The sequence below is a fragment of the Ailuropoda melanoleuca genome, chromosome 1, assembly GCF_002007445.2.
Source record: "Ailuropoda melanoleuca isolate Jingjing chromosome 1, ASM200744v2, whole genome shotgun sequence".
In the NCBI taxonomy this organism is placed as follows: Eukaryota; Metazoa; Chordata; class Mammalia; order Carnivora; family Ursidae; genus Ailuropoda; species Ailuropoda melanoleuca.
The window spans coordinates 41384754-41456842 of NC_048218.1; the positions used below are offsets into that span (position 1 = coordinate 41384754).

A 72089-nucleotide genomic window follows, 5' to 3' on the forward strand; every position below is an offset into this window, starting at 1 on the left:
TACCAAGCTAATTTAATCAGTATTTTTAATTTAACAAAGACTAGAAAATATTGGTAATAAGATAAATCTGGGCTTTAAATATCATCTTCACAGTAATTTTCTTAGTTTAACATTTTTCAAATAGCAAACTTCTTTCAGTTTTATTGTTATTCTATATAAATTTGAGAATACTAATATCAGGCTAATAATAATAATTTCTTAAAATATGGATGTACCATGTTTAATAGCATAATGCCTGGGTAATAGTAAATGTACAAATGATAGTTCTTTTCCTTGTTCCGCTTATACTTCAAATAATCAGTGTGAAAAGTTATAGTAAATACCTATTTAAAAGTATATTATGCTGGGATTTATTCTAGTATATAAGATTGATTCAATATTGAAAAGTAAAAAAATCACATGATCATATCAATAGTTACAGAAAAAGCAATTGACAAACCAACACCTATTCATGATAAAACATCTCAGCAAAGAAGGGAGATAGGAGAACTTCTTAAATTTGAAACACAAGACTAAGACACGCATAGAAAATAACATGAGAAACCTGGATGACTTTGGGTGATAACTACTCAGATTCAACCCCAAAAGTATGATCCATAAAAGAAATCATTGATGAACCAGACTTCATTAAAATTAAAAATGTCCACTTTGCAAAAGATAATATCAAGAGAACTAGAAGATAAGCCACAGACTTGGGGAAAAATATTTGTTAAAGACATATCCAGTAAAGAACTGTTATCTAAAACACACAAAAAACTCTTAAAACTCAGAAATAAGAAAACAGCCCAATTAAAAAAATGGGCTGAAAACCTTAACACTTTACCAATAAAGATACACAGCTGGCAAATATGCACATAAAGAGTTGCTCCACGTTATATGTTATCAAGAAAATGCAAATTGAAACAGAAATGAGATACCGCTATATGACTGTTAAAAAGGCCAAACTCTGGAACATTGACAACACCAGATGCTGAAAAGATGTGGACAACAGGAACTCTCATTCATTGCTGGTGGGAATGCAAAACAGTACAGTCACTTTGGAAGACAGGTTGGCAGTTTCTTACAAAGCTAAACATTTTCTTATATATGATCAGTGATTGCACTCCTTGGCATTTACTCAAAGAAGTTGAAACTTATGTTCACACAAAAACCTGCACATGAGTGTGCAGCTTCATTTATAATTGCCCAAACTTGGAAATATAATCAAGATTCCTTCAGTAGGTGATGGATATAGAAACTGTGGTATATCCGGACAATGGGATATTATTTACTGGTGAAAACATACGAGCTATGAAGCCATGAAAAACAAACAAACATGAAAGAAACTTAAATGCATATTACTAAATGAAAGAAAATCTGAAAAGGCTACATACTATATGATTCCAACTATTTGTCATTCTAAGAAAGGCAAAGCTATGAAGACAATAAATGATCAATGGTTGCCAGGGGTTGGTGGGACTGGGCTGGAGGGAGTAGGATGAATTGGAAGAGCACAGGGGATTTTTAGGGCCATGAAAATACTCTGATACCCTAATGATGGATACATGTCATTATACATTTGTCCAAAACCATTGAATGTACAACGCTAAGAATGAACCCTAATATAAATTATGGACTTTTTGTGATAATGATGTGTCAGTGAAGGTTGATCCATTCTAACAAAGGTACCATCCTGGAAGATGAGTTGATAATGGGGGCAGGGGACTGTGCTTGTGTGTAGGAAGGGAATATATTTTAAAAAAATCTCTATACCTTCCTCTTAATTTTGCTGTGACCCCAAAACCGCCAAAAAAATAAAAAGTATATTATGTTCTATGGTGCTGTTATTATCCACTGGTGTTTTGATGTCAGGTGAATATGTTAAACATATCCTGTTCCCTTTGAACTGTGTTCTTTCACATGAAAAATATGTTTGGTCCTCTCCATTTATTTAATTTATTGGTTACATCTTATGTTTTCATTTCCCACTATAATTTAACTACATCATATTCTTATTTGTAAAAAACAAACACAAACCCCACTTCATTTGATTCTAAGGAATATTGGTATAAAGACATTTTATAAAATATCAAAAGAAAAATGTCATAAAATAAATCATTAAGATGACCCATTATATGTGGGTAAATCACATTGATGTAGTTATTTCACAGAAAAAATATTATATATAATATATATATGTAAAATTTGATCATTTTAAATAAAGCAGGCAGAGATTATTAGGTATTATATAAAATATGCAGTATTTGTAAAGAGTAGATGCCATCTTTTTTTAATTGAAGTATAGTTGACATACAATATTATATTAGTTTCAGGAGTATGTACAGCAGAGTGAATCAACAGTTATGTACATAATGAAATGGTCACCATGAAAGTATAGTTACCATCTGTCATGATATAAGGTTATTATACTATTGACTGTATTTCCTACACTATATACACCTATGACATATCTACTGTATAACTTGAAATTTATCTCTTAATCCTCTTCACCTAGTTCATGTAGCTCTCCAATAGGAAACCCCCAATTTTTCTCTATATCTACTGTCTGTTTTGTTTGCTTGTTTTTTGTTTTGTTTTGTTTTGTTTTAGATTCCACATATACATGAAATTATATGATATTTCTCTTTCTCTGTCTCATTTATTTCACTTAACATAATACCCTCTGGCTCCATCCATGTCACAAATGGCAAGATCTCATTCTTTTTTTGTGGCTATTATTCCATTTGTGTATGTATGTCACATCTTTTTTATCCATTCATCTATGGGTGGACACAGGTTGTTTCCATATCTCAACTATTGTAAATAATGCTGCAATAAACATAGGGGTATAAATATCTTTTCAGATTAGTGGGTTTTGTTTTGTTTTGTTCTTTTCAGATAGTATTTTTGTTTTCTTTGGGTAAATACCCAGCAAAGGAATTACTGGATTACATGGTATTCCTAATTTTATTTTTTTGAAGAATCTTCATATTATTTCTCATAGTGACTGCGCCAAATTACTATCCCAACAAAAGTGCATAAAAGTTCCCTTTTCTTCACATGCTGACCAACACATGTTTTTTCTTGACTTTTTAATATATTTTGAGGGGACACCTCATTATGGTTTTGATTTGCATTTCTCTGAGGATTAGTGACGTTGAGCATCTTTTCATGTACCTGCTAGCCATCTGTAGATCTTCTTGGAGGAAAAATGTCTATTCAGGCCCTCTGCCCAGTTTTTAATTGAATTATTTCAGGTTTTGTGGTGTTGAGTCGTATGAGTTCTTTATATAGTCTGTATTTTAACCCGTTGTTGGATATATCATTTGCAAATATCTTCTCCCATTCAATAGGTTGCTTTTTCATTTTGTTAATGATTTCTTTCACTGTGCAGAAACATTTTAGTTTGATACAGTTGCATTTGTTTATTTTTCTGTAGCCTGAGTAGACATATCTAGAAAAATATCGCAAAGACCAATTCCCAAAACATTACTGCTTAAGTTTTATTCTTGGAGTTTTATGGTGTCATGTGTTATATTAGGTTTTTAATCCATTTTTAGTTTATATATATAAAGTAGAAGAAATGGTCCTGTATCATTCTTTTGAAGGTAGCTATCCAGTTTCCTCAACATTATTTATTGAAGAAATTGATTTTTCCCCAGTCTTTTTTTTTTTTTTGCCTCCTTTGTTAATTAACCATGTAAGTATGGTTATTTCTGGGCTCTCTATTTCTGTTCCATTGATCTATGTGTCTGTTTTTGTGCTGGTACCATACTGTTTTGATTACTTCAGATTTGTAGAATAGTTTGAAATCTGGGACTGTGATACCGCCTTCTTGTTGTTTCTTAAGATAGCTTTGGGTATTTGAAGTCTTTTATGGGTCTTTTGTGGTACATAAAAGTTTTAGAAGTATATTTTTCTAGTTCTGTGAAAAATGCCACCAATATTTTGATAGGCATTGTGTTAAATCTGTAAATTGTTTTAGGTAGTATGGGTATTTTAATAAGGTTAATTCTTCCAGTCCATGTTCATGGTGTATCTTTCCATTTATTTGTGAGGTCTTCAGGTTTTTTTCATCAATGTCTTAGAGTTTTAAGAGTATGTTTTCATCTTCTTAGTTAAAATTTTTCCTAGGTATTTTATTCTTTTTGGTACAGTTGTAAATGAGATTGTTTTTCTTAATTTCATTTTGTGCTAGTTTGTTATTAGCAGAAAAATGCAACAAATTTGTGTTTTAATTTTGCATTCCTCAACTTTACTGAATTCTTTTATTAATTCTAATAGGTTTTTTTTGTGGAGTCTTTAGGGTTTTTTATATATGTAACATGTCATCTGCAAATAGTGAGATACTTCTTCCTTACCAATTTGGATGCTTTTTTTTTTTCCCTTTTCCTTGTCTGGTTGCTGTGGCTAGGACACCCAACACTGTGTTGAATAAAAGTGGTCATAGTGGATATCCTTGTCTTCTTATTGACCTTAAAGGGAAAGCTTTCAGCTTTTCACCAATGCGTATGATGTTAGCTGTAGGTTAACAAGGATAGAGATATTACAATCCCAGATTTCCATAAATATACGGTCTTTATTATGTTGAGGTATATTTCTCTAAACCCACTTTGTTGAGTCTTTATCATGAACATAGGTTGAGTTTTGTCAAATGTTTTTTTTTTTCATCTATTGAAATGATCATTTGATTTTATTTTTTCATTTTGTTAATGCAATACATCACATTGAACTATCTTTGCATCCTTGAAATAAATCCCACTAGATCATGGTGAAGATACGTCTAATGTATTGTTAACATTTGCCAATATCTTGCTAATAGTTTGCTAATATGTTGTTGGATTTTCACATCTATGTTCATTAGGAAGGATACTGGTCTAATTTTTTTTTCTTTTTTTTTTGTAGTGTCTTTGTCTTGCTTTGATATCAGGGTAATACTGGCCTCATAGAATGATCTTGGAAGCATCCGTGTCTATTTTTTGGGAATAGTATGAGAAGGATAGGTATTATCTCTTTAAATGTTTGGTAGAATTCATCTATGAAGTCATCTGGTAATGGACATTTGCTTTTTGGAAGTTATTTAATTATTGATTCAATGTTATTACTAGTGACTGGTCTGTCCAAATTTTCTATTTCTTTCCAATTCAGTTTTGGAATATTGTGTTTCTAGGAATCTGTCCACTTTTCTAGGTTGTCCCGTTTGTTGGCATATAATTTTTCATAGTAGTCTCTTACAATTCTTTGTGTTTTTGTACTGTCAGTTGTTACTCTTAATTTGATTTTATTTGAGTCTTTTGTTTTTCCTTTGTGAGTCTGCCTAAAGTTTTAAATATTTTTGTTAATCTTTTCAAAGAACCAGCTCTTGATCTCAATCTTTTCTGTTTTTTTCCATCTATTTCATTTTCACTCTGATCTTTATTTTCCTACTTCTACTAACTTTGGGATTTTCTTGTTTTTTTTTTTTTCCTCTAGTTCTTTTAGGTGTAAGTTTACTGGATTTACTTGATGTTCTTTCTGTTTATTGAGGTAGACCTGTATCACTATATACTTTCCTCTTAGAACTATTTATACTGCGTCCCATAGGTTTTAGAGCATTATGTTCCCATTTTTATTTATTGCAATGTACTTTTTTTAAAAAAATTTCCTCTTTGATTTCTTCATTGAGCCATTGCTTGTTACTAGCATTTTGCTTAGACTCCACATGATTGTATTTTTCCAAGTTTTCTTTTGGTAATTTCTAGTTTCATACCATTGTGGTTGAAAAAGATGCTTGATATGATTTTAGTCTTCTTAAATTTATTGAGACTTGTTTTGTGGGTTAACATATGGTCTGTCCTGAAGAATGTTTCCTATATACTTGAAAAGAATCTGTATCCTGTTGTTTTTGAGTGGAGTGTTCTATATATAACTAATAGGTCCATCTGTGTCCTTCAGAGCACAGTTTCCATATTGATTTGCTTTAGGTTCATCTATCCATTGATGTAAGTGGGTTGTTAAAGTCCCCTACTATTATTATATGACTATTTCTCCCTTTGTCTATTAATATTTGCTTTATATGTTTAGATGCTCTATTTTGGGAGTATAATTATTTATGCTTATAATTTATATTTATTTATAATTGTTATATCTTCTTATTGGATTGATCCCTTTATCATTATCTAATGCCCTTGTCATTCATATATATATATATATACATATATATATATATATACATATATATATGGAAGTCTATATTAATTTGATGGTTGCTTAAGTTTGAACACATTCTAAGAGCACTACATTTTTAATCCTCCCTCCATATTTTGTGTATATAAGTCACATGTTTTGTCTTTTTATTTTTGTATCCTTTGTTATAGACATAATTGATTTTACTGCTCTTTTAAGCTTCATGCTAGTTTTATAAGTGATTGATCTACTCCCTTTACTATATATTTGGTTTTATCAGTGAAATATTTTCCTTTCATAATTTTCTTCTAGTTATGGCCTTTTTTTTTTTCTACCTAAAGAAGTCCCTTTAACATTTTTTATGGCTGGTTTAGCAGTGATGAATATCTTTAACCTTTGTCTGGGAAACTCCTTATCTCTTGTTCAATTCTGAATGATAATCATGCCAGGAAGAGTATTTTTGGTTTAGTTTTGTTGTTATTGTTGTTTTGTTTATTTTTTTTCAGCACTTAGAATGTATCGTGGCATCCCTTACTGGCCTGTGAAGTTTCTGCTGAAAAATCAGCTGATGATAGCCTTATGGAGTTTCCCTCATGTATATATAACACATCACTTTTTCTCTTACTGCTGTTAAAATTCTTTTTTTTTAAAGATTTTATTTATTTATTTGACAGAGAGGGAGACAGCCAGCAAGACAGGGAACACAGCAGGGGGAGTGGGAGAGGAAGAAGCAGGCTCATAGCGGAGGAGCCTGATGTGGGGCTCGATCCCAAAACGCTGTGATCACGCCCTGAGCCGAAGGCAGACGCTTAATGAGTGAGCCACCCAGGCGCCCCTAAAATTATTTTTTTATCTTAAACTTTGACATTTTAACTATTGTGTATCTTGGTGTGGACTTCCTTGCATATATTTCATTTTGAGTTCACTGTGCTACTATTAAATGTCTGTTTCCTTCCCCAGGTTAAGGAAGTTTTCAGCTATTCTTTCTTCAAACAAGTTTTCTGCCTCTTTCTCTTTTTTTCTTCACTTAAATGTGAATGTTAGTATGCTGATGTTGTCCTAGAAGTCCCTTAATCTATCTTCATTTTTTAAATTGTTTTACACTTGCTATTCAGTTTTGTTGTTTTTCATTACCATGTCTTCCAGATTACTAATCTATTTTTCTGCATCCTCTAACCTAGTGTTGAATCCCTCTAGTGTATTTTCATTTTAGTTGTTGTATTCTTCAACTCTGCTTAGTTCTTTTTTATATTTTTGTTCTCTTTGTCGAAGTTCACACTGAGTTTATCCACTCTTCTTTCAAGTTCAGTGAGCATTTTTATGACACTTACTTTGAACTCTTTATCAGGTAATTTGATTATCTCTATTTAGTTCTTTTCCTGATATTTTTTCTGTTCTTTTGTTTGAAACATATTTCTCTGTCTCCTTATTTTGTCTGTGTTTGTTTCTATGTATTAGATAGCTCAGATATTTTCTGCTCATCTTGAAGATAGTGCCCTTATATATAAGGCATCCTATGGGGTCCAGTAGTACAATCCTCCTTGGTTACCAGAATCAGGTGCTCCGGGAATGTCTTCTGTGTAGGCTTGCATGCCTTCCTGTTGTGACTGGGCTGTGACTGCTATGTGTGTATTCTGGTATGTGGGACTGGGCCCAACCTAGTTGGATGCAATGACTGGTTGTGACTACTGTATCCACACTGGTTGGCAGGGATGGCCTCTGGCACAGCTGGCTAAGAGGCCAAGATGTAACTGCAGCAGGCATGCTGGTGGGTGTGGTTGACCCCCAGCCTGACTGGGAATGATGATGAGTTGTGACTACTTGGGACAAACTGGTGGGCAGGGCTGGCCCCCAGCATGGCTGGCTAGAGGCCCACCTGTGGCTGCTGTAGGCATGCTGGCAAGTAGGATTATCTCCTGGTACAGGTGGCCGAAAGGCCTGGCTGTAACTATTGGCAGGTGTGCAGATTGGCAGAACTATACCCCCCTTCCTGATACAGAATGTTCTTTGTAGTGGCACTGGTTCTCACCAGGGCTGTCCACTGGTGTGGTGGGGTGGTAGTCACTGTGGGGAGGATGCTGGTCCTAACTGTTGCTGCCCACTGGGTGTGGCAGGAGGGTATGCACTTTACAAAGGTGTGTTTGCTTATGTGGGCTGGGTTTGCACAGCAACACTAGGGTGGGAGAGCAGCACATGGGAAGGGGCAGAATGTGCTTCCACCATCATCAGGCCAATTAGGCTGAAAAGAAGGCAAGAAAATGGTGCCCAATAGCATTTCCATGTTTAGAGAAGTTTCCTACAGTTCCCTGCCCATCCAGCACATCTTAAAATTAGTCAACAAATGGCCTTCACTTATAAACTAGGCTATTTTAAATTGCTGCATTTGTGCTGGGTCTCAGATCAAGGGTTATAGTGTGCTGGCCCATTAAGAGCAGAGTCTGAATTTCCTATAAACCTTTGGTTTCATGGAGTTAAGCCTCACTGATTTTCAAAGCCAGACATTATGGGGCTTGTTTTCCTGGTTCAGATCCCCAGGGTGGGGTGTGCCTAATGTAGGGCTTGATTTTCTTGTTCCTCTGGGAGAATCTCCATGCTTGTGATATCTCTCCTGCTTGTGGGTCACTGCACAGGGGGTTTGGTTCCCAATCATGTCTCTGCCCTTCTCACTGTGGTTTTCTCTTTATATCTTCAGCTGTGGAAGTGCTGTTCTGCTAGTCTTCAGGTCATTTTCGGAGTGAGTTACATTCTATGTGGTTGTAGCGTCAGTATGTCTGTGGGAGGAAGTGAGCTCAAGATCCTCGGACTCTGACACTTTCCTTGACTTCTAATGCTATCTTAGTTTCAGTATATTAGTGTCCTTTGATTTTTATCCATAATAACTAATCAGCAAATATCCACTGTTTAAAAACAGTAATTCTTAAAAATAGTAACTATTCGCTGTTTAAAAACAGACACAGTAGGATTAGCAAAATAGTATAAACAGAGACAATTCTATTAGTTCCACAATAAAAACAAACAGGTGCAGTGCCAAAAACAGGTACTCATGGATTATATTTGGAATAATAAAAGAAATAGAATGTATCTGGTTCTCATCTGTACACATAAATCCAATGACTAGATCAGAGTGGTATTTTTTAATTCAATAAAAACTTCATCAACTAAGATATGCTTTACAAAGGAATCCAAAGATGAATGAGACATAACTCATTTCTCATGTGAAGGAATATATACTTTCTTGCAGGAGAATGGCACATACTTAAATATGCAGATAATTAGTAAGAGAAAGGAAGTGTTTTTTAAATTGAAACACGTATTGTTTGAAAAACCATTTTACTTTGACATTGTAAGTTCTGCCTCCATTATCCCTGTAAGAAACTATGTGAAATACTTAAAAATATTCTTAAATGTTCTGTGGCTACCTACAAATAGTAAGTTGTATATTTCCCTTTAAGGGTGGAAAAATGTGTGTTTCCAAATGAATTATTACTACAAAACCTTAAAATTTTAAGTAAAAAATGTACATTCTGCTGAAACTAATATTACACTTTAAGCTAACTGGAGTTTAAATAAAAACTTGGAAAAAATACATTCTGAAATTCTATATTTTATTAGCCTAATTTGGTTCAAAATTGAAATACATACATGTTTGTGTGTGCACATGTGCATACATGTGCAAACAAAACCCTGTTTGAGTGTATATTACCAGAAAGTTAATTGTGGTTATTTCTCACATGTGTTACTACTAGTTTATATTCCCTGATTCTCTTTTATATTCTCAGATTTTTGGTAGGGATTTTCCATACATGTATATTTTATATAATACATATATAACATATGCCATATATTATATATGCATTATATATTATACATGTAACATTATATGAAATATATAAAAATGTATCATATACATATTATTTACATATAACATGTTACATATATAAAAACATATATATAATAAATATTTATTATTTTATAATTAGACATATTAAGTAGTGGAAATAAAAGGTCTTTTCCAGAACATAGAAGGATGAGTATTTTAAGACATGTTAAGTTTAAATTCTCTGTTTAGTGGGATAGTAGTCAGTCACTGAAACTGTATAACACTTTTAACATCAAGGTGACCACCAATGATATAGGTCAAGTCCAAAGCAGAAAGTGAAGAGGGATTAAATATACATAGAATATAAATACAGAAAACAAACTATCAAATTTTCTGAGAAATCATGTGCAAAATAACAAGAGAAAAATCTCAATGAAACCTGATAAATATTTATTATTTTAAAAATCTTTTATAGAGTCCTATATTATACTTTGTGCATCATTGTATTTTAAAACATGACAGCAAAGCTGTTCTGTTGTTTTTTTTTTTATGTTGAGAATCTTTGACACATTTATATGCTATGGAGATCTAGGAAAAGTTTGAAATTTTAGTCAATCAACCAGATGGTTTATCTGCATGATGCCAAATTGCCACCTGCTTAATAACAGTTGCATGATTAACTGTACTTTTAAGATTTTATCCACGTGTTTGGCATAATGTAGAAACAATCATTATTTTATATATTTTAAAGCATTTAATGATACCACATATTTGACAGCATACAAGATCTTTATATTTCATGAAAATAACTCTTTTAAGGACGCAGCACAAAAGCACAAAATGTACTGTATGGTGTAAATGTTCATATCATTGTGAGTCTTGCACTTTTTATTATTTCTAGAAAATATTTTGTAGACTCAATCTTTCATCTATCTGCTACTCTGTTTCTTTGATTACAAAAGGCCGGAAGAGAGCCTTTTCAATTTTCTAAGTACCAAAGCTGCTTTGCAATGCTACCTCAGAAATTTGATTGGTAAAATAACTTAGAGAGACGGTATTTTGTGTCTTTCTATAACTCATATAATAGACTTAATTTACACTAATATTAGAAAATTTAATGAATATTTTCTTTGTGTATCAACACATTTTAATAGCACTATAGCTGTCATACAACCAGCTATTTAACATTCTCTGTGTTAATATAGATCATAAGCACAACTTGAATGCTTTATGCAAATAATAAATGAATAAATTACATTCTGATAATAAACTCATGAAATTTTGAGAGCAAGTTGTATATAGGCCATTTAAATAGACGATATGTAAAAATGGAATTCAGTTAGTGACAGTTAGTTTAAAAGGATTTCAATATTTTTATTATGAATGTATATTTTAAAAAATATAGGTTTTCTACATTTCTCTTTTACTGAACATCATAATATTCAAGATGCTGTGCACGGTAATTACTGAAGTTGTTTTTGTGCTTGGGATCTATTCATGTATTTGTGAGTGCTGCATAAATGCTGCTACCTGTTAACTTTTTCTTCCAAATTAAATATTTCAATTATCCAGAATGTGTTATCATTAAAACAATGCACAGCCAAGGTTTTCCCCTTCCCCCCCATTATTCTCATGAGTAAATTTGGCTTTAGAAAAGTTACAGAAATGGGACTTCCAAAAGCCTTCAATACAAAATTTAAAATATTGCAAAGAATCTCAAATATCAAGATGATTGGACTCAGATAAAATAAATGAAGTAAAACTGCTTTAAAATTATCTCATAGATAAAGATTTTTATATATCTGATCACAATTCTTGAAAATTACAAATCTAAAATATTGGGTTTATTTACTCAATGTTTTGGAACATTCTGACGCTATATTCTGAAACCCAAACCTTTCCCTGACTCTTCTAATCTTGTTTACTTATCCACCCCTTAATTTCCTCTTTAAAACAATTTTCTTCCCACATTATGTGTAATTTCCCCCCCATACTGTCTAACTAGTAGCTCAATAATAACTTTTACTGGATTGTGAAAACTGTGGACACTAATTAAATCTCTCAGTCAAAGTCTAACAATACTCTCTCCCTCTGTTCTCAGCCTCCCTACCACATGAAATTTTATATGAAGGATGTTTGATAACTATGACCTATGATGTTTTAGATTTAAAAAAACACAAATATTTCTGTTTATCAAAATAGACAATGTTTTTAGATATTTAGTGAGAGACACTATAGGTGCATGCTGACTAGTAATATTATTTGGCAACATTTTTTCTTCAAAAGAATTTTTTAAAACATATCTCAAATAGTCTGTTCGGGTGCTTAGAAGTATTTCTACCAAAAGGAAAAATGAAGACACTGATACTACTCTAGAAAGACCATAAAAAGAGAAAAGAATATTGTGTGAATATTTCTGTGCGTGTGTGTGTGTGTGTGCACGCATGTGCACCTGTGCATATACATGTTTATTATATATTCTGGGCAAATCGTCTTCCTCCCTTTTTTTTTTAATTCGATTTTATGAGAGATTTAGTGTCTGAATTACTATCACAGTTTATAATTTTAATTTTTGCATGTGGGATCCTTTGCCAATTTATAGAATCTTTATAGTTTTTTATTTTTTCAGATAAGCACATTCTTTCTACACATTAGTCCTATATTTTTGTATAATTTTTGATTCAATGCCATTTTTGAAACTAGTTGTTAAACTTTCCTGAGTACTTTTATGTCCCTGGAGTTGGATTTAGAATGACACAAAATTTCTTCTAAACTTCAAGTAGAATATTATTTTTATCTTCTAGGAGAAAGAAAAAACAATTGATAGAATTTTAATTTGTTGTGATATTTAGAAATAGATTAGATACTCAGTATATTTTGGCTTAATATATAAGAAAAACAAGATGAGCTACATACAAGTATTACTATCATCCTAAGCAAAAAGTAAGTCTATATTAACATTCAAGATTTATAGACTAAAAATGGTTTGTCTTAAATGGTAGAATTAAATCTGTACTTTGTGACATAATCTGATTAAATGTGTATTCTGATTTCTAATAGTTTTACATTTTTTCAGTGAGATAAAAATCTCATCCTTGAGATCAAAGACTTGGGAATAAGCAGATCACTGAGAATATAACCTGAATCCGATAGAAAGGACTTGGAAGAAGTGAACAGGAACATTCATTTCGCTTATTCAGATATTTGAGACTCCACACGAACCTGTTAGGTTTCCTAGTAAAAATAGAACAGTCTTCAGTGCAGGCCCAACTGCAGCTATGTCTTTGGCCTAGTAGACATATTAATCAATACCTTAATGGTTTGAGTTACCTTTTTTTTTTCTTCCCCTGAGGAGTAATGCAAAAGGTTTGCTGAAGAAGAATCCCCAGGTTCTGAGAATCTTTAAACTTTGTATCTAACTTGAAAGCTGAGAGTGTTGAACGCTGACTGCATTTTTTAAAAATTATTGTCCACATACCCAGCATTCCTTGTCTCTTATAATTAAAAGCGCTTATGTCATTGAGCTACTCAGGGAGAATAGAACTATGCAGGTCTCTCTGAAGATAAATTAACTCTTAAAAGACAACCTAAAAAGTAACAGACATTTTACATATTTCATGGGAAATTTTGTTTTCTTCTGCATATTTGTATCTCATGCTAACTTAATTGTATAACTTAGTTGTGTATTTATCTTGCAAAGTAGCCATTTACTAGGATTTTTATCACTTTTCGATTTGCATTACTTTCCTGGTACCACTTATTCTAAGTTTGCCATAATTTATAAGTACTTTGCCTGTAAGGCCACTCCAGGATATGTCATTTATTCCCTGAGTGTTATATTAGCACATATTGTCAAAACTCCAAAGAAAATAAACTGCTGATTATCAATAGAAACATAATACAATAGAAAGCATAATACAGAGACTGCTAAGGGTGAAGTCCTACACTGTCTATATATATGAGAATAATGAGAGAAGAGTTACCAAATCCAGTTTTCATGGCAGGTAATATAAGTAATTTTTTCCAAAATCTGTGTGCAAATTTATATGAGATTTTTGAATTACAATGAAGGAAAATGTGGTTTATTATAGAAAGAAAATTGTTTAATTAATGTCTATATAATGCACATACTTATACATATGGATAAGAATACATAAGTCTATCCAAATGAATGTATGTGTATTATATACATGAATACAGATATATATGTTGATATTTATCACATGACCCTGACATTTTAAAACTAGAATCTTAATTATTAAATACATTTTCTCGTTCCTCACTTTTAAAAAAGAACCCTCATATACAAAAAAATCAAGAAAGTACTGAGTGAAATTAAAGGTAATTTTCTAAACTCTTAAGGAACAATAATTACTGAAAGTGTTCAACTAATTTAGATAAAATTAATAAAATAATTATTTTTTTCTCTTTGCTTCCCTGACACCTACTTCCTACATCCCCTTTCTCTACATTTCCTACATTTTCTCCTCATCCTCCCCTATTCTCCCTCCCACATTCTCCTTCATTGCTACCTTTTCCTTTGCTACTTTATCCCTCATTGACTACTATTATTATTGTCATTATCGGCATCTTCATAATTATTCACCTCCAAGACACCACACACTTCAATACCACATTAGGCCATTCAGGGATCATTTCACAATATTAATATTTCTTATTTTTTGTGGTTATGGATTTCGATGCCCTAACAGAAAATCCCATGGGCATCTGGTATATATTTCTAAATATAATCCCAGTAGTGGAGAAGGTAAATTTGTAGTTAGTATTATTTTTTAAAGATTTTATTTATTTATTTGACAGAGAGAGAGAGAGAGACCACAAGTAGGGGGAGTAGCAGGCAGGGGGAGAGGGAGAAGCAGACGCCCAGCTGAGCAAGGAGCTGATGTGGGGCTTGATCCCAGGACTGTGGGATCATAATCCTGGGCTGAAGGCAGATGCTCAACCAACTGAGCCACTCAGGTGCCCCTGTAGTTAGCATCACTTTAAAGAGATAGCTCTACTGCTTTTATTTCCTCTTCCTAAGCAGAGGTATTTTAACATTCCCCATTTTTCCCTTATTCAGTTGTGTATCATCTCAGTAGAAAATAATTATTTAGACAACTTGTGAAACGTTTGATCATGAAAAATACGAATGCAAGAGACAAAAAATTCAAAAGAGATACATTTTATATAATGCAAATATTTCATGCTTTTTGATCCCCCAAATCCCTACAATATTCTATATCGATCGTCTGCCCCATAATCATTAGTTGAAGTAAACGCACTCAAAATCACTATGTTAGTACAAAATGAAATCCACCAGGTAAAACTCAGCTTTGTTGCTTTATAGCTATTCCCTTATTTTATGAAGATCAGTGCCTGCACATTGGCTAGAAACACTTGGATTCTACAACCTAAGAATCATATAAAATGCATTTGTTTATTAAACTAATAAACACTATGAATACTTTTGTACTTAACAGATTTCTACCAGAGGATTTTCATCTTTTTTTTGCTTTTAAACCACTTTCTACTATTATTCAACAAGAAGTTAACAAATATTTAATAAATGTCTGCCATATACAATGCAGTATATTCCCTGTCCTTTAATAAAGCCAGTATTTTGTGTATCTCACATATGTATTTTTCTATTGAAACATATTAGAAAGAGAAAACAATATTTAAAACAAATAAACACAGAAACATTTACTTTACCTCCCTAAGATAACAGCAGCTTAGTAATAAAGCCCTTCACTGTCACTTTAGATCTTACAGAGTTGGTTTCAGATATTCTCTGGGGGTGATGTATTTGCTTCTCCTTCCTCATCTCCCCATAAATTGTGTAGAGGTAACTCTATGCAATAGAAGAAAATGTAGGTTGATATAAAGAAAAAGAAAGACTTACAAGAGATCATGAGAGTCTTGACAGTCCAGGCACTTCTGCCAACACAATTCCTTTTTATTTTAAACTTCATCCGAGTCTAATTGGATTTTCTTCTTTCAACTGGGAAACTCATAAATAGTACCAAAGAAGGTCTACTTTTACTTAGGTTGGGTTAAATCAGTGAAGTTCCAAGGATAAACATTTATGTGTAAGTAATTAAGAGGTTCTAGTAAAAATTAGAAGGAGAGTAAGGAAATTATTCAACTGGGGCAAGGTTCAGCAAAGACAACGTCCTTTGTAGGAAAATTTTAGTTTTTGTGCAGAGATCTCTTGGAATAGTGTTAAGTAGCAATTCAGAGTGGCTCTGACAAGGCAGAGAGGAGCTGACACACTTGTCAGTCACTGGGTTACAAAAGGCTGAGGGAATGCTGGCGTACCCATCTTTTAAAATAGGTAGAATATGATTGGGCAGCCTTAAGGGCAGGACCTTTGCTAAGATGTAATTGCTATTAAGACTGGAAGCACATCAGTAGCCAATGTACATAAAAGTGATAAGGAAACAGAAAATATATGCATGGACAAGAGTGAGCTTCAATTCTTAGAAAAGAAGAGAATCTCAGCTTCTGAATTATGTGAACTTTGTTTCAGCAGAAAAAAAATGTCAGTATAAAAACATAAACTAAAATAAATTTCACCCTTAAGTGCACCTTTGATGAATTTTGGCAATTATATGTAGTCATTATCTCATCAATCATGATGCAAAGCATTACCAACCAACTAAAATATATCCTTGGGCTCCTTTGCAGTCCATGCCTCCTCTGGCTGTCCTTCCTCACTGCTGGGAACCACCGATCACTTTTTTGTCCCTATAATTTCGTGTAATTTCATATAATATTTCTGTAGTTTTGTATAAATGATATGATAATGTTTACTTGTTAGTGTTTGATTTTTTTAACGTAGCATGATTTTTTAAAATCTTCCATGTTTTTCAGTGTTTAAATATGTTTGCTTATCCTTCTGTGAAATTAGGATCACAGTGTGTTTAATTACAAGTTGACAGAGGCTGTATCACCGAGCATTTCAATCAGAAATCTCTGACAGTTCTTTTTGCTCTACATCTCTGCTGACACTAGGTATTGTCAAGCATTTTGATTCTAGTAAATCTAGTAATTTGGTAGTGTTATCTTATTACGGTCTAATGTTGAGCACATTTTCATGTGGCTATCGGCCATTCATCAGTCTTCTTTTTTGAATGGTCTATTTGAAATTGTTTGCCCATCTTTTTTTTTTTTTTTGATGTTTTTATTTTTTGTTTTTGTTTATTTTTTGTTTTAAAAACTATCTTCAAAGTATTTTCTCAGGGTGCCTGTGTGGCTCAGTCAGTTGAGCATCTGACTCTTGATTTTGGCTCAGGTCATGATCTCAGGGACTGGGATTGAACTTTGTGCCTGGGTCCAGGCTCAGTGGGGAGTCTGCTTGTTGATTGGCTCTCTCCCTTTCCCTCTGCCCCTTCCCCTGCTCCCACTCTCTCTCTCTAAAATAAATAAATCTTTTTTAAAAAAATGAATTATTTTCTCTTCCAGGTTTCCTAGTTACAAATTTTGTCAGTTTTGTTTTTTTCTACAAAAGATGTTTATACTCTTTTCACTTCTGAAGCATATTGATTACTGCAGAAGGAAATTTATTTTGACAGTGCTCCCTAAAACCTTTGGCCCTTAAAACATTATCTTCTGGCTTGCATTGTTTCTTTAAGAGGTTAATGATATTCCTTATTTTTGTTCCTGGTTATATAATGTCTCATTTTTATTTGGACCGTGTTTAATATATCCTATTATAATTTCTTAGTGATTTGACAATGATCTTCCTGTGTATTTTTGTTTTGTGTTTATCCTGATTGGAGTTTGTTGAACTGCTCAAATCACGAGAGTTATGGATTTCACAAAATTTGAAAAAAATTGTTCGTTTCTTTAAAAGTCTTTTTTTTTTTGCCCTAATATTTCTTCCTATTCTTGTGGGAATGTTAATACATATATGATAGAATTCTTGATATTGGCTAAATTCACTGATGCCTTTTTTGATATTTTTAAGTCTTTTTTCCCCCTATTTTATTTGTATAGTTTTTGTTTTAAGTGGTTTCAAGTTCTATTTGTATTTATTCTGAAATAGCTCATCTAAAGGTCATTTTTTCAAGAGAACTCATTGTTTAGCCCTATATGAATATTTTTCCAGCCCAGTAATTTATATTTGGTTCTTGTTCTTGTATATTGTACTGTATTGAAGTCCTTTATTTTCTCCTTTAATTCCCCTTGCCTTTGAATCCTTAAACATAGTTGTAAAAAGTATTTTTAAGTCTGTGCAGCAAAATCCATCATGCTTATCATTTCTGAGTTTGTGTCTTTTGATTGGTTTTTCTCCTCTTTTTAAAATCAGTAATTTACTATTTNAAAATAAATAAATCTTTTTTAAAAAAATGAATTATTTTCTCTTCCAGGTTTCCTAGTTACAAATTTTGTCAGTTTTGTTTTTTTCTACAAAAGATGTTTATACTCTTTTCACTTCTGAAGCATATTGATTACTGCAGAAGGAAATTTATTTTGACAGTGCTCCCTAAAACCTTTGGCCCTTAAAACATTATCTTCTGGCTTGCATTGTTTCTTTAAGAGGTTAATGATATTCCTTATTTTTGTTCCTGGTTATATAATGTCTCATTTTTATTTGGACCGTGTTTAATATATCCTATTATAATTTCTTAGTGATTTGACAATGATCTTCCTGTGTATTTTTGTTTTGTGTTTATCCTGATTGGAGTTTGTTGAACTGCTCAAATCACGAGAGTTATGGATTTCACAAAATTTGAAAAAAATTGTTCGTTTCTTTAAAAGTCTTTTTTTTTTTGCCCTAATATTTCTTCCTATTCTTGTGGGAATGTTAATACATATATGATAGAATTCTTGATATTGGCTAAATTCACTGATGCCTTTTTTGATATTTTTAAGTCTTTTTTCCCCCTATTTTATTTGTATAGTTTTTGTTTTAAGTGGTTTCAAGTTCTATTTGTATTTATTCTGAAATAGCTCATCTAAAGGTCATTTTTTCAAGAGAACTCATTGTTTAGCCCTATATGAATATTTTTCCAGCCCAGTAATTTATATTTGGTTCTTGTTCTTGTATATTGTACTGTATTGAAGTCCTTTATTTTCTCCTTTAATTCCCCTTGCCTTTGAATCCTTAAACATAGTTGTAAAAAGTATTTTTAAGTCTGTGCAGCAAAATCCATCATGCTTATCATTTCTGAGTTTGTGTCTTTTGATTGGTTTTTCTCCTCTTTTTAAAATCAGTAATTTACTATTTTGTACTGAACATTACATGTGTTAGACTCTTCATATTTGAATTTTGTTCTCTTAAAAGAAGGTAAAGTTTTATTCTGGAAAGTGGTTGATTAATTTGCAGATGAGCTTGATTGTTTTGAGTTTCTTTTTAGATTTTTTGTGAGGTAATTCTGGGGTTACTTTTTCTAGGGCTATAAGTCTTATTTTTAATGCATTGCCTTTCTGGGAATTTACTGAATTCCTGGAGTGTAAAATGAGATCTCTCCACTCTAGCTCATGGGAATTTGAAAATCTAGCGGCTGTTTTCAAACCCAAACAATTGTTCAGCTCACATCTCTTCAATAGCTCTTCTTTGGTAGATCTGTTTTGTTTTGTTTTTTTCTTTCATTTTTCCCTTTTTCTTTTTTTCCTTTGGTTGTGGAGTGGTTAGCCTTGCAGAATGTCCTCCTATAACTTCTCAGCTTAATATTTAGCTAAACAGTCAAGACAACTCCTGTGCATATTCCTGGAGTCCTTTCATTGTATAATTTCTTCAGTTTTTGTCCCATAAAGTCAATAGCCCCAATAATGCAACATTGATCTCTTTGGTTTCAATGCAGTGTGATTTTCTGCTCTGTTTGGACTTGCTGCACTCCAGAAAGGTCTCCAGGCATAAAACTGAGGTTATAGAGCCATCTGACAGTTTTTCCTTCTTTCGGTGATAGCAGTGTTGCTTTGCTTATCATGCATTATTTGAAAATAGTTATAGTTATTAGGAGAGGCTAGTTACTAACAGTTTTGCCATTTTAATCACATATGAATATCCCTATTTTTTTCTTTTTCTATGAGTTTTTAACTTTAGTTGATGTATAGCTGACACACAATGTTATCTGTGTGTCAGGTATTTAACATAGTGATTTGACAAATCTGTATATGTTATGCTCACAAGTGTAGCTACTATCTGTCACCATACAATGCTATTACAATATCATTGGCTATATTCCCTATGCTATGCCATTTATCCATATGATTTATTCATTTCCTAACTGAAAGCCTGTATCTCCCACTCCCCATCATCCATTTTGCCCATCCCTCTCACCCTCCCCTCTGGCAACCATTAGGTTTTCTTTGTATTTATGGGTCTGTTTCTGCTTTTTGTTTGTTTTATTATTTTAAGATTCCACATATAAGTGAAATCATATAGTATTTATCTTTGTCTCACTTAGCATAATATCTTCTAGGTCCATGTATGTTGTTGCAAATGACATGACCTCATTCATTTTTATGGCTGGTAATATTCCATTGTATATATTTATATTTATAAATATATATATATATACACACACACATAAACACATACCCATCTTCTTTATCCATAATTGGATGTCCCTAAATTTTTAAAGTGAGTTTTTCAACCAATTGTTTTGATTAACTGGATAAGTTTTCATAGTTTTTGAGCAATATTTTTTTGATATATAGACATCCTTGGAAAATTCCCTTCCAAATTAATGACAATTTTCAACAGGGAAAAAAGAGTAGTATATTTTTATCAACAGCAAAAAAAAAAAAAAGAATGGTATATTTTTATGGATTATCCTAATAATATAATTAGGGCTAATGGTATAGAGTCATTACTGAAAAAAATAAATAAAACTTTCAGAATAATGTCTATGTTATTCTCATTACTGTAGTGTTCTAAAGATCAGAACATTAGGTGTATTTGTGAACATTAGTACTGTGTTCTTGATTTGGTTAGTTATGTCTCAAGGTGAAATAATCACGAAGAGCTCAACTTTACAAAAAAGTTACTGAGTATACTATAGATAGATGAGAAATAGTGAGTAGTGACCTAAATCTGAAAGCTGTCTACTCAATTACATTTACTTGCAACATCTTTCATAAACTAGTTAAAAAATCAACCAACCAATGAACAGAAAAAACAACCCAAGGAGAGAGTGTGATGGTTAATTTTATTTGTCAAATTGGCCAATGAACCCAGATATTTGAATACCACTCCGATGTTTTTGTGATGGTATTTTATAGTGGAGATGGACATTTAGTTCCCTTTACTTTGAGTAAAGCAAATTACTCTTCATAGTGTGGGTGGGCCTCAAACAGTCATTTGAAATTCTTAACAAGAAAAGACTAAAGTCACCTGAGAAAGAGGGAGTTCAGCCTACACATTGTCTTCAGATTCAGACTGCAACATCAACTCTTCTCTGGGTCTCTGGGCTGCTGGCATACACTGTAGATGCTGCACTTGTCAGCTTCCACAATTGGTAAGCCAATTTCCTTAAAGTCTCCTCTTCTCCCCTCACCCTCTCTTCTCTCTTTCTATATATATGTGTATACACACACATGCACATATGCGCACACACACACACACACACACACCCTGTTTTGTTTGGAGAACCCTGACTAGTACAAAGGCTACCTTCATTTTCCTTAGCTATGTGCATATGTTCATGTTTCATCTCCTTTGCTAGTAATTTTTATATGTTGTTATATTAGTCTCCAATCATTTTATACATATAGTTTCTATCACAAATTAAAATATAAAATTCCCTACAACTGAGATAGTGTATTTATATTATATATAATATATTTAATATATTATATATAGTATATATTATATATATTATATATAAGATATCTGTGTTTACTCCATTTTTCAACTACGCAAGTTGAATTCCAGTATATGTAAAAAAAATCCTTTGGCTTTATATTTTATAATTTGCTACTGACTCTTGTGAATAAATATGAAATATCTGATACATTAATGAACCTCCAAAAGTATGTGTCTGAGTATGTGTGTTGGGAAAGAAAAATGAAGTAATACCAATAGAAGTTGCTTCTAATGACTCTCAAAAGAACCAAAAACTAAATGAAATGTTTGTCCTATATCTGTTCATGAGTGTGCTTAAAAGATGTATTACAGCTCTGTTTATCATTAGTATGTCATAATATTTTAGATTGTTTTCAGTTAAGTTTAAAGAGAGAAAAATGCCATATCTGTTTTAAGTATACCGCTTTTTTGTACCGAAAGTCAATATTGGTAGGTTTACTTTTACTGCCAGTTTATTTTTAACTAGAATATTTCAGTAACAACCACAGTAGGATATTCTGATTGTCTTCAAATTAGGGAAAGAAACTGTACTTCATAATTTACTTTTGCCTCTCTTCTTCAGAGAATATCCTTTATTTTTCTTAGAACTACAGTTTCCTATAAATGATATAAATAATATAAATGATGATCTTCATCCTTCTTTAAATTGCTAAGAGGCAAAGACTAACTGAAAGTTTGTATTCACCTGTTTTCGTGAGAATTATTTAAGAGACAGAAGTTTTTCCTTTTTATTGACAAATTCGCAAATTGAAGCAAATCAAATCAATTTATAAAACATAGGCATAAAATAAAGGAGGCAAATCAAATCAATTTATAAAACATAGGCATAAAATATAGGAGGCATAAAATATAGGAGGATCAAATACACACATTAATTCACTGAACACACATGTAAGTAATATATACACTCCACATATTCTTAACGATGTCTGCTAACATTATTCCTCTGTCCATAGGCACATGTAATGCCAGTGCAGGCATCCGGAGACTTAGCTGTCCTCCTCTTTTTCTTCTTCTTTTTTGTCTCTAGGCTCTTCAACTTTTATGTTTTTCTTTGACTCCACTAAGCTTCTCTTGAGCTTTCTAGGTTTGACAAAGTTGTCCTCTGGCATGTTTTTGCCAGCTGTCATGGCTCACAGTACAATTTAAGCCTCTGTTGCACACTATAGTAAATCCAGGTAATGAAAGCCACAAACTTCTCACAAGCATTATAAAGCTGACATCTGTCAAGATAAATATTGTGCAGTCAGCAAGGAGGGGACGGCTTGATGGCTTAAACAGTTAACCTTTATATTTCATTTGAGAAGGCTTTAGATGCTCCTTCAAAGTATGGTGGTCTGCATAAGTTGTTAGGTAAAATCTGCAGATCACTTTCATGTTCTTAATAAATAATAGGTTAAGTTTTTAAAAAGATATTTGTGTTTTGGAGAAAAAGGATGAAGTATTTCCTAAACCCACTATTTAAAAACATGGTATGATTTTTCTGGGTAAGTTTTTTTTTTTAATTTATTTACCATTTTATTATAATATTAATACCTATTGCTTAAATAAAATATATTCATATGTTAAAGTATACACATGAGGAATATCACAAACCCTTCAACATTGTTTAGAAATACTTTATGTTGCTTGAATATTCTTCTATTTTTACATTGAACACTATATGCAAATTTTCATCTTCTTATATTTCAGTAAAATTTATGTCATAAACATTTTCATGTTAATCATATTAACATAACTAGCTAACTAAATTCTAGCATGAAGTTACCATATAGTTTTCTGGCTATTACTAACAGAGTTCATGGAGTGCTTTAATTACAACTAACAGCAACTGTATGAATAAGCTCTAACATTGACCATTTCTTATGGATCAGACTATTTCGCTTATGCTGTATATAATCCCATTTACTTCTGTCATCTACTAGTCATATTATTATATATTATAGAAATATAAATTAAACAATATAACATATATAAATATAATAACCATTATATTATTATGTTTTCTCTGTTATAGACAATAAAGCCAAAGATTAGAGGAGTAAAATAAAATGGTTGAGACAACACAGCCAATGAGGGCAAGAGCTAGCACTGAATACATTCTTGTAGGCGTCTTTAGAATTAGTTCTTGTAATACCCTGTCATATATAGCACTATGTAACTGGAAAATGACCGATTTTTTAGTTTCAGCACACAGGGTAGGAGAAGAGTCTTTCACTCTATCCTATTCCTTTAGTATATCCAGAGAACACTGTAGAAACAGAACACCGATCACTATGAAAAGAAAGTATAGCTGATTATTTAAGAATAAAGAGACAAACTTTGGCCATTCCCTTTGAGCACAGAAAAAATACTAAAAGAATATGCTTTTTGCCAAGGCATAAGCAAAAACTCAGAAATGAGAATGCTGTAAGAATTATACTTTCTCTTATCAGGCAGTGAAATACTGAAGATCAAGAGTAGACCAGAAGAAATGTTATTGACATAGACATGCTTTTTATCACTTTTTTTAAGGAAGGATATACTGAAAACTGGCTTGGAACCCATAAAACCTTTTAGAATTTTTCCATATAAGTATGTATATAGTGATTGAGACCCATATTCTACATGTGTGAATCTTTTGGTATACGTGTGTGTGTGTGTGTGTGTGTGTGTGTGTGTGTATTTAAATGGTAACTAACAAGACCTAATTATTCTGTTAATTTTTGTAAGGAGATTGGGAATAAAAGAAAGAACCTGTCATTGGAGTCTAAATTGTGGTACCTCATCTACAAAAAAATCTATCACTTTATTGTGAGAAAGAATAAGGAAGAACTTGATGAAGTCAGATTGAGTAACTCTAGGGGGGTGGAGGTGGGGAGGAAAAGCTAATATAGTATGCTCTTGCTCTTTACTATAAAAGGTGAATAAGATTAACATACATATTTGTTTAATTTCTCAAGAGAAACAGAATGAAATATGAACTATTTAATTTTATATAAAACTTAGGAAAAGGGGAATACAGAGAAGCAGATACATTTATAGGATTTTGACTTTGAACCATATTGCTTTTACATTTCCAAAAATGAAATTCTCCCACAAAAATAGGAGAATACGTTAAAAAGTAGGAAAAATAGGGGTGCCTGGGTGGAATAGTCTGTTGAGCGACCAACTTTCTTTTCAGCTTGTGTCCTGATCTCAGGGTTGTGAGAGCCAGCCCTGTGTCAGGCTCCCTGCTCAGTGGGGAGTCTGTCTGGAATTCTCTCTCCCTATCCCTCTGCCTCCTCCCCACCCCACCACCAGTGCTCACACGCAATCTCTCTCAAATAAATAAATCTTAGAAAAAAAGTAGGAAAAATAAATGCAAAATTAAACACAAACATTAGAAAGTAAATTCCAACTGTACGTTAAATTGGTAACACAGCCGTAAAGCATAAATAAAATTTCAACTAACTTTAACACAATTTTCTATATGGATTTAAATATATATATATTTATATATGTAAACAAAATGAACTATAAATATCCTTTTGGTACATTTTCAGTAAAAATGAACAATAGGTTTATTGTTAGTAATAATGTTGACAATGTAATTTTAAGCTACATTAAAGTACATTCTTTTAAACTACATTAAATGTATTATAAGTGATTTAAAATTATTCCATAATGTACTTTATAAAAAAGTATGTAAATATACTGAAGTTATTTGGAACTAGTTTCTATAGCATAAAAGTACTAAATAAAATAGTTGTTATACCATAAAAGTACTAAATAAAATAAATAAAAACCTTGTTATTAAATTTGAGTTAGAAATAAGAAAGTAAGTTGTAATTTAAAGTGTATCTATTCCATTTTTTTGCTACTGAAATAATCTAGAAACAGTGACTTCCCAGGAGTAATGTGTACATGTAGCACCCAGATATTGATTCTAAAAACCATTCTCCAATATAATGAAGATGTGAGACTTGAAGAAATAGCTATTTCCAAGTCTGAGAACAGGGAAAATAGAGAAAATGAAAAATGCACACAAGGAACTGATCGAATATGAATATAATCATATCAAAAGGACATAGGAATGGGGTTGGCAGTTTTTGTGAGAAATTATATATATATGTTTATATATTATATATATATATAAATGTTTATATATAATATATATCTAAATGTTTGGGTTTTTTCAATGCTATACATCTTAAAAACTTGATTAGTTCTTTCAGCATGAATAATATGATATCCACTTTAATTTTGGCATATATACTTAGTTGATCTTTCCATTCTGTTTATTTTTAAACTTTTTGTTTCATTTTGTTTTAAAATCCTATTGTGCAAAAAATATACAGACTTAAAGAGGAGACCGTAAGATTCCAGTAGGAAGGTAGTGTGTTTTAATCAGTGGGCTTAAACTATTCATATGAGTACTGATTTTTGTTTTATGTTGTTTTATTTGTCATTATTTTATTTGCTTGTTTTATATGTGCCATTTCCTATATTTTGGTGATTTTAGTTTCCGTTGCTTCATTTTGTTAAAATATTTAAACCTACATATTCTACTCTAAAATTTTCTTATTAATTTTATGTACATACTTGACAGGTAACATTAATATGACCAGTTTTACTCTCTGCAAGGACATTAGTACCTATTTAGTTTTATCTCCTTTTTTTTCATCCTCTTTTTCTATAAACGCATCCACATACACACACATACGTATACATACATATACACACATCATAACACAAAACCTTGCTATTTTTTTCATCTAGTTTGTAGTTTAATTTTTAACTAAAACACTTTTTAAAAATAATTACTTGTATATATCGCAAGACATATTTGTGGTAATAAATTCTTGAATAGTATTCAAATGCAGTAAGCTAATTAAATAATTTATAGAAATGTAACATAACAAGAATGGAATATTTTTTTTTAAAGATTTAATTATTTATTTTAGAGGGGCAGAGGGAGAGAGAGAATCTCAAGGGGACTTCCTGTTGAGAGTGTAGCCTGACATGGGCTGGATCCACGATCCCGAGATCATGGCCTGAGCCAAAATCAAGAGTCCCATGACACTTAACTGACTGAACCACCCAAGCACCCCCAAAATGGAATATTTTGTTGTCATTAATAGTGATGTGATTTATCCACATCAGCATATATTTAAAATACTTAAAATATATTATAAAGTGAAAAAATTAATTTATATGAAGATATGTATTTTAGGATACCATTTTACTCAACCTCTATTAATAGTTATGTCTAGATTTGTGCCTCAATAGATAAATAGGTAGGTATATAGATACATAAACATACTTATCTTTTTTGAAAATAGACACCATTATTTTAGGAACACACTTGCCTTTATTGAGGTACAATGTATTACATATACATTTGTAATGTTGAAATTTTGCCATGTTTATGTAATATGTAAAGAAAACATATTCAAAATGTCTGCCATAAGTGACAATTTTAAAAGAAGTTCTTACAAGTCAATGGTTATATGATACATAGGCAAGAGTTATTTAAAAAATTAATTCATTGATAAAGAAAAATATATGTCCCTAAAATAAAAAGAGTTGAATCTTCACACTCAGTGAAATGTGATTTGCCTATAATTTTCTCATCTCTAATTATTGCAAAACATTTTAAAATAATCTGATGGAGAACATGAGAAAAATGTTACTGAGATGAAAATTAGTGCTTAATGGCAATACACATATCAACCTTCAGTTGATATGAGACAGTGTAATTAATCATTGGTATAGAGTTTTAGCAAATTTATGTGAGTTCCAAGTAAGAATATGTTTAACAATTCTCTGCCCTTTATCATAAGAAATGTATTTCTTCTGTTTTTATTTTCCTTCCATTCAATATTAAGAATTATGTTGATTTGAAGGGTGCCTGGGTGGCTCAGTTAAGTGTCTGCCTTCAGCTCCGATAGTGATCCCAAGGTCCTGGGATCGAGTCCCGCATCAGGCTCCCTGCTCAGCAGGGAGGCTGCTTCTCCCACTCTCGCTTCCCCTGCTTGTGTTCTCTTTCTCTCTCTCTCTCTCTTGCACACTGTCAAATAAATAAAAAAATAAATAAAATCCTTTAAAAAAAAACTATGTTGATTTGAGTTTCTAAGGATAACATCTTTGAATCAGGATTTCTGATCCAGAGAGTATGGCCCCAATGGGATGGAGCCTGAAGGGGTCATCGAGAGTAACTGGAATGAGATTGACAGCTTTGATGACCTGAACCTCTGAGTTCCTTCTCTGTGGTATCTATGCCTGTGGTTCTGAGAAGCCTTCTGCCATCCAGCAGTGAGCCATTCTTCCTTATTTCAAGGATTATGATGTGATCACTCAAGCCCAATCTGGGCCTGGATAAACAGCCACGTTTGCCATGCTGATTCTGCAACAGATTGAATTGGATCTAAAGGCTACACAGGCCTTTGTCCTGGCACCCAATAGAGAGTTGGCTCAGCAGATACAATAGGTAGTCATGGCCTTGGAGGATTGCATGGATGCCTCTTGCCTTGAGGGGACCAATGTACATGCTGAAGTCAGAAGCTGTAGATGGAAGCTCTCCATATCATCGTGGGTACCCCACGTCATGTGTTTGATATGCTTAACTGGAGATACCTGTTTCCCAACTATATCAAGATGTTTGTAGTGGATGAAGCCGATGAAATATTAAGCCACGGATTCAAGGACCAGATCTATGACATATTCCAAAAGCTGAACAGCAACCAGGTGGTTTTGCTGTCAGCTACATTGCCTTCTGATACACTTGAGGTGGTTTTGCTGTCAGCTACATTGCCTTCTGATACACTTGAGGTGACCAAAAAGTTCATGAGGGACCCCATTCAGATTCTGGTCAAAAAAAGAGGAGCTGACCCTGGGGAGGGTATCTGCCAGGTCTATATCAACGTGGAATGAGAAGAGTGGAAGCTGGACATACTGTGTGACTTGTATGAAACCCTAACCATCACTTAGGCAGTCATATTCATCAACACCTGAGGGAAGGTTGATTGGCTCACTGAGAAGATGTACACCTGAGACTTCACCATGTCCACCATGCACAGAGATAATGGACCAAATGGAACAAGATGTTATCATGAGGGAATTCTGCTCTGGCTCTAGCAGAGTTTTGATGACCACAGACTGGCTGGCCAGAGTCATTGGTGTACTGCAGGTTTCTTTAATCATCAACTATGACCTTCCCACCAACAGGAAAACTATATCCACAGAATCGGTCACGGTGGACAGATATGGCTATAAGGGTGTGGCTATTAACATGGTGACAGAAGAAGAAAAGAGGACTCTTCAAGATGTTGAAACCTTCTACAACACCTTCATTGAGGAGATGCCTCTCAGTGTTGCTGACCTCATTTGAGGGGCTGTCCTGGTACCTAGCCTTACCCAGGGTTCAGTCTGTGGAGGGCTGAAGAGGAGCAGGAGAGGAGAGGGAAGAGAGCCAAGGGATGGAAATCTTGTCCTTTTTTTTTTTCTTTTTGTTTGAATGAATGTCACTTTTTGAGACAAAAGAATTATGTTTATTTTATTACATAGACTATACTTATCAATATAAATAGCAAACTTTTAAAATTTATTTTATAAATTAAAAGAAAACAGCATGTTTGTCATCAAAAAACAGTAGTGGTTGAAGTTTGTCTATTGCATACATTATAAATAGTCTCTGAATAACCTCATGGATTTTGTTCCCTTTTTAAAATTTTCATGGGTATGTGTTTGCAAAATCTATTTTATTTTTTTTAAAGATTTATTTATTTATTTGAGAGAGAGAGCGAGCGAGAGAGAGAGAGCGCTAGTGAGCATGAGCAGGAGGGGGAGAGGGAGAAGGAGACGGACTCTCAAACAGACTTTGTGCTGAGCATGGAGCCCCACGTAGGCTTCATCTCACAACACTGAGATCATGACCTGAGCCAAAACCAAGATTCTGATGCTTAACCAACTGTACCACCCAGGTGCCCCTACAAAATCTTTTTTAAAAAGAAAGCCAAATCAGTTTCATTTGCCCAGAATGAGGGAGGGAGATTATCATTTAGTCACTTTCTATTTTTTACTGAAGTATGACATATAGTATCCTATTAGTTTATATCAATAGTACATCATAGTAAGTCAGTATTTTTATCCACGATGAAATGATCTTCATAAGTCTAGTTAACATCTGTCACCATACAGTTATCACACTATCATTGACTATATTCCCTATGCTATATATTATATTCCCATGATTTATTTATTTTAAAACTGGAAGTTTGTACCTTTTAATCCTCTTTACCTATTTTGCCCATCCCCCAACTTCTAGTAACCAACAGTTTCCTGTATCTGTGAGTCTGTTTCTGTCTTATTTATTTTTAAACTCCACGTACAACTGAAATCATACAGTATTTGCCTTTCTCTATATGATTTATTTCACTTAGCATAAATACCCCCAGGTCTATCCATGTTGTCTCAAATGGCAGAATCTCTTCTTTTTTTTATAGCTAACTAATATTCTATTCTAAACACACACACACACACACACACACACACACACACACACACCAAATCTTCCTTATCCATTGGTCTATTGATGTACATTTAGTTTCTTCCATGTCTTGGCTATTGTGAATAATGCTGCCACGAACACAAGGGTGCACACATCCTTTTGGATTGGTGTTTTTATTTCCTTTGTATAAATGGTCAGAAGTGGAATTGCTAGATTGTGTGGTAGTTTTATTTTTAATTTTTTGAGGAACTTCCATGCTGTTTTCCATAGTAGCTGAATCAATTTACATTGCTACAAATAGCATAGGAGGTTTTTCTTTTCCCCACATTCTTGCTAGAACTTGTTACTTTTTGTCTTTTTGATAATAGTCAATCTGAGAGGGGAGAGGTGGTATCTCACTGTGATTTTGATTTGCATTTCTTTGATTATTAGTGCTGTTGAGCATTTTTTCATGTGCCTGTTGGCCATCTGTATGGTTTCTTTGAAAAAGTATCTATTCAAGTCCTCTCCCCACTTTTTAATCAGGTTGCTTTTTTGGTATTAAATTGTGCAAGTTCTTTATACATTTTGGATGTTAACCCTTTATTGGATGTATAATTTGCAAATATCTTCTCCCATTCAGTAGTTTGCCCTTTCACTTTGTTGATTGTTTCCTTCTCTGTGCAAAAGCTTTTTTAGTTTGATGTAATACCATTTTTTTAATTTTAACTTTTGTTGCCCTTGCCTGAGTAAATCCAAAAAGTAGTGCTCACACAGATATTAACAAGTTTACTGCCTATGTTTTCTTCTAGGAGATTTAGGGTTTCAGATCTCACATTCAAGTCTTTAATCCATTTTGAATTTATTTTTTAAAGTTATAAAACAGTGGTCCAGTTTGATTCTTTTACACATAGCTATCCAGTTTTCCCAGTACCATTTATAGAAGAGACTGTCTTTACCCTACTAAATATTCTTGCATCCTTTGTCATAGATTAATTGGTCATGTATGTGTGGGTTTATTTCCAGGCTCTTGTTCTATTCCATTGGTCTATGTGTCTGTTTTTGTGCTAGTCCCATACTACTTTGATTACTATAACTTTGAAGTATAGCTTGAAATCAAAGAGCACTATATATATAGCTTTGTTTTTTTCTCAAAATTGCTTTAGCTGTTTGGGATCTTTTCTGGTTCTATACACATTTTTGGATTCTTTTTCTTTGTTCTGTGAAAAATACCGTTGGTATTTTGATGAGAAGTGTATTGAATCTGCAGATTGCTTTCAGTAGTAGACATATTTTAATAATATTATTTATTCCGATGCATGAGCACAGTGTATCTTTCCATTTATCTGTGTAATCAGTATCTCTCATCAAGATCATCTAGTTTTCAGCATACAGGCATACCTGATATTATTGCACTTTTCTTTATTGCACTTCAGAGATACTGTATTTAGTACAATTGAAGGTTTGTGGCAACCCTGCATTGAGCAGGTGTATTGGTGCCATTTTTCCAGTAGTATTTTCTTACTTTGTGTCTCTGTGTCATATTTCAGTAATTCTCACAATTTATCAAAAATCTTTAATATTATCACATTTGTTCTGGTGCTCTGTGATCAGTGATTGCCACTCCTTGAAAGGTCAAATGATGGTTAGCATTTTTAAGAAATAAAGAATTTTTAATTAAGGTATATACATTGTTTTTTAGACATAATGCTATCGCACACTTCATAGATTACAGTGCAGTGTAAACATAACTTTCTCATGCAGTGGGAAACCAAACAATTTATTTGATACACTTCATTGCAATATTCACTTTATTACAGTGGTCTAGAATCAAACCATCAGTATACCTGGGGTATATCTATACAGGTGTTCCACCGCCTTGGTTAAATTTATTCCAAAGTATTTAATTCTTTTTGAAGCAATTGTAAATGGGATTGTTTTCATAAATTTTCTTGCTGATAGCTCATTATTAGTATATAGAAATGCAACCAATTTCTGCATGTTAATTTTGTATGCTTCAACTTTAATGAATTCAATTATTAGTCCTAATAGTTTTTTGATAAATCTTTAGGGTTTTATATATATAATACCATGTTATCTCCAAATAGTGACAGTTTTATTTCTTCCTTTCTAAATTGGATGTCTTTTACATTTTTCTTGTCTGTTTGCTATGGCTAGGACTTCCTTTCCTATGTTGAATACGAGTGGCAAGACTGGGCATCCTTGTCTTCTTCATGATCTTAGAGGAAAAGCTTTCAGCTTTTTACCATTAAATATGATGGTCTCTGTGGGTTTTTCATTCATGGCCTTTATTATATTGAGGTATATTCCTTCTCTACCCATTTTGTTGATGGTTTTTATCATAAATGCATGTTGAATCTTGTCAAATGTTTTTTCTGCACCTAATGAGATGATCATATGGTTTTTATCATCCAATCTGGTGTTGAGAGGTCTCCAGATTATGCTGTCCCAGGGTCACATTGGCAGGATGGCTCTAGGTAGTCTGAACTAGGAGCCCAGGACTTGCTGGGGCAGCCCTAAAAGCCTGGCTAGAGTACCTGGACCCTGCTCCTGTCTACACTATTAAAGTGGAAGGGAAACATAAAAAATGATGCTTGTCAGAGCCTCTGACCCTGGAGAGAGTTCCAGCTGTTCCCTACCTGTTTGGCAGACATGCTAGGATTAGTAAAATGATTTCCTTTATTTATGGTCCAATTCCCTTTAAACCACTTTTTTCCCCCTCTGTGCCTGAGTGTGGGCAAGTATGTGCCCAGACCCCCCCAGTGATATCCTTCCCTACTGCAGGTCATAACATTGGGGCTGGGGGCGCCATCTCTACCATGTCTTCATCTCTCCTATCCTTTTCAATGTATACCCTCTGTTGTTGGTTATGTAAAAGCTGTTCAGTCAGCCTCAGGTCTTCTTTAGGAGAAATTCCTCTATATGTGGGTATAGATTTGTGTGTCTATGGAGGGAGTGAGTTCAAGGTTTTCTTATGCCACCATCTTGGACAGCCTCCTACTCACAGACACTTTCTATTGAATTTTCAGTGGGCATTAAACAACTAAAACTTATTCTAAACCTAATCACAATTTAGGGAGCTTCATTTATGCTTTAATAGTAGTCATGCTAGATGTAAGTATGTTTCTGAGCTCTCCTATAAATTTAGATTAAGAAATAATACATCTCTGTAAATACATATGTTCTCCACTTATAAGACATTTACACATGTTGTGAATCATTATGCTGCCAGTCATTATATGCTGTGGAAAAATAAAACATTTTATTATCATCAACAGATATGGAAGCTAATTAACATATTTTAAATGCATATTTTTCAACAACTTAAATTCATTTATTTAGTTATTTAACATATTGTTCTATTAAGGAGTCAGGCAAATTTCAGTTATAAACATTAAACAAATATTAAAGATTAATGATTATAATAATTATTCTAAAATAAACTTAACCAGCACACTGTTATCACATTAATTTGCTACAGTCATTTAGCTAAACATAAAAATGACAAAAATGACCCTTAGATTTCTTTGTTTATTCAAAATTCTCTAGATGTTTGCTGGAGAGACCATTATGTTATGGTCCAGGGTTTTAGTCCAGGTCCTATCACCCACAAATTTGATATATGTGTACATATTATTATTATATAATTTTTAATCTCCATTTCCTTTAAAAAATGAAAATATTAATATATACTTATATTTTTAACTGTGAGAAGACCAGCTGAGAATTAAGAAGACACTATATATGTTATGAAATACCATGTGAATGTCAATTATTATTTGATAATGTAACAGTGTATTTTTTTCCTTTCGTTCTAGCTCTGATATTCTTCTATTGTCATAAATTTTATCTACCTAAACAGTCAATTTATCTTTGTATGAATGCTCAGATATTTGTCTGTTTCTTTTAAACATTGTAAAGAAAGCCTGATGTTGGTTATTAGAAGGAAACAAATAATTTTCCCCCTGTTGTTCTGAAGAAAAGATTCATGACAGCCATAGTCTCTGTTTCGAAGGGGAGAAAACACTTTGTTGATATTATAAAAATCTAATAGAAACAGAAGAAAAGGGAAATCTACACATAGATGAGGGCAATAGTAAACAGTAAAGGAGAATAAGACAGTCATATCAGGTCAGGTACTTACAACATCCAACCTCATTACCTGGGCAATTACCAGGGAGACAGCCAGGCTGGATTGAGAGGTCTGGTGGAATGTCCTCCCCTCAGGAAGACTTCCAACTGACCATCCCCATAAGGGCCGTATTGATAGGGCAAATGGTGGGGTCTGAAGTTAAACATTTGTCTGCCTTCATGCAGTTTGGAGGGAGCTGCATTTCTATGTTATCATGTCTTTATGTCTTCAAGGAGCCTGGGCTAGGTGTGCTTGCCTCCCCTTCCAGATTCCATTGTGGAGGGTAGGGGGAAGCAGGCCAGGCCAGCCTGGAGCAGGAGGGGATGCAAGGGCATTTACACTTGGTGTCAAGACCAAAAAGGCCAAGTCTGACTTGGAGGCCAGCTAATGTCAACTAACCAGGCTCCCAAGATCACTTACGCAGCACAAGTCTCACAAACAACATTCCTTAACCTGCCCGCGTATGTGCAGGTCGGTGTGGTCAGTTATGCAGGACAAATCACAGAAACCTCCATCCATACACCTATGTGCATGTAAACCAAAACCAAAAAGTCTACAACGAAGATTTGTTGAATTCGTTTATTTCTTCTTGGTGGTGGTGGTGGTAGTGGTATGTGTGTGTGTTTTACCCCTAGGAGTAGACACAGTGTTTAATAAACGGTAACTGCTTCATAAATACTGTATTGATTGGAAACAAGTAGACCTGCCTGAGCCTTGATTATAGCCCAAATTTCTGTGCATGGCTGTATAAATTACCATTTATAAGCATAAATTACTGTTAACATTTATTGAGCACTTACTACATGTCATAAGTTTTTCTAACCGTTTGATACTGGTAGTCAGTAGTGGAGTCAAAATTTAAATCTGAGCACTTTGGTTCAGAATTAATTCTTAACTACTACACAATGCTGTCCTCTAACATTAATTGAATGAATATAGATTTTGTGAGACTATGCTATTCTGTTAAGAAATAGTTTCTAATGGATGAGTTTTGATCTACATTTTAAAGAAAATAAGAACAAGAAAGGCGAATCTGGTTTGTGAGTCGTCTCTGGGGTTTGTGAGGATAATTTTTACAAAGGCACAGGAAAAGCATATACATTTATTTGAAGACAAGATGAGTATTCATGAAGGGGACAGATCATGCAGAATCTAGAAAAAATAAGCTCAAACTTGATTTTTAAAAATTGTAGTTATCTTAAAGAAAAATTTCTATAAACTTTCTATTAGGAGAAATGTTTGTCGTTTGAGGACTGTTGAAATTGGATTTTATGTAAAGTTCTTCTGACCTGTGTAATATCAGACACATTTCTTAATACCATAGACCCTCAGTTATCTCATTTATTAAATAAGACTAATAATAAATCCTTGATTTATGATTATCTGAGGATTAAGAAAAGGAATGTAAAATGTAATTAAATGGTAAACACTAAATGTAAATAATGATACTCTTGATTAAAAAAAAAAATCTTATGCTGGTGTCCCAGGTTGGTAGCAGAGTAAGACATCCTGAATGAATGAATGAATGAATGAATGAATGAACAAATGATTTTACCGGTTCATTCATTCATTTATCCATTCATTCCAAAATAATACACTTTCAAGAAGACTAATTTATTGCTTGTGATGTAACAATTCCAAGGTGAGCTGCCTAGGCCAATGAGAAAGCTCTGTGTGTATTAGACGCCTTATTCAGGGATCTAAGTTCCTTCTATGATGTGGCTCCAGCATTCCATAGACTCTTCTTACTATCTGTGAGACAGCTTCCAGGAAGGAGAAAGTGCATGAAAAATACACACCCGTTCTGTTAAGAGCCCTGCACTAAAAGCAGTTCATAGAATTTCTAATCACCTTCAACTGAATAGAATTAATCACATACCTCATTCTGTGCTTAAGCGTGCAGCCATGATTCTATTATGATAAAAAAAAAAGATGGTATAGTGATTTTTGTTAAAATCTGGCAGTATGGGAAAAAGCTGAGTGATAAATTAAAATCACTTTAAACAAATTCTGACCCTGTATAGAGAAAAATTGATTCATTTCCTACCTTTCCTACTTCACAAGTCTTTATAACTGAAGTTATTGTTTTAGTGGAAGTATTTAAAATTGTAGCTTAGCAAATGCAAGAGACAAATTAACCTCCTTTTTAGCAAAGGTTGGTTGAATGAGGGAAATAACATTGAGGAAAATAATTTAAATAGTCTAACACTAAAATTCTATTGTAACTATCATTACTGATCTCATTTAAATCGACCAAGCAGCAAAGGTATTTCACAATGCAAAGAGCCAATGAAATCTGTCTTTTCTACTTGGTTCATTTTCCTTCATAGTTGTCATAACATAGCATCTCGAACCCAAAAGCAGAACTCAGAAAGAATGACCATTCTATAAAATGTATTTAAACAGGCATACCAAAGCCTTTGGGTTACCTCTTATTTTAGCAGTTAGTTAGTGTGCAGTTCCAGACCTGCTCAGATGCACCTTGTGCTGCATATCTGCTGACTCAATCTTGTGCCATCTCTTGTTATGATTTTCCACACAGCATAACCTTGCAGCACAGGAAAGTCAATGGGAGCAAGGACAACACTTCATATACAAGCAACAGAAGCTGCTGGACAAATGCTCTAGGTTCAGTCCTTAAGATGGAAGATTCTGTGTTTAAGGCACCCCACAACAACAACTCTAATACATCCTTATGTTGGCTTCTCCTCCTAACTTGTCTCACTCTCCCTCATCCATGTGTGCTTCTTAGAATCACTTCCTAGATAAACGATCTGCACCCAATTCTTTTCCTAAGGCTCTGCTTTTGGAAAAACCTAAGTCACAATATTCATCATTTATTTATTGAGAGTCAATTGTATTTTTAAAAACTTCTCCTTTTGGAAAAGGTATTTATATTTAATAAAATGAAAGATACATTATATCTATCCATATTATATATATATATATTCACACACACACATTTATCATTATCTTCTCTACTGCGGCAATAATGAATTATTAGGCACTTGATTTAAAAAGGTTATGGGAATTTCCATTTTTATCCCATACCATCAGGTGACTATGGGAGTTTTTCTAATGAATTATTTTGTTTTTGACATTTTTTTTTTTGAGTGAGAGAGAGAAGTAAAAAAAAAAAAAAGATAAAAAGATCTGGTCAATTTTAATCATCTTACATTTCTAGAGTCATTTTTATCTGTATACCAGAATCCACAGCAATAACAAATGTAATAAGAGAAAAACATCATGCTAAAGATAGAAATTAAGGTGAGAGATTAAAGAACAAGATCAATATATCAAATGTTGAAAGTTGATATTCCTGGTAGACACTAAACCCCTATAAAGATGAACAGTGTGTGGTGACAAATCTAATTAACACATATAGAAACACATTCCATTCATTTCAATGCTGTTGTCATATCCAAGGTAAGGATGTTGTCAAAAGGGAATTATTTTCAAGTTCGTATTTCTCTATTAGATTTTTGCAAAACACAACATGAATTTTCACAAAAAAATAGATCAGCTTCCCTTTCGATTCACTATTCCTGGAGTGTCTTAGCAAGAGTGGTGTCTATTTTCATAGCAAGACCAATTTCTGCTTTATGAATCACTTGTATACATTGTAAACCCTGCTAAACTGTGAAAGAAGAATTACTTGTAGACAGAAAATATTGAGTTGTAAATTATTTTGCTCTCCTTTTACCTAAATTCAGTGTTCCAAATACTTATGATTCACATCTTATTGCATTATTCCTGTCTCTATTTTGACAAATCATGTAAACTATAACTTTGTTACAATAACACTGAATTAGCAGCTCTGTACACATATAAACGTATGTGCACACACACATAAACTTCAAATATTTATAAATCAGTAAATCACTGGCTTTGCTTTATCTTAGAAGATTAGGTAGAATAGTACAAGGCCATGAAAAACATCTATACTCTTGAAAAAAATCTAAAATATTTTAAGAAACAGGCAAATTAAGTGGGACATCTACCAAATTCTTAAATACTTATACTTTTGCACCAGTATTGCACTTGTTTAGATAATTTAAAATTATCTGATAGTGATATACTTTCCACAAAATCCTGTAATCCATCAACGATCCTGAAACTGCATATTGCATTAACAATTACTATTCAATATTTAAATGTCCATTTCAGTATTATGCTTTCAAGCAAGCACATGAGTGAGAGGAATAACAGCTTTGCATTCATTGTGAATGTAAATGAGTTTGCTAAATAGACTTTCTGAGGCAGGTGTTCCTGAACAAGGAATATCTTTCAGAGACTTTCAGCTGCTCTCAGCATTGGGGATATATTACAATGTAAGCAGTAGCTCTTTTCTATTTCATTCCCTCTAAATACACAAACAACTACCTTATTCTTGAGCTTCCATTGTATCAATAGATGAAACAGGAAAAGACAATTGCCTTCAAGTCATTTCACTTCGGTGTCTGCTCTCTGCATCCTAACTAGCACTTGTTACTATCAGTTTGATTTTTACTTTTTAAATATTTTTTTTTTCATTCTAGCCAATCTAATAGGTGTGGCATTGTGGTTTTAATTTCCATCTTTCGAGTGACTCATTTTGAGCATCCTGTCATGTGTACTTGCCAACTGCATAAATTTTTGATGAAGTGTTTATTCAAAATTTTGACTCATTTTTCTGCTGGGTTGTGTGGGGTTTTTTTTTATAGCTTAGTTCTGAAATTTCTTTATATATTCTAAATATAAGTAGTTTTTAAAAAAAATAATTACAAATATATTCTCCTGATGTGCAGCTTGATTTTTATTCTCTTACTGATGTTATCAAAGAGCAAAAGGTTTAACTTTATATGAAGTTCAATTTTTATATTTTTCATATAGATTGTGCTTTTTTTGTATCTAAAACCTGTTGCCTAACCTTATAATAGCCTAAGCTTCTAATTTCATTCCCCTAAGCTTTCAATAAAAGTTTTGTAATTTTATATTTCGTGTTACATATGTGCTCTTGTTTTGCATATGATTATGTAAAAAATATGTCATTGTTTCAGCACCATTTCATTATAAGACTACTCTTTCTCTTTTCAAGTTGAAGTACATTTGAGGTTCATCAAAATAAATTGCCACACAGATTTAAAGAAAAAAAAAGAAACCAACAAAGGCCTAATCTCTTTAGCCAAAAGACCATGAAAGGAGGATCCTAATAAGAGCAAACATTTTTTAAAAATTACCAGTTTACTCTAGCCAAGCACCATAGAAAAACAGTGGTTCATATACATCAAAAAAGCAAAAATGGGAAGCCTAGACATTCATCCTCCTGGGGCTGCAATGAGGGCCGAGAAGAAAAAGGCGACTTATCACCACCTGCAGATAACAAGATCTTTCCTTCTCCCATGCTGCAGTGTCATTGGAGACCACATAAGTAGCCTAGATATCTACCCCAAAGGTGCAGTAGAGAAGTTTCCCTGCCTTTCTAATGCTGGGTGATGTCAAAGGAGGCCTCATGCATCGTTAGAACATCCAAAATTACCTGATAACAAATGGCAAAAAGCCACTCTAAATACAGTGTCAGTAGAGACCATGTAAGGAATTGAGACTTCTACCCCAGCCAAGCAATTATGAAGGGCCTCCACCTAGGTATCATCTAAGGACACCTGACAAGAATGAAGCAGACCCCTTCCCTTGCCAGAGTAAAGTCAGAGAAAGATAGGTAAATGAAGATTTAAAGAATCTCATAGCAGAACACAAAAATGTCCAACTTTCCATAGGAAATCACTCATCATACTAGAGCCAAGAAAATCTCAAACTAAATGAGAAAATTAAAAAAGACGATCATTAATGCCACCACAAAGATGGCAGAGATGCCAAAATTGTTCAACAAATATTTAAAATAAGTCGTGTTGAAAATGCTTCAGTGTACAATTGTGAACATGCTTGAGACAAAATGAAAAAAATAGAATCTTAGCAAAGAAAATAATGTCTCAATATAGAAATAGAAATAAAAGACAATTGAATGGAAACATTAAAACTGAAATATACAATATCCAAAATAAAAAGCTTTGTGGACAGACACAATAGCAGATAGAAGGAACAACAACAATAAAAAATCAGTGAAAGAAAAAGACAACAAGATCACACAATATGAACAAGGGAGACAGATGGAGAGATCACGGAAGATTTATTATTTATGTTTCTTAGAGTTCCAGAAGTAGAGGAGAAAGAGGTTGAGACCACAAAAGTACTTGGATATAATGGCTAAGAACTTCAAAATTTTGTCAAGAGTTATAACACTACAGATTCAAGAAGTTGAAAGAACTACAAACAGATTAAACACAAAGTATTATCTATGACAAAATGCATCATAATAAACTACTTAAGTAAGGACAAAAAAAATTCATGACAACAGCCAGAGAAAAATGACACACTATCTATAGCTGAAATACTATTTGATTGACAGATTTCTGACTAGAAGCTATGCAGGCCAGAGGCAGCAGCACAATACTTTTCAGATACTAAAAGAACTGCCAATCCAGAATCTTATGTCCAGTGAAAATATCCTTTGGGAAATGAAAGGAAATCAATAAATTATCAGATGAAGGAAAACAGAATTTATGATCAGCAGATTTGCCTTAAAAGCAGTCCTTTGGGGTAAAAAATGGCTTAAAAAATTTAGGTAGAAAGAAACAATAAGAGAAATAATGTTGGAACATAAGATAAAAGAACAAAAACACAGTAAGCAAAAATTAGGGAAAATGTATTGTTTTCTTTTTCCTTTTGAACTTTATATATTACAGTTGATGTTTAAAGCAAAAATATAATACTAATGTGGTTCTAAATATTTGTAGAGAAAGTATTTGACTATTATAAACAGGAAAAGGCAAAGAAATATAAAGGGAGGAAAGGTTTATGTGTTGTGTGTCTGAGTGTGTGAATTATAGTTCACAAACAGTGTTATATTAGTTTCATGTATATGACATAGTGATTGGACAAGTCTGTTATGTTATATTCACCATAAGCGTAGCTACCATCTCTCATCATGCAATGTTGTATTGACACCACTTGACTATACTCTCTGTGCTCTACCTTTTATCCTCATGGCTCATTCATTCCATAACTACAAGCTTGTATCTCTGTCCATCACCCATTTTGCACCCTCCCCACTTCCTCCTCTCTGGCAACTATCCTTTTTTTCTCTGTATTTATGGGTCTGATTCTGCTTTTCATTGTTTTGTTTTTAAGTTTCACATATAGGTGAAATCATATGGTATTTATCTTCCTCTATCTTATTTCACTTAAAATAATACCCTCTAGTTCCATTCATGTTGTTGCAAACGGCAAGATCTTATCCTTTTCTACAGATGAATAATATTCCATTATGGATATATACTACATCTTTATCCATTCAACTGGACACTTGGGCTGCTTCCATATCTTGGCTATTGTAAATAGTGCTGCAATAAAATAGAGGTGCACAAATATTTTTGAATTAATGTTTTTTATTTTTTGGGAGGGTAAATACCCAGTAGTGGAATTACTGGATATATGTTATTTCTATTTTTATTTTTTTAAAGAAACCTCCATAATGTTTTCCACAGGGGCTGCATCAATTTACATTCCTAGCAACAGTATGCACAAGGGTTTCTTTTCCTCTACATCCTCTCCAACACTTGTTCTTTCTTTCTTTAAAAAAAATTTTTTTTATTCTAGCCATTCTGACAGGTGTGAATATCTCACTGTAGTTTTGATTTGCATGTCCCTGATGCTTAGAGATGTTGGGCATCTTTTCATGTGTCTGTTGGCCATCTGCGTGTCTTTTGTGGAAAATGTCTATTCAGGTCCTCTGGCCACTTTTTAACTGGATTATTATTCTTTTTTTACACTAGTTGTATAATTTCTTTATATATTTTGGATATGTACCCCTTATCAGATATATCATTTGCAAATAGTAGGTTGCTTTTTTGTTTTGTTGATTTTTTTTTCTGTGCAAAAGGTTTTTATTTTGGTGTAGTTCCAATTTTTGTTTCCCTTACCAAAGGAAACATATCTATCTAGAAAAATGTTGCTGAAGCCAATGTCATAGAAATTACTGCCTATGTTTTCTTCCGTGGGTTTTATGATTTCAGGTCTCATGTTTAGGTTCTTTAATTCATTTTGATTTTATTTTTGTGTATACTGTTAACAGACAGTCCAGTTTTATTCTTTGGCTTGTAGTTGTCCAGTTTTGCCAGCTACATTTATCAAAGAGACTTTTTCCCATTGTATATTCTTGCCTTCTTTGTCATAGATTAATTGACCTTATATGTGTGAGTTTATTTCTTGGCTCTCTATTCTGTTCTATTGATCTATGTGTCATTTTTTGTGAAGGTACCACATTGTTTTAATTACCGTAGCTTTGTAGTATATCTTAAAATCTGGGATTGTGATAGTTCCAGCTTTGTTCTTTCTTATTGGCTATTTGGGGTCTTTTGTGATTCCATAAAAATTTTAGAATTTTTTGTTTTATCTCAAGAAAAATGATGTTAGTATTTTGATAGGAATTGCATTGAATCTGTAGATTGTTTTGGGTAGTATAGACATTTTAACAGTATTAATTATTCCAATCCACGGGCATAGGCTATTATTTCCATTTGTATCATCTGTAATTTCTTTCGTCAATGTCTCATAGTTTTCAGAGTACAGGTCTTTCACCTACTTAGTTAAGTTTTTTCCTATGCATTTTATTCTTTTTGATACCATTGTAAATGCAGTTGTTTTCTTAGTTTCTTTCTGCTACTTTGTTATCAGTTTATAGAAATGCAACCAATTTTTGTGTATTAACTTTGTATCCTATGGGGAGGTAAGGCTTATATTCCACTTGAACCCCATTATCTAAATATCATGAACTTCAGTAGATACAAGTTGTGAGATATGTAATTTTAGACTATTACATAAGGGATGTAAACTAATTTGCAATTTAAACTAATTTGCAAATACCAAATAAAAAAATAAGATAAAAAGAAACATATGTTATCCTGCACACTTTGTGGTGGTTAATTTTTTATGTCAACTTGTCTGGGCCATGATACCTATATATTTGGAGAAATATTACTGTAGATACTTCTGTGAAAATATTTTTTTAAATTTGTTAACATTTAAATCAGTGGACTTTGAGTAAAAGAGATTACCTCCTATTATGTGGGTGCACCTTATCCAATCAGTTTCAAGCCTCAATAGAACAAAGATTGACCCCCTCCTACCCTGAAGGAATTCTGCTAGCAGACTGTTTTTGTACTGAAATTATAATTCTTTCCTGATTCTCCAGCCTGTTGGCCTACCTTAACAGATTCTATAATTTGCCAAGGCTCCATAATCACTGAGACAATTTATTGAAACAAATCTCTATCTATACATACACACACACACACACACATATACATGTGTACACACATTTATATCTACATCTATCTACACACACATTCGTAGATCCTGTTGTTTCTGTTTCTCTGGAAAATCTAATACACTCTTCAAATTCTATGCTTAGTTAACTGTTGACAGGGAAGTGCTGAAGTATTCAACTTCAAATTTGAATTGGTATACTACTTTCAGTTATATCGGGTTTTTTTTTCAGTTATGTCAGTTTTGCTTTGCATATGTTTCAGCTATGTTGTTTGGTGCATATACATTTAGAAATGCTGTCTTCTTGGTAGACTGACGCTTTTATCCTCATAAAGTGATATGTGAATGCTTCTTAATCATGCTGCTACCAACTTAATAATTTATCTCAGAGTAATGAAGTGAATATCACAATAAGGAGGGTCAAATTAACTTGTGGGGGGCATCTGCCTTTAGCTCAGGTCATGATTTCAGAGTGCTGGGATAGAGCCCCATGAGAGATTCCCTGCTCAATGGAGAGCCTGCTTCTCTCTCTCCCCACTGCTCCTCCCCCAGCTTGTGCTCAAGCTCTTTCTCTCTCTCTCTAATAACAAATAAATAAAATCTAGGGGCACCTGGGTGGCTCAGTCAGTTAAGTGTTGTCTTCAGCTCAGTTCATGATCCCAGGGTCCTGGGATCAAACCCTGCATCCCCTGCTCAGCGAAGTCGGCTTTTCCCTCTGCCCCTCCTCCAGCTCATGTGTGCGTGCGCTCCCTCTCTCTCTCAAATAAATAAAATCTTTTAAAAAATAAAAATAAAAAAATAAAATCTAAAAAAATTATCTTTTTGGTTTCCTAGTCCATATGAAAGTTATATTTGCATCATACTGTTATCTATTAAGTGTGTAATAGCTTTATGTCTGAAAAAAAATGTACATGCCTTAATTTAAAAATGCTTTATTACTAAAAAATGCTAACCATTATCTGATCTTTAAGAGTCATAATCTTTCTGCTGTTAGAGTGTCTTGCCTCAGTGTTGTTGGTTGCTGACTGATCAGGGTGGTAATGGGTGAAGATTGGAGTGGCTGTAGCAATTTCTTTAAATAAGACAGCAATGAAGTTTGCTGTATCAATTTACTCTTCTTTTTATTAATGATTTCTCTGTGGTATGTGATGATAGCATTTTATCCACAGTAGACCCTCTTCCAAAACTGGAGTCGGTCCTCTCCACCCCTGCTGCTATTTTATCAACTAAGTTCATGTAATATTCTACATACTTGTTGTTATTTCAAAACTCTACACAGCATCTTCACCAGTAGAATATTCCATCTCAAGAAGCCACTACCTTGCTCACTCATAAAGATCAACTCCTCATCACATCAAGTTTTGTGATGAGCTTGCAGCAATTCAGTCGCATCTTCAGGTTCCACTTCTAATTCTCTTGCTATTTCCACCACATCTGCAGCTACTTCTTCCATGGAAGTCTTGAACCCCTCAAGGTCATCCAAGAGGATTAGAATCAACTTCTTCCAAACACTTCTTGATGACATTTTTATTTCTTCCCATAAATTACCAATGGTGTTTATGACATCTAGAATGGTAAGTCCTTCCCATAAGTTTTTAAATTTTCTTTGCCCACGTCCATCAGAGAAATGACTATCTATGGCAGCTATAATCCTATAAAATGTATTTCTTAAATAAAAAAAAAACTTGAAAGTCAAAGTTACTGCTTGATCCATGGGCTACCAAATGAATATTGTGTTAGTAAGCATAAGAGCAACATTCATTTCATCGTACATCTCCAGAGTTCTTGAGTAACCAGGTACATTGTCAATAAATCGCGATACTTGGAAGGAATTTTTTCTGAGGAGCAGGTCTCAACAGTGAACTTAAACCATGTTATAAACAGATGCTCTGTCATCCAGACTTTGTTGTTCCATTTACAGAGCATAAGCTGAGTAGGTTTAGCATAATTCTTCAGGGCCCTGGGATTTTTGAAATGGTCAATGAGCATTGGCTTCAACTTAAAGTCATGAGCTGCAGTTGCCCCTCACAAGAGAGTTAGTCTGTTCTTTGAAACTTTGATGCCAGGCATTGACTTCTCTGTAACTATGAAAAGATATCTAAAGGTACCTAAGGGGTATCTTCTTCCTATAGAAGGCTGTTTTGTATACATTAAAAATCCATCATTTAGTGTAGCCACCTTCATTATCTCAGCTAGATCTTCCAGATAACTTCCTGCAGATTCTACATCAGCACTTGTACTTCTGTGTTATGGATACAGCTTCTTTCCTTAAACTTTATGAACTAAGCTCTGCTAGCTTCAAACTTTTCTTCTGAAGCTTCCTCACCTCTTTCAGCCTTCCTGAAATTGAAGAGAATTAGGATGTTGTTCTGGGCTAGGCTTTGGTTTAAGGAAATGCTGTACCTGGTTTGATCTTCTATTGAAACCAGTAATACTTTCTCTGTCTCAGCAATAAGGCTGTTTCATTTTCTTATCATCCATGTGTTCACTGAAAAGAAATTTTAATTTCCTTCAAGGACTTTTCCTTGCATTCACTACTTGGCTAAGTGTTTAGCATAAGAAGCCTATCTCAGCTTTCAATATACCTTTCTCACTAAGCTTAATCATTTCTAGCTTTTGATTTAAAGTGAGAGACATGTAATTCTTTTGCTTAAACACTTGGAGGTCATTGTAGGGTTATTAATTGGCCTAATTTCAATATTGTTCTGTCTTAGGGAATAGGAAGGTCTGAGGGGGAGAAAGAGATGAGAGGGATGTGATATCTTCTCATTTTTATCATAGCACAGAGAGCATCCATTCCTAGTTTTCATGATAAGAAGATAGAGGGCTTGTTTTTGTTTTGTTTTCTTGGAGATGCTTCTGTCTGTATCAGCTATGCAGTTATGCAGTTCTGGGATTCAGGCTGTCTGGCCTGAAATATGGGGTGAAAAAAACAAAGAAAAATGAAACAAAACAAAAAGCTAAAACAGGGAATTTACCACCATATTGGTTGTCCTTTGAATTTTTATTGTTTTTCAAAGTTTACCTGCAATTATTTACTTTCCAGAGTCTGTAGATAGTTGCTTATGTATTTTTGTCAGGATTTTGCTGTTTTTGCTGTAGTTATTGGAAAAGATTGGGTGGACTGTGCTTACTGTATCTTAGGTGGATCTGTATATCTGTCCTATAACTTTTTTTTTACAATAATTTTTTATTATGTTATGTCACCATACAGTATATCCTTAGTTTTTGATGTAATGTTCCATGATTCATTATTTGCATATAACACCCAGTGCACCATGCAATATGTGCCCTCCTTAATACCTGTAACTTTTAACAAATTATATTATTTCAATATAACCACATAGTGGTAGCTATAGCGATAATTTCCTCATGTCACATTTGCATGGAACTACCCATAGTTAAAATGAAAGCTATATTTAAAATGAAGAGGAAAGAAAAAATAACAGTAGGAACTATTTCCTTTCCATAATTATATTTCTTAAAAGCTATTCTTTTAGTACTATTAATATTTTAGTCAATAATAATATTAGCATGCTGAATTCATATTTCATTTATTAACTTGTGTGGTAGTTAACATGAAAAATTGAACATTATTAATCTCCTTTCTTTTTTGTGTCTATTGATGCTTGGCAGCCGGCTTTTACTTTTATTTCCTATTCTTTACTAAGCACTGTATTGAGAATAATTAATTTTCTTGAGTCAGGCAATCATATTTTTCTCTGAGACTTTCAAACCTTGTTTACTTTGTTAAAATAGTAGAGTAAAAATGCAGTTTTAGTCTATGAATAAGCAATCAGTCACAAAATGTCTTTCTAATTAAATTCAGTATTTCTACTGACTCTCAAGTTTTTTGCACATCAAGTTACATCAGAAGAATAGAACACTTAATGAACCCATATATAAATATGTGTCCATTTGGCTGCTTGTTTGGTCACTAATGTAACCTACTTCTCAACACATTTTTAGTATTGTCAAACTATTAAATCTCACTTAAAGTTATTGATACTGAAAGTAAATGGATTTTGAGATAAATTCTTGATGTAAATATTTTACATACTCTTGAGACTTAGGGATAAATTAGTTAATATATCAAATTTGCATATGAACCTTATTAATCAAAAAGGAAAGAAATATCTTATTACCAATTTTATTATTCATAATCTGCAAAGTATTTACTTGTTCAATTTTAGAATCCACATAAAATAATTTCAAGATTGTTAACCGACAACTCTGTTAGAAGCATATAGTTGTATATTAATTACATAATAGGATTGGTGATCAACTCTCTTTTTGTGTTTAGCCTTATAGTATGAGATCAAAATAGCCTTTTCCAAAATTACTGAGGTTAGTTATCTGCTGCACTTCCATCATATTGTTATGTGATTCATTTGTAATGATGTTAAATTGTCATAGAATGCTTTATGACTATTTTTTTCCTCACACATATTCTGGTTGATTTTTTAAATTGGCATACATTAAAATCATCCTTTATAGTGTAGATATGGGTTTTAAAAAAATCTGGAGCCGTATATCCACTACCACAATCATTACAAGATCCATCTCATTACCCTGAAATGTTCAATTTGTCTCTTTGACCTACACCCCTTTGACCGACACCACGCTCTAGCAAATACTGAGATATATTTCACCTCTGTAGTATTATGTTTTTCATATGATATATAAGTGAAATCATACAATCCATAAGCTTTTGGATCTGGCTACTTTGACTTAGTAAAATGCAGTTTAGATGCACTAAATGTTGTTTTGTGAAACAGTAGCATCTTTCATTGCTGAGAAGTATTCCACTGTATATACCAAGGTTTATCATTTTGCAAGTTGATGAATAACTGGGTCATTTCCAATTTTGTAATCATCAGTAAGTGTTGCTCTAAACATTCATATAAAGGTTTTCATGTGAATATGTTTTTATTTATCTTGGGTAACTTTGTGTTGGGGGGATTACTTTTTGAAGTATCTGTCCAAATTTTTCACACAATTTTATAAAATGTTTTTTTAAAAAGATGTTTTAGATTTACTGAAAAATCAGAGGTGGTAAAGGAGATTTTATACATTCTGTACCTAGTTGCCACTATTACCAATACCTTAATATGTTACTTCTGTTATAATTAATGTTGCAATATTGATATATGATTAATACCTAGATTTCAGATCCTATTCAAATTCCCTTAGTTTTCATCTATTGCACTTTTTCTATTCTAGGATCCCATCCAGAATGCTGTGTTATATTTAGTCATCATATCTCCTTAAGCTTTTCTTGTTTGCAAAAGTTTCTCAGGCTTTATTTCTGATGACCTTGATAGTTACGAGAAATACATCTCGGTATCTCATAGAATGTCCCCAAATTGGGAATTGTATGATGTTTTTCTCATATCAAAATTGAGGTTGTGGATTTTTGTGAGGAAGATCACAGAGGTGAAAGTGTCATTTTATTGCATCATATCAAGGGTATGTACTATTAATATGGCTTATCATTGTTGAGGTTGTCTTTGGTCTCCTGACTGAGGTTGTCTTGGTTAGATATTTCCACTGTAAAATATTCTTACCCTCTCTTTTATGCTGTACAAATCATCCCAACTTTGGCCATTAATAGCTTCTTCAGTTGGTTCCTGTGTCACTTTGATATATCTCTGTCACTGCATTTGTGTATTTTTTTTAGCACTTTCTTACATCTGGAACTGCAAATTTTCCAGACTCATCTTGCATATTTATGCCCCATTGCTAATACAAACAGTTTTTCCCAGGAGTCCTGGTTCTTTTTACTGGAGGTTCTTTCTACTTTTCCCATGAGAAACCAGAAGCTGATCATTAGGTGTTCTTATTGCTACCGTAGTGTCATTTCATTTAGATGCTTTCGGTTGAGAGAGAAAGGAACTATATATATGTATACTAACCTGTGTATATGCATCTACCCATTTTCTATGTGCAGCCATCTGTATCTAAAGTCAAATGAGTTCATTTTTATGCTTCTAATTCTAATCCATTACCACATGGATCATTCAAGGCTTCCCCCCACCCTTGTTTGTCTGTAAACTACCACTCCAACAATAAGAAAACTAGCTCCCACTATTCTCCCTTAGGTTTACTTAATTGTTCAATTCCAGTATATATATGTATATGTATATATACATATATATGTATAGCAGTTTCAGAATTTTTAACCTGTATCCCATGGGAAACAAATTTATCAATCAGACTATAGTACTTAGGTGCAATTCCCTTTGTCTTCAGTCTTTCCCTGTTGATTTCCGAATTTTCTTAGGTTAAAATGTTTTCTTCCAGCCCCTTCAGAGGTTGCTTCATACATTTGTAATGTAGGTAGCTTCCCTCAACACAGTGCATATTTTCTCCTGAGATCTTCTGGCTTCCTGAGTGACCTTTTTTTGTTATTGTTGTATTTGCATACATTATGGTTCATTCTTTGTGTTGCAAAACTGTATGAGGCATAGTGTGATGTATCCATCATTACAATACTATATGGTATAGTTTCATGACCTGAAAAAACAAAACAAAACAAAAAAACCCTGTGTTTTGCATAGTTTTCCCTCCTCCCAATCCACCGACACACTGATGTTCTCATTATCTTTATGGTTTTCCTTTTCTGGATTGTATATAATTGAAATTATATGATACCTAGCCTCATTACACTGCTTTCTTTTACCTAGTAATATACATTTAAGATTTCAACCATATCATTTTATGGCTTAATATGTCATTTCTTTCTATTATTGAATAACAATCCATTGTACATATATCATTTTTCTTTTCATTCATTCAAGGGTATCTTAGTTACTTCCAGTTTGGGCAATTATGAATCAAGCTGCTCTAAATACTAATGAGCATATTTTGGGGTATATGTTTTTAAATCAGTTGGGTAAGTATACCTGGGATTATGATACCTTCTAGGACTGTATGATAAAGCTATTTTTAGTTTTGTAAGAAAACTAAAACTAAAACTAACAGTCATCAAAAGTGACTGTTTTGAATTTGAATTTACCAGCAATGAATAAGAATTCTTGCAGTTATGCATCCTCACCAGTAATTGGTATTACTAGCTTTTTAGGGTTTTAGGCATTCTAATAGGTGTGCCGTACGTAGTATGTTATTGTGGTTTCAATTCTTAAAAATGTGTTTCTAGTGTTACATTTTGAGAATTCTCTATATATACTGGGTATGTTTTTCAGAAATATGATTTACATTTTTTTCTCCAAGTCTACACCACTTTTTAAAGGTTCTTAACCTCTGTCTTTACCAGAGAAAATTTTATTTCCCATTTATCATAGAGGTTTTTTTTTTCCTCTTAATGGTTATTTTTTTGGTGTTGTATATAAAACCAGACTTTTGGCTTAATTCAAAATTAGGCAGATTTTTTCACTATGTTTTCTTCCAGAAGCAGTGTAGTTTTGGATTTTTTAACAGATTGATTATCCATTTTTAGTTCTTTTCATGACATGTGATATAAGGATCAAGATTCATTCTCTGTAGAAAACAGTGGATACTTGTTCCACTATCATTTGCTGAACATATTATCTTTTATCCATTGAGCTGCCTGGTACATTTATCAAAAATCAGTTGACTATACTTTGTTGATCTATTCTGTATTTCCTATTATCTTCACTTAATCTATATATAATTTCAGTAATACCACCCTCTCTAGATTATTGTAACAATAATACAAGTCTTAAAAGTTGGAAGTATGAGCCCTCAAACTTTGTTCTTTTTCCAAACAGTTTTAGGTAATCTTATTCCTCTCATTAAGTTTGCTTCCCAAATTTAACTTCATGTATGATGACCCACTCTGACTACACAAATTTTGGACTAAACTGGGTGACCAAGATCATTACGGATTCTATAAAGAAAAATAAAATACAACAAATAACTTTAAAAGGTGATGCATTTTAAATGCAGTATCTTAATTTAATTTAAAATTATAGATTTTGAGGGCACCTGGGTGGTTCAATTGATTAAGCATCTGACTTGATTTCGGCTCATGTATTATCTCAAGGTCATGAGATGTGGAGCCCCACATGGGCTCAGCACTCAGCATGGATTCTGCTTGAGGTTCTCTCCCTTTCCCTGTGCCCCTCCCCATGCTTGTGCTCTCAGTCACTAAATCAATCAATCTTTAAAATAAAATGTATAGATTTTTGTTTCAAATACAGTTAAACATATACATATATAAAATAGATACAACATATGACATGTCAAATATGCATATTAAGGTAGTTTTTGCCACAAGTTAATCATTAAATGTGTAGAGTTTATTTTGGCTCGAAATTAAAAGATTTTTCTTTAGTCTGGCATACCTGTGTACTACAACTGCCAGGTAATAAGGACACTGAATGAATGCTCTGATAACTCTGTAAATTATTTTAAGGTTCATGAGAGCATGAAATTTAGTCATGACCTGTTCTTCTTTTCCCTCACATGAGAAGAATGAAATATCAATAAGAAGTGTGGCTCTCTTTTATAGATTTGAAATCTACTTGTGTTTCAGAAAGACTGCTGACTATTTTCAGGTGGAAAGAGTGATTGTCTGAAGTCTACTTAAATGTATTTGTTATGCCAAGAACAGAAATTAAATCACACATAACATATAGGCTAGTGTAATAACATATGCGTGTACACACATACATGGGATCCACTGCTTCTTTTTAAACCTACTCTCTCTAAATAAACATTGTTTTCTACTTTGCTTTAGATATTTACAGACTACCTTTAAAATAAAAATGTTAACATTTCTCTTGCATCCAAGTTGCTTTCACAATGTTGTGAATTACTTTTATTTGTGAAATATTTGCTGATAAAGAAATAATTTAATAGCAAGAGACAGTTTAATAGAATGGCCTTTATGGTCAAGACACATCTAAATAGGTATTCCATCATCACACTTCACAACACTGTGTTATATTTAGAAAGGTAGTTAACTCTTATCATCAGTAAAATATGTGGATGACACTACTTCTCTTTCAGAGTTAACATGAGGATTAAATGAATTTCTATTATTTCCAGAACCTTATTATTCTGATCACCATCTTCTAAAAACATCGTGCTTACAACTGAGTATAATACTTGAGTCATGGGTGATTCACAAAATCATTAATACATACCTGTTTTTGCAATAAGATCTCATATTAATGGATCTTTGAATATGCTAGGCATTTTAACAGCTGTCTAACATTGTTGGCTTCTTCACCTTACTTAGAGTAAATTAAACTTCAAGTCTGAGTGAAATGCATGTTTCAGATGTTGTAGTCATAGATATTCTTTACTTCCCAACAACAGGTTATTTGTTAGAATTGCAGTTATACAAATTGCTGTGGGGAAAATTTTGCTCTCAAAATTTAATCAGGTAAAGCTATAAACATATCAAAGTGCAGAAACTGCTGTCACTTTAACGTGATTTGTTTACTACAATTTTTCATGTACATGTAAACATAATTGGGAAATATATCTATATTCCCTATGAACAGCAATCTGTTATCAAAATAAAAGGATATATAGAGATTGTTTTTAATTCAGTAGATAGTACATAAAGTCTTCTACAATCTATGGAGGTGGGGCTTGCGTATAAAAAATTTGCTAAAATTTTTTAAACATAATTGAGAATTTCTTAGTATAAAACCAGGGAAGGAAAAAAAAAGAAAGAAAGAAAACACGGCAGAAATGATAGTCAAAGAAAACAAAATAGAATTGCAGTTCTGATCATTTAAATTTTCCACGCCATTAAAAGACAGAAATGAAAACAAAATAATAGGGTAATATGATCAAAGAAATAATATTGTATTCATATTATTACAAACAGAATTCCACTAGAACAGCCTACACATTTGTCCTATTCACTGTTATATAAACAATGTGTAATAGATTCACATATAATAGATGCTTAAATATTTAAAGAGAAAATAAAAATGTGAGTGATGAATGGATGAATGAATAATGAATGGAAATTCCATCTATTTTGTGAAAACTTACCTTTTAATAAATTATTATGTATCAATGAAAACTGTTTATCCTAAATTAAAAAGAGCAATTATTTAGTGAGTACCTGATAAATGTAACAGGTATCAATTTTAAAAGAAGGAAGTAAAAGACACAATATCTATCTTTAACTGTCTTACCATTTTAAAAAGATCACATGGTTACTACATGAAAACAATACAAAGCCAAAGATAGATGCAGTAACAGAAATATTGGAAAAATTGGGATCAGCTTCATTTTAAAATAAACTTTTAAAATTGAGATATAATTTGCATATATTGAAATCTGAAGATCTTATATGTGTATTTATATGAAGCCTGACAATTATAGAACCTATATCATTTAAAACAAGGTATGGGATATTTCTGGTGCTGGGCGGGGTCATCACTGCAGAGCTGCAGCAGCTCTGGGAGCAGGAGGTGGTAGACTTCATGGTGAAGAGTCTGGAGAGAGAGAACACCTGGAGGATGCAGGCCTCACGTTCCAGCCAGCACCAGCTACTGTGAGGACAGCAGATCTTCCATGCAGCTGGTGCACCAGTGCATTGAGCACTGCCCTGCACCTCTGGCTCAAGTCCAGGCCCTGGTGACCACTGAGTTAGAGCAGTTCCAGAACTGCCTGGCCCAATGTGCCATGCACTGCAATGACAAAGCCAACAATTCAGCAGATGCTGGAAGTAAAGAGCTTCAGGTGAAGCTGCCACTGGAGATCTGCGTGACCAACTATGTGGATGATCACATGCACCTCATCCCAACCATGACCAAGAAGAAGATGGAGTCTCTCTTGTCCATTGGGAAATAGAAGTCTTTGCAACTGGCCCTTGGGGCTGACAGCAGGGATCTATTTAAAAAGAGAAATAGGAGTTTTGTTCTTTTATGTAAAGTTTATGAAGAAATGAGGGATGGCAGCAAGTTGGAGGCATATGTCATTTGCCTCTGGACACTGGTTCCTTTGTTTCAATCCTAGAAAGTGAAATGGAAAAAACTGCTAAGTTGGGGTCAGAGATGGCACAGGAGAGTTTTTGATGGCCTAAATTGCACATGCTTATCCTGGCAGTAGGATCTCCCTTGTACCAAGACAGAGCCCTCCAAAATACCAGATTCTTCTTAGTACACAGGTACCAACAAGCTGGCAGATTCCTCTAACCTGCCTATGATCTGGTAGAGTGTGAGCAGAGGTGTTTCTGTTTGTTGTCAACCTATTTACCAGAAGGATCACCAAATCATTTTCCATAAGCTGTAAAACAAAATCCATGAGGTCACTAATTTAGAAGGGGGAAAAACGGTTTCTGGGTCTTTGTTTTGCTTGGTTTTGTTTAATATACCATGGTATGAAGTTGATTTAAGATGTGGAATTGGGAGGGGCACCTGGGTGACTCAGTTGGTTGAGCATCAGTCTTGGTTTCAACTCAGGTCATGATCTCAGAGTGGTGAGACTGAACCCCACCTCAGCTCTGTACTCAGCAAGAGTCTGCTTGAAGATTCTTTCCCTCTGACCCTCCCTCTTCTCACTCTCTCTCTATCTCAAAGAAATAAGTTAAAAAAAAAAAGATGCAGGGGCGCCTGGGTGGCACAGCGGTTAAGCGTCTGCCTTCGGCTCAGGGCATGATCCCGGCATTGTGGGATCGAGCCCCACATCAGGCTCCTCTGCTATGAGCCTGCTTCTTCCTCTCCCACTCCCCCTGCTTGTGTTCCCTCTCTCGCTGGCTGTCTCTATCGCTGTCGAATAAATAAATAAAATCTTTAAAAAAAAAAAAAAAGATGCAGAGTTGGGAGAGGTCATTTGCATAAGAACTTTGAACAGTTCCTTGTGGATCTCTGTTTCTGGCTATCAAGATGTGGATATGCATTTCTTGAAATGCACATTATACCTTTCAGCTAGGAGACCCTCTAAAAAAAACATGAGGCAATGTTACACTGGTTATGGGAAGCAGACTTTCCCTCTCACTGGCTGTCGTGATAGACCCTGAGGCTATCTGCAGTAGAGCCATGGGACAGTCTTGCAGTAACACTCTCCCTTGAAAGGAAAGGGGGTTTTGATGGCACTATATGCCAGTATCTAGGAATGAATATTGAAGGAGGAACTGTTGCCTTCTTAATTAAGAGAGTGATTGAGTACTAGATTTGAAAAAATGTGTTTTTTATAGAACAGAATGGAATGAAAGCCTAAACTCAGTATTACTTAGCCCCCTGAAATAACAGAGCACTACTGAGATAATCTCTTGGCAACAGGAAGGTCAAAGGAGAAAAAGTAAGCAACTCAGGGATGAGCTGTGATTCCTTCAAAGCAAAAGAGGGGCAGCTCCCCCATTACCAAATACCACTTTGGTTTGAAGTCTTTGCAGAAAGCAGTGTTGCTGTCCCAGCTCCAGCACCTTATCATTTTGATAAGGACCTTGTCTTTTTACCAACTTTTTACTTCAAGTGATAATATAGGCTGTGTATGGTGTCTCAAGGCCGTGATAGAGTTTCCTAGTGGTTCAGTTCTAAAAAAATAAGGTTTAGTTTTCCATTAAAAAGGGGGGGAGGGTATGGGATATTTCTTTCATCTCAGTTCCTTCTTGCCCATTCCATGGCCCGCAGACAACCACGCTCTTATTTCTACCAGCATCGATTATTATTGTCAGGTCGCGGACTTTGTACAAATAAAGCCAAAAAGTGACCACTCCTTTGTCTGGCTTCTTTTACACTGTGTTTTGAAGATAAAATAATGTTTAGTATCATAAAAAAAATATGTGCTTTAAAGTCTGAAATATATAGAAAACAAAATATAGCACGTGCTCTCCCCCCATAATAACTTGAGAGATGATCCTCTCTGTTTGCTTACTTTCTGCCTGATTCTTGTTGGAAGAATCAGTAGGAAGAAATTCTAGGAACCCCAGTTGAGATTTTGGAGTTGTTTATTACTAATGTTGGCATATCCTGACTAACATGAATAGAAAGTAGATGTCCTGCTTATTGTCATTGTAAGAGCAAACTACAAATTAAAAATAAGAAGCTTCGTTCTCTCTGTTGATAATATGAGAAGAGACTGCCTTTTCTTAGAGTATTTACTTTAGAAAACTTGTAATAGTGAGTTCTGGTCTGTCTCTTTGAAATATTTGCAAATCTTTTTAAAAGCTAAATATGCCACTTGTGAGCTTTATAACCCAGAAATGTCTCTTTCAACAAGCCGGGAACCATTTCCTTGAAATGTAATCATCAGCAGGGACAGAGCCTCTATCTCCCAGTTTCTGTGGGAGAATAGGAGCCAAATTTTTGTGGCACCTTTCTCCAAGTTGCAAAACTAGTTCATGTCAGTAAGATATGAGGAATTTATTTTGCCTTTGGATACAGCCAGTCAACACAGGTAGTCCCTGCAATTAGAATGAGAATTTATAATAAACTGTACATGACAAATGATGCTGCCAAGCCCTCCTATTGAGGACTGGTTATTGGTTCTCTTTCGAACATGTATGAAAATGGTGTCTGCTTGGCTATCTTAAAGGATAAGATATCTTTCTGTTTTTGTAATCTCTTAGCAAATTATCTGTGATGCACATTGCATTGTGGTTTAATGCTTATTCAATAATGAAATTGTTTTATCTCTCTTCTGTCTTTGTGCAGGGGTTTTCTGGGTTGAGAGAAGATTTCATTTTTTATTATATTTCCCCAACAATTCTGGTGATGAAGACAGGATGTCTGGAAGTTCCTGAACTGAGCAAAGCAGTTAAAGGTCTGTGGCCACACAATAGTCAGGTAAGTGGCCATGAATTATAAAAACGTTTCCCTTCTAGCTCTCCACTCTTGTGGAATATTGGCTGCACCACCACAATCTCTAAAATGTCATTAAGATCATATGGTTGAAAGATCCTTGCTAATAGAATCCAACAGTACATTAAAAGGATTATCCATCATGACCAAGTGGGATTCATACCTGGGATGCAAGCATGGTTCAACACTCGCAAATCAATCAATGTGATACATCATATCAACAAGAAAAGACTCAAGAACCATATGATCCTCTCAATTGATGCAGAAAAAGCATTTGACAAAATACAGCATCCTTTCCTGATTAAAACCCTTCAGAGTGTAGGAATAGAGGGTACATTTCTCAATCTCATAAAAGCCATCTATGAAAAGCCTACTGCAAGCATTATTCTCAATGGGGAAAAGCTGGAAGCCTTTCCCTTAAGATCAGGAACACGACAAGGATGCCCACTCTCGCCACTATTATTCAACATAGTACTAGAAGTCCTTGCAACAGCAATCAGAAGACAAAAAGGGATCAAAGGTATCCAAATCGGCAAAGAAGAAGTCAAACTGTCTCTCTTTGCAGATGACATGATACTCTATATGGAAAACCCAAAGGAATCCACTCCCAAACTATTAGAAGTTATAGAACAATTCAGTAAGGTGGCAGGATACAAAATCAATGCCCAGAAATCAGTTGCATTTCTATACACGAATAACGAGACTGAAGAAAGAGAAATTAGGGAATCCATCCCATTTACAATAACACCAAAAACCATACGTTACCTTGGAATTAACTTAACCAGAGACGTAAAGGACCTATATCCTAGAAACTATAGATCACTTTTGAAAGATATTGAGGAAGACATAAAAAGATGGAAAAATATTCCATGCTCATGGATTGGAAGAATTAACATAGTTAAAATGTCCATACTACCCAGAGCAATCTACACTTTCAATGCTATCCCGATCAAAATACCGAGGACATTTTTCAAAGAACTGGAACAAATAGTCCTTAAATTTGTATGGAACCAGAAAAGGCCCCGAATCTCCAAGGAACTGTTGAAAAGGAAAAACAAAGCTGGGGGCATCACAATGCCGGATTTCGAGCTGTACTACAAAGCTGTGATCACAAAGACAGCATGGTACTGGCACAAAAACAGACACATCGACCAATGGAACAGAATAGAGAACCCAGAAATGGACCCTCGGCTCTTTGGGCAACTAATCTTTGATAAAGCAGGAAAAAACATCCGGTGGAAAAAAGACAGTCTCTTCAATAAATGGTGCTGGGAAAATTGGACAGCTACATGCAAAAGAATGAAACTTGACCACTCTCTCACACCATACACAAAAATAAACTCCAAATGGATGAAAGACCTCAATGTGAGACAGGAATCCATCAAAATTCTAGAGGAGAACATAGGCAACAACTTCTATGACATCGGCCAGAGCAACCTTTTTCACGACACATCTCCAAAGGCAAGAGAAATAAAAGATAAAATGAACTTATGGGACTTTATCAGGATAAAGAGCTTCTGCACAGCCAAGGAAACAGTCAAAAAAACTAAGAGACAGCCCACGGAATGGGAGAATATATTTGCAAAGGACACCACAGATAAAGGACTGGTATCCAAGATCTACAAAGAACTTCTCAAACTCAATACACGAGAAACAAATAAACAAATCATAAAATGGGCAGAAGATATGAACAGACACTTTTCCAATGAAGACATACAAATGGCTAACAGACACATGAAAAAATGTTCAAAATCATTAGCCATCAGGGAAATTCAAATCAAAACCACACTGAGATACCACCTTACGCCAGTTAGAATGGCAAAGATAGACAAGGCAAGAAACAACAATTGTTGGAGAGGATGTGGAGAAAGGGGATCCCTCCTACATTGTTGGTGGGAATGCAAGTTGGTACAGCCACTCTGGAAAACAGTGTGGAGGTCCCTTAAAAAGTTAAAAATTGAACTACCCTATGACCCAGCCATTGCACTACTGGGTGTTTACCCCAAAGATACAGACGTAGTAAAGAGAAGGGCCATATGCACCCCAATGTTCATAGCTGCATTGTCCACAATAGCCAAATCATGGAAGGAGCCGAGATGCCCTTCAACAGATGACTGGATTAAGAAGCTGTGGTCCATATATACAATGGAATATTACTCAGCTATCAGAAAGAACGAATTCTCAACATTTGCTGCAACATGGACGGCACTGGAGGAGATAATGCTAAGTGAAATAAGTCAAGCAGAGAAAGACAATTATCATATGATTTCTCTCATCTATGGAACATAAGAACTAGGAGGATCGGTAGGGGAAGAAAGGGATAAAGAAAAGGGGGGTAATCAGAAGGGGGAATGAAACATGAGAGACTATGGACTGTGAGAGGCAAACTGAAGACTTCAGAGGGGAGGGGGTGGGGGAATGGGATAGACTGGTGATGGGTAGTAAGGAGGGCACGTATTGCATGGTGCACTGGGTGTTATACGCAACTAATGAAGCATCAAACTTTACATCGGAATCTGGGGATGTACTGTATGGTGATTAACACAATATAATAAAATAAAATTAAAAAAAAAAAAAAAGATCATATGGTTGGAAAATATGAAAATCCAGGAATGTTGCCTAGAGCTCTTTCTCTTAAAAAAATATCTGTCATATTTTGAATGAATATAAGGGAATCTCATTCTTTAATGCAGAAGGACAGTTCTTTTAATTTGGATAAATTAATGTGTTTTCTGGGATTCTTAGGTTTCATCCCAAATTAATTATTGGCATTTTTGGGGCTATCATTCTAAGAAGAAAATTAAAAATGATTTGGGTAGCCAGAAAAAAATATTGAAAAAAAAAAAAGAAAGAAGAAATGTGAGGATTAAAGATACTTCCCCTTCCTCAGAATTTTCCTTCTTTCTCTACTATTCCTATTTCGTCCATTACCTGGGGTCCCTTTAGCCTTCCTTGCCTCAAGCTGACTCCTTGAAGAAAGTGGTGATGATTTTTTGAAGTAGTTCCCTCATTAGTGGATTTCCCTGAAAAAAGGGAATAAAGGCACAGTTTCTTTACTGGTTAGTGGATTACCTGCTCAATTAGATGACACAGGTTTATGTATCTTATAGCTTAGCACTGAGTCCTTTTCATATTTTAGCCTGGATTCCACTTTCAAGAGTTCCCTACCATCCATACATTCTGTAGAAAAGAAAGCAGACTTTAATAAAGAGATCCGATTGGGGGATAATTGAGAATATAGTGAAAAATTGTGCCCATTATGAAGACAACAGGATGGAGAATAGCTATACTGGTCACTTGGCAAAAGGCAAGCAAGCAAGTTATTAAGTTCATGAATGCCAATATGGGAAGGGAAAAAAAAGTGCCACATAATTTACATTTTTCTTGTATCAATGCCAGAAAAACAAGCCCTTCCTATTTGAATTGACAGAAAAGTTGATGCCATTGAATATCCCGAATGTCTGTCCTTTCCCTGTCAGTCTGTATGTGTTTTTAGTCTGAAGTGAATCTCTTGTAGGCAGCATATAAATGGGTCTTTTTTTTTAAATCCATTCTGCTACACTATGTCTTTTGATTGGAGCATTTAGACCATTTACATTTAAAGTAATTATTGATAAGTATGTACTCATTGCCATTTTGTTAATGTTTTCTGTTTTGTTTTGTAGTTCTGTTTCTTTTTCTCTTGCTCTCCTTCCTTGCCTTGATAACTTTAAGTGTTATGCTTAGTTTTCTTTCTCTTTATTCTTTGTGTAATTATTATAGGTTTTGGTTTTGTGTTTAACAGCAGGTTCATCTATAGCATCCTAAGTATATAGCAATCTATATGACGTTGCTAGTCACTTCAGTTGAAGCACATTCTAAAAGCAATTCTTTTCTTACTCCCACCTCCATATTTTATGTATAAGTTGTCACATAATTTTTTTATTCATAATTTTCTTTTAAGTATGGTCTTTTGGAGAACCTCAAGCAAATAAACATTCACATTATAGGAGTCTCAGTAGGAAAAGAAAGAAAAAGGGGCAGAAAACTTATTTTTAAAAAAATAAGCATCTGCCTTTGGCTCAGGGCGTGATCCCAGGGTTCTGGGATCGAGCCCCACGTTGGGCTCTTCCTCTGGGAACCTGCTTCTTCCTCTCCCACTCCCCCTGCTTGTTTTCCCTCTCTCTCTAGCTGTCTCTCTCTTTCTCAAATAAATAAATAAAATATTAAAAAAATAATAATAATACCTAAAACTTTCCTAATCTGGGGAAGGAAACTTATATCCAGGTTCAGGTAGCACAGAGAATTCCAAACAAGATGAACCCAGGGAGGTCTATACCACACACATAATTAAAATGTCAAAGCGTAAATATAAAGAGAATTTTAGAAGAAGCAAGGGAAATAAAAAAGTTATATAAGGAAAACCCCATACAGCTCAGCTGATTTTTCAGCAGAAACTTTGCAGGCTAGTAGAGAATGGCATAATTTACTCAAAATTCTGACAGGGAAAACCCTACGATAAAGAACACCGACAATGTTGTTACTCAGAATTGATAGATTAAAAGTTTCACAAAGTTAAAAGTGTTTATCACCTATAAACAGGCCTTGTAAGAAATGTGAAAGGGATTTCTTTAAGAGGAAAAGAAAAGACCATACTTAACCTATCCTTATTTTTAAAAATACATTGTCCTTTTTGCTGTTCAACTTGGGTAATTTCTGTAATTTCTGTCACCCTGTCTTCCAGATTATCAATCCATTCTTCTGCATCCAGTAATCATTGTTGATTCCCTCTAGTGTATTTTTCATTTCAATTATTGTACTCCTCAACTCTGGTTCTTATTTTGTATTTTCTACCATACACTTTTTTCTCTGATCTGATAATCATCTTTATGATCACTAATTTAAAATCTTTATCAGGCATATTGGCATATTGCTTATTTCTGTTTCATTGAGGTTTTTTTTTGTTTCTTTTTTTCCTAAGGTTTTGTCTGTTCTTTCATTTGGAGCATCTTTCTCTGTCTCCTCATTTTGCTTGACTTTCTGTGTTTCTATGAATTAGGCAGAATAGTTACTTCTAAACTGGAAGGACTGATCTTATGTATGGTCATCTACTTTGTAGTCTGTGTGTCCCTGGTAACTGTGGCTGTCTGTTTGGGCTGTGGCTAGCATGGGTGGGGGTCCTGGGGCACTCTATACTGGGGGCTACCCTGGTGGGATGGCCAGAGCTGAAGTGGTCATGAGTGGGGATTGTCCTGGGGATCTCCACACTGAGGGCCCCCAATGGTAGGGCAGCTAAAGCTGAAGTAGATACAACCCAGGGCTTTTTGCATAGAGAGTGCCCTGAAAGTACAGTTAAAGCTGAATGGGCATGGACATGGCAGTTCCTGGGCTCTCTACACAGAGGGCATCCTGTCAGAATAGCTAAAGCTGAAATGGGTACAACCCAGGTAGTCTTGGAGCTCTTTGCACAGAAGGTTCTCTGGCAATACAGCCAAAGCTGAAGTGGGCATGGGCCACAGCAGTCCCTGGGCACTCTGCACAGAGGGCATCCTGTCAGGATAGCTGAAGCTAAAATGGGTGCAAATTGAGGGTGTCTGGGGCTTTATGCACAGAGCTCTATGCAGAGACGGCACCCTGGAAGGAGAGCTGAAACTGAAGTGGGCATAAGCCAGGGGGTCCCAGGGCAGGTGGGAGCTGGGAGATGCCAGAGTACTGTGCAGTGATGGTGTTCTAGCAAGCCATCTGAAGTTGAAGTGATATGGACCTGGAGTGTTCTGAGTTGTTCTGAACCTGTGTCACTGTGGTAAGGCCAGTGGAGCTGGTGTAAATGCAGGCCAGGGGTTTCCTGGTGTGTGCTGGGTGGGGCTGCTTTTGTGGGACACCTGGGACTGGTGTAGGATAGGGACCCAGGGCTCACTAAGGTGGTGCCAGCTTGGGTGCCCAGACCCTGCTCCTGTCCATGCTATCAAGGTGGAGAAGGAACACAAAACCTGGTGATCCCCAGCCCCTCCAACAGAGTTCCAGCAGCTCCCCCACTTATTTGACAGGGTTCTAGTGCTACTTCCTTTATATTCTAACTGCTTTTTTAAACCATGGATTTTTCTTCTGTGTCCCAGGGCATCTGGGTCTGGTATGGGTTAGGAGCCCGGGCTTGCTGAGGCAGCAGGCCAGCTATGGTGTCCAGACCCTGTTCCTGTCTGTGTTATCAAGGTGGAACAAAATTAAACAATAAGTCCATGTGACACATGCACATGTGTGCAAGAGTGCGGAGAAAAGGTTCGTCTATATGTAAAAATACCCATATTATAAATAAAAAGAATGATAGAATCAGCACACTAAATTTTTCAATATTCTGTTAGTCACCATACATCATTAATTTTTTCAATCATCAATATATTAATTGATGCACTTACACATAATGATTTTAGCTACTACATATTTCATAATGTGATTAATATTGTAAAAATTTATTTTTATAATGAAATCTGGAGACATTACCTTAAGTAATGGAATTTAATACCAATAATCTTACAAAATGACCTCATGGGCCTTACAAAGATGATGAACTAAAAGTGACACATCGTTTTTATAATACTCAATAAAAAATGTTTAATCTGAACAAAGAGATAATAATGAATTCAAATAGGTGAAGGGAATTAAAAGGAACAAATTTCCAGTTATAAAATAAATAAATCACAGGCCTAAAAAGTGAAGAATAGGGAAATTAGTCGATAGTATAACATTGTATGGTGACAGATAACTACACTTATCAGAGCATTTTGTAATGTGTATAATTGTCCATTACCATATCATACACCTGGAACATAGTATATTAACTCTGCTTTAATTTAAAAATTATTTAAAAAATTTAAGTTGGGAGACATATTAAAAACATGCACATAAACCTGAGTTAAGATATCAATGACAGAAAAGACAAAAAAGCACATAGTTTTATTTAAAAGGAATAAAGAAAAAAAAGATTAAGGAGATCAAAGGAGAAAAGGAAAAAATTATAACTAAATGTAATGCATGGTCCTTGGTTGGATTCAAAAACAACAAAGCATAACAAGGTATTAAGTATACTATTGAGTCAATAGAAAAAAATATAACTGGTTTTTAGAAAATTTTATTGTTTTAAATGAAAGTCCTTTAGTGTATCAAAGTAGAAGAATGCATTTTTTTGAAATATATATTACAGTAACTATGACATCACAATGTTTACAATCTTTTTTCTTTTTAATTAACTTACTCATTTCCTTTGATCTCTTTTCCCATCATTTCATTTTCTCACAACTATTCTAATTTTCTTTTTCTATTCTAATTTTTCTTTTAAAGTATAATTAACATAAAATGTTATATTAATTTCAAATGTACAATGTATTGATTTGGGAATTCTATACATTACTCAGTGCTTGCCACGATAAGCTTAGTCACTGTCAATCACCATACAATGTTATTAAAATATTATTGGCCATATTCCCTATACTGTACTTTGCAATTCCATGACCTATTTATTTTATTATTGGAAGTTTGTACTTCTTAATGCCCTTTATTTTGCCATTCCCTTCACACCGTCCCCTCAGGCAACCACAAATTTGATCTCCCTATTTGAGTCTGTTTTATTTTTTTTTTTGTAGTTTTTAAATTCCAGGTATAAGTAAAATCGTATGTTATGTGTTTTTCTCCATCTAATTTCACTTAGTACCTTCTTGGTCCATCATGTTGCAAATGGCAAGATCTCAATAAACATAGCGGTACATATACCTTTATGAATTAGTATTTTTGTTTGAGTACGTATCTAGTAGTGAAATTACTGGATCATATGGTAATTCTAGTTTTATTTTTTAGAGAAACCTCCACATTGTATTCTGAAGTAATTGCACCAATCTGCATTCCCACAAACAGTGCACGAGGGTTCCTTTTTCTCCACATGTTTGCCAACGCTTGTTATTTCTTGTTTTTTTGATACTAGCCGTTCTGACAGGTGTGAGGTAATATCTCAATGTGGTGTGATTTGTATTTGCCCGATGCTTAGTGATGTTGAGCATCTTTTCATGTGTCTGTTGGTCATTTGTGTCTGTTCAGCTCCTCTGCCCATTTTTAAACCAGATTGGTTTATTTGTTTATTGGGGTTGAGTTATATAAAATATTTATATATTTGGATATGAACTCCTTATTGGATATATAATTTGCAAACATCTACTCCCATTCAGTAGGCTAACTTTTTGTTTCACTGATGGTGAAATCTTTTTGTTGTAGTGTACTCCCAATAGTATATTTTTGCTTTTGTTTCCCTTGCTTGAGATGTATCCATAAATATGTTGCTAAGGCTGATGTCCAAAAGATTGCTGTGTTTTCTTCTAGGAGTCTTATGGTTTCAGGTCTCACATTTAGGTCTTTAATCCATTTTGAGTTTACTTTTTTATATGGTGTGAGAGAGCAGTCTAGTCTCATTCTTTTGCACTTAGCTGTCCAGTTTTCTTTAGCACTGTTTATTGAAGAGACGGTCTTTTCCTTAAGTTTTCTTTAGTACCATTTATTGAAGCGCTGGTCTTTTCCCTATGGTATAGTCTTGACATTTATGCTGCATATTAACTGACCATATAGGTACAGCTTTATTTATGGGCTTGCTATCATGTTCTTCTGATTTTTGTGTCTATTTTTGTGCTAGTACAATCCTTTTTTGGTTACTATAACCTTGTAGTATAGCTTGAAACCTGGAATTGAGACTTCCAGCTTTGTTCTCCTTTTTCAAGATTGCTTTGGGTATTCAAGGTGTGTTGTGGTTCCATACAAATTTTAGGATTCTTGCGTAAAATTCTATTGGTATTTTGAGTGGGGTTGCTTTGAATTTGTAGATTCCTTTGGGTACTGCAGACATTTAACAATATTAATTTTTTCTGATCTACGAGCCTGGTATATCTTTCCATTTGTTTGTGTCTTCAGTTTATTTCATCAGTGTCATAGTTTTTAGAGTTTAGGTCTTTGACCTCCTTGATCAAATTTATTCATAGGTATTTTATTCTTTTTGGTGCAGTTGTAAATGGGATTTTCTTAATTTCTCTTTCTTCTATTTCACTGTTAGTGTATAAAAATGCAACAGATTTTCTTATAGTAATTTTCTATCCTGTAACTTTACTATTTAGCAGTTCCAATAGTTTTTTTTTTTGAGTTTTCTATATATAGTGTCATGTCACCAAATAGTAATAATTTTACTTCTTCCTTATTAATTTGGATGCCTTTTATGTTCTTTTCTGATTCTTGTGGCCACAATTTCCTGTATTTTGTTGCATAAAAGTGGGAAGAGTGGACATCTTTATCTGATGTTAGCTGTGGGGTTTTCATATATTCCCTTTACTTCCTTATTTAAAGATTTATTTATTTGAGAGAGTGTGTGAGTTGGGGGGGAGGGGCAGAAGGAGAGAGAGAGAGAATCTCAAACAGACTCTCTGCTGAGCATAGAACCTGATGTGGGGTTCCAACTCATGACCCTGAGATCATGACCTGAGCGAAAATCAAGAGTCAGATACTCAACACATTAAGCCACCCAGGTGCCCCCATATATGATCTTTATTTTGTTCAAGTCACATTTCCTCTTAATTCACTTTGTTTGAGAGTTATCATAAATAGATGATGCATTTGAATGTATTTGTTCATTTGATACATAAAATTTTTTAACAAAATATTCATATTTTTGGAGATGATTGTTTTTAATTTGATTTAGCACACCGATTTGCAAATATTGAACCACACTTGCATTCCTGGAATACATCTTACTTGATCATGGTGAATGAAATTTTTAAATGTATTGTTGAATACAGTTTGCTAATATTTTGTTGAAGATTTTTGCATCTATGTTCATCAGATGAGCCCTCTAGGCACCCCTCTTATATTTTTTGGAATAGTTTGAGAAGAATAAGTATTAACTCTTCTTTAAATATTTGGTATAATTCACCAGTAAACACATCCTTTCCTGGGTTTTTGTGTGTTGGGAGTTTATCTTCACTCTGTATGTAGAAGTGTTTGTAGTTTTCATCTCAAGAACAAATTGCAAACATTTTAAAATTATTTTCTTAGTTTTTATAATGTGTCTATGAAGATTTATTTTTATAAAATATGCCCTTAGATTATTTTTCCTAAAGATGAAGATAGGTTCATATTAATGTATAAGCAAAATTAAAGCAGGGATGGAAATATGCCTTGAACAAAAATAGTTTGTCTCTAAATTACTACTGCTTATTAAAATAATTTGACATTTTTGTAGACTTGATAGTACATGGTAAGTTTTAATAAAGAATGTATAGATTGCCATGTAGACTGAATAAATTAGTTAAAAGAAATTGCAATTACCTAAATACATAAATTTGGCATTCAGAATTTGAAAAAAATTGCTTAAAGTGCTTAAAATTTGGTATGATTTGAGTTTTTAACATATTTTTATGGCAAATGGATTTTTAAATAAAAATGTCATGTAGTAGTTTTTATCCTATCTCATGGATAAGCATCTATATTAAATAATCAGCAATTATTGCAGAATACCAAAATATTTGTATATGATGGACAATAATCCCATATAAAACTATTTCTATGTAAACTACTATGTAAAATCAATTGGGTTTGATTTGTTCAGAATAAAGAACATTTAAATCATTCCTGCCTCTAACCTTCCCCATACAATCTTAGATTCTAAAAATAGAACTTCTCTTTTTACCAGTGGTAGAGTTTTGAGTGTGCAAGTGGTGTTAACAGTTACCTCATAAATTGGTTTTAGGTCAGTTCTTCCCTTGGAATCTTTAGAAATTACCGTTTTGAAGTTTTGTTCTCTTCATTTTCTATATTCTGTGGTATAGGTCGTAAGACCCAACACTGACTTAGAAGACTCTCTACTTCAACTTAGTGAAAATAAAAAAAATTTGGATTAGTAACCCTAACTTGGAGAAACTGTTTAAAAGAAATGTTTCCTTTATTCCATAGGTACTAAAAAAAATCTCTGTGACACGAAAAGTGGTATTAAAAATTTACATTTTTGTACGCTCCTCCAAGAAAACATATTGTCTTAACAAACCTCATCAGTGAATACTTATCAGGTAACCCAGCCCAGAATAGCAAGAACAGACGCCTATCGTGAATTTGGGGCTGAGTACACCACAAATATAGTGAGGAGGGATGTTTCTGTGGACCTAATCCTTAGTGTAGTAGGTGTGTGTGGTGAGAACATATGTATAATATACTGGTGAATAGGAAGAGGAGGGAGTCAGAAAAAATCAGGCCCACATCTAGTCAAGCAGGGGTTTTGATATCTTGATTCTGGGCACATGTAACAAACTTAAAGAGATGATCAGTTTTCCCAGTGTATATACATTCTTTCTTCTTCTCCAAGATGGTTTGTGATTAAACTGCTACACAGCAGAATGGAATATAGAGTTTAAACATAGATATGTATATTAAAATATTTTACGTTAAAATAGTTTAATAGAAATATATGAGCATACATATATATTTATGTATAGATATGTAAACATATATAATTTTCACAAAGCTACTCCTTTCAAAGAGCAATCAAAATGAGGTCTTAGACATCATTAATATTTTTATTACCAAAACACCACAGGAGGAAAATTAGGGAGAAATACCAATCAAGGACCTAAGTGCGTATGTTCATCATGGGTGTGTATGTGCATGTACCCATATTTGTTGTTGATGATGCTGTTTAGACAGACTCCTGTTCCTTCTTTGTGACATGAGCCCCAGTGATTATACCTCTTCTGGTCTAAGTTTCCTATGGCAGGAGTGTGAGAAAAGGTGGCTACTAAGATATAAGTGTCGGTCATAGGGTACAGTTTCCAGGAAAGAAATACAGGTCTCAAAAGTGATATTACTAGATTGACAGTGTAGGGAAGCAGAATTTGCCACCCTAAAATGTGTCTTTAGCATAAAGATTATTTGGGGCTGGTTATTTTTTAAGGACCTGCAAACACAGGAGAAGCTCTGAAAATCAAGTAGAAGTCATTCTTTTGTAAGAGAACATGTACGCGGATAAGGCACATCTATTTATAAGGGTGTATCTCTCACTATACCAAGCATATGGGGATAACTCTAAATCTTTAGAAACTTATCAATGGAGAAGACAACAACTTAAATGGGTATAATAGATTTACTTTTGTGTACTGTGCTTTTCCTGGTAATTTCTCATAACTGGCTCTCTAACCTCAAAATTTTCTTGCGTATTTAGCTAAAGGTGATGGCTTTAGCTGCCTGGGTGGCTCAGTTGGTTAAGAGTCTGCCTCTGGCCCCAGTTGTGATCCCAGGGTGCTGGGATCGAGCCCCATGTTGGGCTCCCCACTCAGCAGGGAGCCTGCTTCTCCCTCTCCCTGCGGCTCCTCTTACTTGTGCTTTGTCAAATAAGTAAATAAAATCTTTAAAAAAGAAAATAAAGGTGATGTCTTTCACCATTTCAGAGTTACTCAGTTTTTCTGAGTCTCTCTGATATATATATAATATATAATATATATTTTACATATTTTAATTTTATATATTTTATGTTTAATATATTATATATACTATATATAATATTATTAATTAATTAATTAATTACTAATATATATTACTCAACTTTTGTTTTTCTCCTGCTGCTGTGACATATCAGTTTATTAGACCAAAGAACCTAGAAAGGAAGAAAGGAAAAATTTTCTGCCCCTACCATGAAGGGACGAACTTCACTAACTGGATACTGCTTACCTCATGGCTGTTGCAACTGAGAGATTCTATGACCTCTAACAAAAGCTGGAGAAGTTAAGAATTTTTACCACTTTATTCTTCTGGATCTCTGCCTTCAGGGTCTAACGGAATTGAGAGTGGTGAGGGTCCTTTTCTTTGTCTAAATTTAGATTAGCAGAAGGAAATATTTGTGGAATTAGTTTCTTAGGTATAGTGACATTGGTAAAAGTTTGTTATGAGTACTAATTTTCTATTGATCCTTTTTATCCCAGAGATGGTCATTGTTTTGTTTCTGTCATATTGTTTCATCTCTTGAGTTTGGCTTTGTAACTAATGACAATATCTTCTCTGGTCTCTGCCAACTGGAAGATGCGTGTAGTAACACATACCTGGTAGACAGCCAAATAGGTTGTAGATCCAATAAGCCAGTTGGTCAGAAACACAGGTTAGAGAGCTTTCATCTGTAACAGTTGTCTAACAGGTACCTATAGAAAACCCAAATTAAAAAATAGTTACAAAGAATTATAGTGGCTAGCCTTAGGGACTCCCTTAACAAAATGAAAGGACAGAAATTAAAATAAAAATTAAACTCCATATCCAATGTAAATTCCCCTGTCTTGAATTCCAAAGAATTAAAATATGCACCTTCTGGTACACATGTCTATTTTATAAGAACTGCAGTTCAGAAAGCTGTAGATATCTTCAAAAATGGCAAAATCATATTAAGCTTTTCTTGTGTCCTGGCAACCTGACTTGGTAACTAACAGGTTGGGGGCTCCAAAATATGGCCAGACAGAAATACTAATTGTACCCTATTTGTGGCTAGATATGTCCAAACAGAAAATGTGGATTAAACTTCATTTTAACTAGGGTCCTCCCAAACTGCTGCCAGTCCTTGGGGGAGTTATACTCCAGAATTACAATGGGCGTTATGACAAATGTACCAACTAGGTGAGATTATTTTAAGAAGTAAATTAAAAGGCAAGGAATTCCAAATCAAACAAACAAAACGGAATACATATTTAATTGGTATGCAGATGCTTCCAAAGATTTTCAAAATATCAAAATAGCTTTGCTGAAGGATTTGTTGTAAAAGGCTGATTAGAAATTAAAGTTATGAGAAGTACCTAAACCAAAAGTATAAAACTGATGTAATTCCTACTGCTCCCTTCTATCGTCCTTATTTGAGGACTTGTTCTCCTTCCCACACTGAACATACAGTTAAACGGATAGCTTTCAAAATTAAACCACCCAAGGCTACAGGCAATTCTCTTCAGACACCTTTCTTCACTCCTTGGTCAAAGGCCAAAGGAAGGGCCATAGCTAAAGAATTTCTTAAACTCAGGGAGGATTCCCAAAGGTTTTATAAATGGATTCCTCCTGAGATTAGTGGATAGGGAAAAAAAGACAGAAAATAGAATGAGAAGCCACAGGACTGAATGAACTCCTGACCATGGCTGATATTCAAAGTTGGATAGGAATTTTTTTAAGGCTTCTCTCCTAAGCTAAATGTGCACAGAGAGAAAGAGAAACATTCCAACATAGGTGGATGGGTGTGACAGTCTTTTGATATCAAGGTGTCAACCCAATTTTTTGAGGAATGAAAACAGTTGTCCTTGTTTTACAAATCTAGTCTTTACAGAACCAGAGGTGTGACTGCAGAAACAATTCAGAATTTACCAATTCCAAAACCTTTCCCATTTATCTTAAAAGGCTTGTAAATATTGGTCTTAGGAAACCAAAGTCCTTCTTGGAGGAATTTTTATTTTTTCCATGTGCCTTTGAGATGTAAGTGTTCTACAAACTTCAAGTAGGTAGGTAATTCTTAACAGAAGGAAAACAAAAAGGGGAACGTTCATTTAAAATTAAGGTTAATTAAAAAAAATGTTTAG

The 72089-nt window shown here is 34.0% G+C and overlaps 1 protein-coding gene and 1 pseudogene across 1 annotated transcript; both read left to right on the forward strand.

The window, feature by feature from the left end:
• Positions 1–7947: 7947 nt before the first annotated feature.
• Positions 7948–29133, forward strand: LOC100483205 (annotated as a pseudogene).
• A 10531-nt stretch (positions 29134–39664) lies between these two features.
• Positions 39665–54550, forward strand: LOC100473395 (protein FAM136A-like). The gene is given in 3 exon segments (XM_034668092.1): positions 39665–39818; positions 54080–54224; positions 54226–54550. Coding segments are annotated over 3 exon segments (624 nt in total).
• Positions 54551–72089: the final 17539 nt, after the last annotated feature.